The 60,948-nt window shown below is 32.6% G+C and overlaps 7 protein-coding genes, 1 long non-coding RNA gene and 1 pseudogene across 10 annotated transcripts; 3 read left to right on the top strand and 6 right to left on the bottom strand.

Annotated features, from left to right (window-relative positions):
• Positions 1-876: 876 nt before the first annotated feature.
• Positions 877-2,092, top strand: LOC146896564 (uncharacterized; annotated as a pseudogene).
• Positions 2,093-3,618: 1,526 nt separating this feature from the next.
• LOC146896565 (uncharacterized) lies at positions 3,619-6,934 on the bottom strand. The gene is made up of 5 exons (XM_085737553.1): positions 6,792-6,934; positions 6,548-6,700; positions 5,479-5,562; positions 4,081-4,230; positions 3,619-3,955 (listed from the first exon to the last, which is right to left on the bottom strand). The coding sequence occupies exons 1-5, from the start codon at positions 6,870-6,872 to the stop codon at positions 3,884-3,886; spliced, it is 540 nt and encodes a 179-aa protein (XP_085593679.1). The 5' UTR covers positions 6,873-6,934; the 3' UTR covers positions 3,619-3,883.
• Positions 6,935-11,221: 4,287 nt separating this feature from the next.
• LOC146896566 (uncharacterized) lies at positions 11,222-11,672 on the bottom strand. Its single transcript, XR_015021410.1, has 3 exons — positions 11,583-11,672; positions 11,385-11,434; positions 11,222-11,265 (listed from the first exon to the last, which is right to left on the bottom strand). It is a non-coding gene; the product is annotated as an uncharacterized LOC146896566 (long non-coding RNA).
• Positions 11,673-21,417: 9,745 nt separating this feature from the next.
• On the bottom strand, positions 21,418-26,291 carry LOC146896567 (MLO-like protein 1). Its single transcript, XM_085734914.1, has 13 exons — positions 24,501-26,291; positions 24,126-24,394; positions 23,843-23,959; positions 23,694-23,754; positions 23,503-23,603; positions 23,341-23,415; positions 23,175-23,263; positions 23,013-23,062; positions 22,504-22,544; positions 22,155-22,364; positions 21,987-22,054; positions 21,836-21,896; positions 21,418-21,736 (listed from the first exon to the last, which is right to left on the bottom strand). Exons 1-13 carry the CDS (start codon positions 24,691-24,693, stop codon positions 21,509-21,511), a joined length of 1,563 nt encoding a protein of 520 aa, XP_085591040.1. The 5' UTR covers positions 24,694-26,291; the 3' UTR covers positions 21,418-21,508.
• A 1,319-nt stretch (positions 26,292-27,610) lies between these two features.
• LOC146896568 (Heavy metal transport/detoxification superfamily protein) lies at positions 27,611-29,103 on the bottom strand. The gene is made up of 4 exons (XM_085731617.1): positions 28,854-29,103; positions 28,546-28,727; positions 28,299-28,386; positions 27,611-28,160 (listed from the first exon to the last, which is right to left on the bottom strand). The coding sequence occupies exons 1-4, from the start codon at positions 29,014-29,016 to the stop codon at positions 27,700-27,702; spliced, it is 894 nt and encodes a 297-aa protein (XP_085587743.1). The 5' UTR covers positions 29,017-29,103; the 3' UTR covers positions 27,611-27,699.
• Positions 29,104-29,431: 328 nt separating this feature from the next.
• LOC146896569 (transthyretin-like protein) lies at positions 29,432-35,123 on the bottom strand. 3 transcript variants are annotated; one of them, XM_085731616.1, is made up of 5 exons: positions 34,836-35,123; positions 33,761-33,818; positions 33,250-33,351; positions 33,018-33,180; positions 29,432-30,019 (listed from the first exon to the last, which is right to left on the bottom strand). In XM_085731616.1, the coding sequence occupies exons 1-5, from the start codon at positions 35,069-35,071 to the stop codon at positions 29,619-29,621; spliced, it is 960 nt and encodes a 319-aa protein (XP_085587742.1). In that variant the 5' UTR covers positions 35,072-35,123; the 3' UTR covers positions 29,432-29,618. The 3 variants fall into 3 exon arrangements, with proteins under 3 accessions (XP_085587742.1, XP_085587741.1, XP_085587740.1); XM_085731615.1 differs by having other exon boundaries at positions 29,432-30,073; XM_085731614.1 differs by having other exon boundaries at positions 29,432-30,076.
• Positions 35,124-39,639: 4,516 nt separating this feature from the next.
• LOC146896570 (putative disease resistance protein RGA1) lies at positions 39,640-43,780 on the top strand. The gene is made up of 3 exons (XM_085734040.1): positions 39,640-39,773; positions 39,910-42,707; positions 43,442-43,780. The coding sequence occupies exons 1-2, from the start codon at positions 39,727-39,729 to the stop codon at positions 42,701-42,703; spliced, it is 2,841 nt and encodes a 946-aa protein (XP_085590166.1). The 5' UTR covers positions 39,640-39,726; the 3' UTR covers positions 42,704-42,707; positions 43,442-43,780.
• Positions 43,781-45,909: 2,129 nt separating this feature from the next.
• On the bottom strand, positions 45,910-51,779 carry LOC146896571 (uncharacterized). Its single transcript, XM_085737592.1, has 9 exons — positions 51,720-51,779; positions 51,505-51,560; positions 50,835-50,913; positions 50,223-50,276; positions 50,043-50,134; positions 49,853-49,966; positions 46,631-46,698; positions 46,440-46,551; positions 45,910-46,293 (listed from the first exon to the last, which is right to left on the bottom strand). Exons 2-9 carry the CDS (start codon positions 51,556-51,558, stop codon positions 46,198-46,200), a joined length of 669 nt encoding a protein of 222 aa, XP_085593718.1. The 5' UTR covers positions 51,559-51,560; positions 51,720-51,779; the 3' UTR covers positions 45,910-46,197.
• Positions 51,780-52,726: 947 nt separating this feature from the next.
• LOC146896572 (3-hydroxyisobutyryl-CoA hydrolase 1-like) lies at positions 52,727-60,670 on the top strand. Its single transcript, XM_085737590.1, has 14 exons — positions 52,727-52,794; positions 52,931-53,011; positions 54,382-54,450; positions 55,043-55,106; positions 56,087-56,166; positions 56,267-56,350; positions 56,734-56,818; positions 57,244-57,329; positions 58,958-59,079; positions 59,344-59,404; positions 59,520-59,618; positions 59,910-60,011; positions 60,094-60,135; positions 60,228-60,670. Exons 1-14 carry the CDS (start codon positions 52,762-52,764, stop codon positions 60,366-60,368), a joined length of 1,149 nt encoding a protein of 382 aa, XP_085593716.1. The 5' UTR covers positions 52,727-52,761; the 3' UTR covers positions 60,369-60,670.
• The last annotated feature ends 278 nt before the right edge of the window (positions 60,671-60,948 follow it).

Genomic DNA, 60,948 nt, shown 5'->3' on the forward strand with positions numbered 1-60,948 from the left:
TGTAGAGGATAGAGGCTGTACAGGCTAGCTTAGATGAGTTTGTTCAAAGATTTTCTAAGCAAGAGGCTTGTGGGAAGGGTAAAATTTAAAAACTATTCTTTATAAAAAAATCACACTTTAAATTCCAATGCATTGAATGAATATATTTTTTTTTCTTCTAAAAATGTATAATTTAAAGTTTTTAATAAGTGTTTTTGGCCATTCCTTAGCATTTTTTTAATATTAAAAATGGTCATGTTAATTAGTAGTATTTCTGGAGACACTAGTTAAAGAAACAAAAATAGAAACATTTATATTGAAAACATCTTTTTTTATTGCATTCTTAAAACTTTAACTACACAAGCTTCAAAATATTCATATTATATTCATACTATCTCGGAAGCAATAGTTAATATTTTTCTATTAAAATTTTTAATGGCTTTGATGAAAGATTGGAAATTTTTTTTTGTACCCTACTTTATTGCCAAAAATCCAAAACTACCCTACTTTTTCGAAAAATTGCAAAAATACCCTACTTTTTTTGACTTTCTGGTACCACTCCACTTGGAGTTGCGGGGTACCCTAAAAAGTGACAAAATTTTTGTCCTTATTATACCCCTCAATCTCCACTTGCGGGGTACTTCCTATTTTTTTTTTTCGAAATTTTATGGTACAACGCAATCTCCACTTGCGTTCTAGTTTTGGCATTTTTTTTAAAATTTTTAAATACCCCTCTACTCCAAGTAAAGTGGTATAATAGGACAATTTTTTTTTTTAATATCCTTTCTTATTATAACCTTTCTTATAACCTTTCTTATTAATGTTATTATATGGTAAATTAGTTACTAATTTTTTAATATCATTTCTTAGATGGACAGGAGTAGGTTCAAGATACTACGAGAATCCAAGCCACGACACTATAACTTATAGAAGACAGTTTGATGACATACTTGAACATCATGTAATATACCCTTGATTTTTAAATTATTTGTTTATATATATATATCAAAATTGTTAAAACGTACACTAAATATTCTCTTTTGTTTGTGCCAGTTTAAATGGAGACCATACAAGAAAGTTCCACACAATGTGCCTGATGACTATTGGGATTGGACTGCAACAACTTACCTTATATGTTTTGACAAGTTAGAATGGCATCCAACCGATAGGGTCATGCTCCAATTTGGTCTGCCACAAGAAATACCGGGGGCCCCAAAAGACATGCGGGAATTCCATGTGTTGGACAAACGGTACAAGACGTGGTACGAATCCAATGGTTTTCGCTTTCCACAAGAGAGCCAACATTGGGACAATCGACGTCGTTATACTCTACCTCGCATGCGGCCAAGATCACTCACCCATACTCATGCGTATATTGAGTGGTTGACAACCACATGCAACCCACGACTACGGATTTCAATTGACACAAAACCATCTAGTTCAGATCCAGACGAAGAAGAACAGCCGGAGCATCAACCTGAAATTCACAATGACCAACCACCAATTCATGATGATTTTTGGGATCATGAAATTTTTTCGCAACTACAAGATCATCAATCCCAACCACATCCAACACAAAACAGTCATGGTTCTATAATGTATGAATTTCTCGACACCCCCCAACAAAATATCATCCAACCACCACCATATACCACTCCGAGAAATGCATATGACCCTTATTATCAGTCAACTTATCAACAAAATTCAATGCCAAACTTTGGTTACAATGACCCAAACCAAGCTAGCACGTCCAACAACAACTACTTCTCCTATAATGACCCAAACCAAGCCGGACCGTCCAACACCAATTACCCCCCCTACAACATCCCACAATACCCAATGTACACCAACAACCCACCAACACCAACACCAACAAACCTACTATCTCACTTCTCTCCGGCTTCATTTAACTCCAATGAACAATTTCTGGATTTGGGATGACCAACAAGGGAACACGATGTGTCGTTGTCGTTGGGTTATGGTAGTCAGGTACAATCAACTGCAGATAACAATGACGAAGACCAACACGACCCTCAAGTAAATCGTGGAAGACATCGTCGAAGACGAGGGTGTGGGACCGCAGGGCATTTATAATAATTGTAGATTTTATGGTATTTTAAGTGTTATATAATTTTAATTAGTTTTTTTAAATTAAGTTTTTATTATTATTTTTTATGCATGCACCACAACATCACGTGATGAAGTTTTTGCAAAATTTTTTTGTCCTATTATACCACTCTACTTGGAGTAGAGGGGTATTTAAAAATTTTAAAAAAAATGCCAAAACTAGAACGCAAGTGGAGATTGCGTTGTACCATAAAATTTCGAAAAAAAAATAGGAAGTACCCCGCAAGTGGAGATTGAGGGGTATAATAAGGACAAAAATTTTGTCACTTTTTAGGGTACCCCGCAACTCCAAGTGGAGTGGTACCAGAAAGTCAGAAAAAGTAGGGTATTTTTGCAATTTTTCGAAAAAATAGGGTAGTTTTGGATTTTTGGCAATAAAGTAGGGTAAAAAAAAAAAATCGAAAGATTGGTTTGTTCTTTAACAAGTATGTTGTTTTTAGGAGAAACCAAAAGCAAGTTTGTGGTTATAGGTATTTTTAAAAATTAAAGTTGTCCAACATTAAAGAAAACTCATTAATAAAACATGAATATTAGGCCAAATAAATGTTTGAATTTTTTAATTATAGATTTTTATAATTAAATTGTTGATATTAGTTATATGCCACCAAATAGATATAGTGTTTGTGGCCATGATGGGAATGAGATAGCGGGGTCACTTACTTTGCAAATGTTATGATATCGTCTATACAAACTTCATATGCGGGAGTGATTGATTGTTTGAAAGTGATAGACCTTATTCTCAGTATGACAAATACAAGGTTGCATTTGTATGCCGATGGGTTAGTAGAAATCTCATATGCCTTGTATCACGGGCTATCAATTTAGTTCACATTCTAAAGGATCAGATATATGTGCTTACCTTATGGCTAAGAAGAGCGCCCATTCCGCTTATTCATCTCACTGCGATCGTCCTCCATATGGCTTAGTATATCCTTCTAAGAGACAAACTAGTTAGGTAGTGTTTTGTTTTATTTTTCTGTATCTTTTTACTTTGTTACTTACTGTGTAACACCACCATCGTGTTTTCTTTCAAAAAAATAAAATAAAGATATAGTGTTTGTTTTGTTTGGTACCGCGTTTGATTACAAAGTTGTGTTTGGCTTCAACTCAAGCAAATCAATTTTAAGTCGCAACTATGATTTGCAGCTTTCACTATGGAATTGAATTGGCTCTGAAATTCAACTTTATTTCTCGAGGTTTTTTTTTTATTTCTCGAGGTTATCTTCACTATTAGACATCAATGTTTCATTGGATTGAAAAGCGCAAAAAACAAAATAAAATGGTAGAGGAAGTGTGAGGCATTAACCTATTGGTAAGGGAGGAAGTCGAAGAGGAAACACTGAGCTAACTCCTCCATGCTTGTGTGGAAGAAGCCATGAGTTCACTCACGATCGAGTTGGAGGCTCGATTGTAAGGAACAAAGCAAATTGTTGCGTGAGAGAAGTGAATGTGTTAAAACTCTCACACCAATATAGAAACACAAATACATACTGACATGAAAACAGGAAGGAATATGGAAGGGCTGTCACCATTAATCCTTGTGCTTCTTGTTCTTTTAGACTCTCCATTCAACATCTTTTGAAATTTTTAGAATCTTACTTCTGTTAATTCATCCATAATCTATACTATTAACTAAGGATAAGGAAGTGCAAAGTCCAGCTGCAACGACTGCACAATACTACTACTAGAAATCTGATAGTCCGTAATTTTATGCATTAATTAGCATAGCCCAAAATAAAACTAATTCCTTCAACAGTGAAGCATGGGAAGCATTTCATCATAAACACCTAGCATGTCCTGTTCTCAGATGAAGCATGGCAAGCATTTCCTCGCCATCCTCAATTCCCAACTGCAGCAAATATAATTTGGAGAAGAAAACCAAGAATTATGACAATGAGACGATTGTTAATTATTATAAGAATACAACAAATATTTATATGAAATAATAATGAAGAGATGTTGGCAAACACAAACCTCAAAAGGAGTCTGCTCTGGTTGGACGAGATAACCGTTGAACAAAAAACCAACTCCATTAACATCCAAACAATATTTATAACAATATTGATCCATAAGCTTTTTCAATGCAGAGCTTCTTCGGATCTTGTAGCCAGCTTGAAACCCATCCTACATATCCAGAATTTCCAAATTAGTGTACTATATCTCATGTTAAAATTCAGGTTTCAAAAGCTATGATAGTGACTTGTAATACTAATAAGGCTATAAACTACAACCATGTCAAGAATTTAAATTTAAATTATTTAACTTTCACTAACGATAAATTCTATCAATAACACTTTCATTGGCTTCTTAATAACAAAGTAAAATCTGGATGGAAAATTCAAAATCAGATAAAATTGTTTTCCCCTTTCGTAAAACCAACATTCAGAGAAGGAACTAAAATTGTCCCTTTAAACAACTTAAAATAGAACAATTCATAGTAACCAAATGACAGAATATGAAAATAGCATGAACTAAGATAACAGAATTTTGAAACTCATTCATACCTAAATTAGTCCATCAATCCCAAAACATCAAATAATTTGATGTTTGTATAAACAGTCTATGGCACAAGTTTACATTTCAATAAAAAAAGAAAGACATGGAAACAGAAATAGAAAAATGCCAATGACAAAAACTTGTAGATCACTCTAGAGGGTAAGTATAGTTGGATTCCACTTTTCATGTTGATGTATAAAAAAGTCACTATCATTATGAAATTGAAAGAAAGGGTCAAGCCCAAGAATAAAATGAAGTTTTTGTGAAGTAAAAAAAATAAATTCATGAAAAACATCATTTTTTATTTTATTTTATTTTTAAAGGGATACAATCTAAATTTTAAATTTTATCCAAACCCATGAATACAAATTCAAAATAAACCTTAAACAAAACCTCTTCAACCAACATTAACTAGGTCCAAGTGGATTTGGATTCAATTCTCTTAAGTTAAGGACTCAAATTTGAGAGTTATGAACCATGTGGTTGGGTTTAAGTGGTTAATAAGCTCCAGTTAAGGATGAATCGTTTGAGAGAACCCAAGTTCAAATCCTGGATAGTACAATCCTGGTCAGACTTAACTTATCTATGGTCAAATTTCAGATTACCAAGTTCCCCTTCCTCTGGAAACCCGAGGATTAAAAACCAAAAGAAATTTCAGCACTGTGGATGAATTAACATGGATAGACAAAAAGAGCAACGTTAAAGGTCGCCAACCACATTCACATTTTTTGATAAAAATTAGATATCGACAATGTCGGTAGATATTTTGCACTTATAAAAATGGTTACCAATAAAAAAAAAAAATCAAAGTCACCTCAAAAACAAAAAAAACAACATTAAACCTAAAACCCTAAAATATGGAAGGAATGGGCGAACCTGGCCTTTGACCTTGATGTTGATGGGTTCTATCCACTGCTGATACAAGACAGCATCTATTGCATCGTTATCTTCCAAGTCCAGCTGCATCAAAATATATGTTTTCAAGACAAATCTCAACTATGTAGATTAATAATAGAAGTTAAACATAATATATTATTAGTCTTTATAAATATCAGCTTAGTTCCTAAAAATTTTGTCAATTTTAGTCTTCAAAATATACATAAACAGTGTTTTTTGCCCAGTAAAGGTTAAAACTTAAAAGTACTATTGTTTAAAAGTACTATTGTTTACAAAAGGGATTATAAACGGGTAAATCAATATTTCAGAATCCCAAAATCGAAGATTTGAACAATTTAATAGCTCAAATTTACGAAATACTCCCTCCGTCCCTATATCTAAGCAAGGGTGCTTACATATAGGGACGGAGGGAGTAGCAAATTAGTCCTTAATATTAAAAAGGTTTCGTAGCAGTTTTGGCCCCCTAAGTATCACGAACTTGTGATTTTGGCCCCCTATAAAAAACAATAACAAATCAGCCCCCTAAGTTTACCCCTTTTGCACTTTTGGCCCACTAGTCCAATTTTGACTCAGTCAACACACACATGACATCTCACTTAAGTGAGTATGATGCCACATGTGCAATTTTTATTTAAAAGATCTGCATATTGATTTTAATAGTATCTTGGTGCATCAAGATAAGCAAACATAAACACTTTGAAACTATGGTGCTGAATTTAATAATATAACCAAATTGACTGGCATTGTTCAATGGAAGGGACATGATTACTATATCCTAAATTTGAGGAGTAACTTTAAAGCCGAATAGTTCAACAGAACCCGAATTCAATTCATAATAGAAACAATCTTTGACCATACTTTATTTGCCAAAAAAATAAGTCCCGCATAACTAAATATAAGACTTCACTAGAGTTTATAAAGAGTGCCATCCCTCCGCATACAAACAAGGTTTTGCAAGGACGACTCAAATATAAACATCAATACAATCAAGCGTATTACAATACATACAAGAGTCCTTTTCCTAATTTAGTGGATTACATATACGAACCTCGTATGGTGTCTGGTGTGGCAATATGCGACGGCCATTAAAGATAAAAGCCATTGAGTTGAAATGAAGATCGTTTCGATGACAGTAATAAGAATTCATGAGCTTTCTCATTTGAGTAGTTTTCTTGAGCCTAAAATAAACCTTAATATCATCCTACAAAACAAAACCATTCAAGAATGTGAATTATTAAAATAAAAGAAAATAAAACCCTAGCTAGAGAAAGAAGGAATGAACGAAAACGAACCGTGTCTTTGACGTGGAGATTGATGTAATTGCTTGGCTGTGGCTCTATCTCGTCGACGTCGTTGGTGATAACCGAAGGCATTCTCTCAGATTTTCTCTCTGCTGGTTTCTCAAACTCAGTTGCTATGAAATGAAACTAAACTAAACTGTTACTGTATGTAGTGGAGTGGAGGAAGAGGAAGTGGAAGTAAACTCACCCTCTCAATTTATTACATCAACTTTTTTTTACCAGTTGTTGGAACAGTAAATTTCTATGAAATGGTTGTTTACTTATTTATCCCTAGATATATTTAGCTTTGTTTGGATTTGGACTCATGGAATAATATTTAGTTTTATTTGGACGAAATAGAGCGGAACATAAGCATATTAAAATAGAGTGAAATAGAGTTGAATAAAATAGAAATTTTAATTTGAATATTTTATTTAGGGTTTTGTTACAAGCCACCCTTTGGTGGTGTCTTTTATCAAGTCACACCTTAAGGTGTGATTTTCACTTTTTAGTTATAACTTTGCTAAAAGACACCTTCATAAAAGTAAGTTGGTGTCTTTTCGCAAATGCTCATAGAGTAACTTGATAAAAGACACCTTCACAAAAGGTGTCTTCTATCATAACCCTTTTATTTATAATGAAGTGAAACTAATTCTTAGTTCCATTGTCTGAAAAGTGCATGAAAAAAATAAGTTATAATTCTTTTATTTCATTTTTATTATTTATTTAAAAAAAACATTAATATGTTTGATTTTCTACATAATTCAATCAGACAAATTACCTTTTAGGACATTAATTCAATATGCCAACTCAATAAAATATATACATTTTCTTCATCAAACAAGAATTTGATATGCTAATATTTGATATGAATAATCATATAGTTTGTCCATAGTTTAAAACACTAGGCTTGAATTCAGTCGATGTAAATCTATTATATTCCATGTGCCAGCAAAGAAATATATATTTGAAACACATTATGACTGACATCAACATGTTGGGAAAGGGATAAACCATTCCTTTGTTTCAGTTCGTAGGATTGTTAACATTTGAAGCCGCAAGATAAAATAAAATAAAATATGATAAATTGGTTAAAACGATATAAACAAAGAAGATTGGTAGACAACAAAATGCATAAAATAGAACATGAAGGAGTAGTAGTAGGAGAAGTGGTAAAATGATGAAAGGATAAAATAGGGATAAAAATGGTAGTAATTGAATGAAGTAGTTTCACTGCATTGCATAGCTCTTAAATTGAGTGGAATAAAAAATATAGAAAGACTCCTTCAAAAAAAATAATATAGAAAGATGCTAGTATCAGATGGAATGGATTCCATCATGTTTCATGTCATTCCATCCGATTTTTGGAAATCCAAAGTATGGAACCTAACTTCACACCATTCCATATCACTTCATCCCATTACCTTCCATCAATTCAAACGTAACTTTTAAGTTTATCGATAATATATATATATATTTATAAAAAGATTATTAATGTATGTGAAATTTTGTAAAGCGTAACCAATCAGACATTTTTATAAAAAGAGTGACCAATGAAAAGTAAAAAAGAGTTGACCAATAAAAGTAAAACAGAGTCTTATAAGTAGGGATGAATGATACAAATTTAAATGATATTTACTATATTGTTGATGTCATAAAAAATATAAACATGATTTGTTATAATTTGAAACTCAGAAACGACTACATCTATAATTTTAATGAAAATCAAAATGTCATAAAAATATCATTCATAATTTATACTTCTAAAAATAATAAAAAGAGATATAAACACGGTTGGTCTTAACGCTAGCGGGTCGTGAATTCTTCAATGGCGAATTTGTTGGGAGTGTAAAATTGGGTTTTAACTTGTTTGGCCTTAACTTGGTTCTAGGTGTGAATCATTGTGTCTATGTTGAGAGCAATGTTGGAATTAATTAGACTCTCTTTATTCTTGGCCGGAATATGCACTACTAAAAAAGCACTTGGAAAGTGTGAGCAACTTCTAAGTGTGATAGCAATCTTCCAAGCTCTCCGCTTTCTCCCCCATGATTAATCTGTCCATGTTCACCATTTGTCTTATGCTTAGCTTGGTATTAATTTTGGCCTCGTCAATACTTTGTAAATGTATTAATTTAGTCCAATATCTACTAATTGCTCTAATAGTTTATTTTTCTTATCTCAAATTCCATGAACTTTTTTTACTATCCGGGTCTAGGCATTTATCAGCTTGCATTAAGAACATTGTTTCCTTAAACTCATCAAAACAAAAAGGAGTACTAAGGTTTCATTATCAGACAAATACTTGCACAATCACAAACACTTTTCATTATCAGATACGTGAATACTTACATAATCACAAACACAAATAGAAAGTGATTAGACACACACATAAATTGAAAAATTAAAAGATAAAATAATTAAATGACATGACTAAATTTTTTCTCATTTATTTTTCTCTATTTATGTGAGTGTGCCCAAACATTTATCTTATTTGTGTCTATGTAAGTAAGACTTGTTCGTCACATCATAAAAGCGGAAGATTTTAGAAACATGAAATTAAAAGATAATATTTGGAAGAAAAAGAAGGATAAAAATGCATTAGTATCATAGAATATCACTCAAGTCTTCTACCATCTAAATTGCATGTATATGATGTGCCATTGCTCATTTGATACCAAAGTAAAATAACCCAAAATATATGTTAATTATATCTATAAAATGTTACATGTTCATACAGACTGTTGATCTCTAGGGACAATGGTGTTGTCTTCTGGAGCAGGTGCCCTTCTAAACACAGATCCTAACTGAATGTTACTGCTTGCACCATTGTGAGTACTTCCTTCACCAGCTTGGTTATTATTACCTCTTAATCCTTTCTTCTTTGCCTTTTGTGCCCAACCAAGAAGGCGGGTTTGTATTTGCTCATCAAATATGGCATTCTTATAGTGAGTTCCCATCTACATTGTGTAAAAAATGATCAATGTCAATGTCAAAAGGACTCATTTTAAATTTCATAAATTTAAAATCAATTTGGTTTGTGAAAACAATTTATTGTATTAATTTTTTCTTTTAAACTCAAATACACTTTTGATTCATCTATTTTTGCCGATTCATTGTTTTAGTTAAGAGTAATTTTAGCAATACTCATTTTAACACACTCCTTTTAATACTTACTCTTTTATCGGATAAAATACATGTTGGCCTCACCACTTTAAGAATAGGACGCGTATAAAAGTGGTGAGATCTATATGTATTTCACCAAATAAGAGAGTGTTAGAAAGAGTATGTTAAAATAAGTGCCGTTAGAATTACTAGTTCAGTTATTCCATTTCTAAATCTTAATTACACTCCTCCAAGTTTTGAAATTTCAAAAAATTTCATCACCATTGAATTTGAAACTTATTTTCGTTGATATGTTAAGTTGAATAATGAGTTGACAGTTCAAAAAGAAAGTGGAAAGATAGTGCATTATTCAACAAAAATAAGCTCAAAGTAGTGGTGGGAAATTTTTTTAAAATTATAAATTGAGATACTATATTTTCATATTTAGAAAGGGAATGACAAAAATCATGAATCAATAAAAATTGAGAGATCAAAAGTGTAGTTATTTGAGTTTGGAAAACAACTCAAACTCACCTGTGTGACAATTGCATATAGTGGTAGGGTACTATAACTACATATGACCTGAATCAATAACCTACAACATTCATTAAAAATAAAAGGCGTGAGAAAAAAAAAAGTATAAAGAGTAGAAAAATTGAGATTCAAAAAACACAATGTATGTATATATAAAGTATAGTGTTGTTACCCAATAACGAGCCTTGGAATAATGTAATGAAGTTTTCCCATCATACATGAACTAAAGCCAAATGTTACCTGATATATACGATCTTGTAAGGTTATAATCATTAAAATAATGAAGAGAAAGCAAAAAAATGAGGAAAAAAAAAAGCATATCAAAGAATGTCATAAATTGAGTTTGAGACTATTAATGTTTACCAGTATCCAGAAAAAAAATGCTATCTCAAATGAATTTTGGAAAAGGATCAAGTGAATCAAGAAGAGGACGATGCGAGGACGATGAAACCAGAAGTGATCATCTGATGGTTGAACAACTAATTCACCTTGTATGGCTGAATGTTTTTCCGCTACTTCATGTGCTAATTGAATTATTACATGTTCAAGCTTTGTTCCCACAGCAAGTAGTAGCTGAAGAATGCAAACAAGAAGATACACAAAAGATAAAATGCTTGGTAACAAAAATTGGAAGAGAAATACATCACAACTTGAATGGAGAAAATTTACATTTATATGCTTGCCCTTAGATTAGAATAGTTCATATCGTTCGATAAAGGTCTATGACCTATTCTATTTAAAGCATGGTCCGACCTGGTCTATTTAGCAAGACAAATGCTTAATTCACAAGAAATTATGAAGACACTTACAATGACAGGAATGAAAGCAACCCAAAAGTATGTGTGCCAACCTGAAACAATAAACATAAATCTTAATTTTGATTGTTGGACAATGACATAATTGTGACTTCTATTGTTCACGTAGGTTTGTAAATAATTCATCACTCTAGTTCTAAGTCTTGTACCATACCATGGATATTAAGCAACATAAATATGACCACAAAGATCCAAAGATACCAACTGCATTCATTAAAATAAAATGGTGAATTAGTGACAAGATAAAATCAACAACATTACAATATAAGTTGCACAAAGAAAATTTGGCCAACTTATTGCTTATGATTGATAAAGATTATGATAGGTATATAAACTTTGCATAAGCACAAACCTAATACCAACAACGTTTTGGAAGTCATCTTCAAGTGCACGGATCATGTACTTGTGAAAATTAAACTTTGGATTTGCCCTACAATGAGTCTAAAACAGATAAACAAAATTAATAATATGGTTCAATCTTTAGCTTCTTCAAAAAAAAAAAAAAATGGTTCAATCTAATATAATAGCAAGTAGCAAATACATAACATAAAACTCTTACCATAATGAAACCACGCCTTAATGTCACATAATCCAACTTTGTCACAGAACCATAAAATTGCTTGAAAAATGATTTCTGAAATAAAAATGATAAATTATAAGGCATAAGAAATTAACAATATTGTAAAAGACAACATGGTAAAACCAGGAAAATATAATCAACCTACCACCCATCCCATTATAGCAGAATTTTTGCCAAAACCAGTAAAACGATTCTTTATAAAATCATGTTGATGAACATGAGTCACCGTCCGGTCCGGAGCTGCATTAGACCAGTATGAATATTATAAAGTTTAATGAGGACAGAAAATATTAAGATCACACCATAACCGATCAAATTTGTTACCATGTTGTGATTCATGGTTTTCATCTGCAACAATAGAATTTTCCCAGGGCTTCCATCGACGAATCTATTAACGACAACAATACTTATTAATAGAGAAGAGTTTTTATCAAACACAATTTGTTATAATAAAAAGTATATGATTAGGTTAGATACTCACATTTAGTCCTCCAAAAACAATAGTCAAAACACAAGAAGTCACATGAACAATAGCTAGGACAAAAATAAAGATATGCAGTTTATGCAATGCTTCCACAGATAATAGAGGTACTTTTCCCTGAAAATAACATAATAATACAAAATATGATTAAAGTGAATAAAATGATTAAATCATCAAATCAAAATTGTCTAAACAAAGAGAATAAGAATGGTATATGACTTTGTCCCTTGAAATTACAAGGTCAGGGATAATAGACATAATTTCAATACCTTGGCAGTACAGTATCCAACTTTTTCATCCGTGAATCCGAATGGATCATCACTACCGCCACCGCCACCGCCACCAAGATGGCGCCGAGCAGTGCCAGAAACATGATCTGAAGAGAAAAAAGTCTGAAAATGTGAATTTTTTTTCATCTCTTCTTCTTCTATCTCCTCAAGACTACAAGGAAGCATATGATAAGTCCACTCATCAGGAACACAAATTTTTGTTATCCCATTTTGTGTTATTGTCAGAAATAGAGAAATGAATCCCAACAGCATCAACTCTGCATAATAAAAATAAAAATCATAAAAACCAAAAAATAATTAAAAATCATAAAACTAAACATAACCAAATTTTCAAAATCATTAGGTCATTATTATAAATAACCTTCTTTGATTTTCTGTAGGGCTTGATAAAGTGGTTTCTGGTTTTTCTTCTTAAGAAAGTTGCCAAGACAATGAAGAGAACGTTCCGCGGCAAATGAAACTGCGACGATGACGCTGCAAACAAGAGCAACAATCCATGTAGGAGCATATTGCAAATCAGGTCCTTCTTCAACTTGACCTCCACCATGACCCATGTTGCAGCTGTGTTAAACAGTGTTTGATTTGAACAATGTTAACAATTACTTAACTACTCTTTTCTTGTGTCTTGCTGTATATAATGTTACAACTACAACCTGTGACTTTAATTTGTTACGCGTAGGATAATAATATTACAGATAGCATATCAATCATGCACCAATATACTTGTATTTCTATTTTCAGAAGAATAGAAAGTTTAGAACTATAATCATCAATCATGCACTAATATTTCCGTTTTTTTATTCACTATTAATTTTAATTACTTTTGATCATTAATGCTTTTAAGGAGACCGTCACCAATTATGTTAATCATTTCAGCTCCACAATTTACGTTTTTTATATAGTAATTCTGCACAATGTATATATAATTACTGATTGTAAGTATTCTTAATTTTAATTTGACTTAATTATAATTTTAACTTCTACAATGGGACTCTTACATTTGGACGATTAAGTGGATCTCACGTGTGCACATCAATCTTTATAATTTGTTACCGACAAGTGTATAACTCCGCCAACTGAACACCTAAACACGATTTATAATATTTTACTAACACAACTCCTTATAAGTTTTTACTAACAAGCACCTAATTGCAAACACTCTTTTATCATTTTTTTTTGAGAGACTCGTTGTCATTTTTATTATTATACATTAAATTTGATTTCTTCATTTCAAATTTTAAAATTAGAGTCAAAATCCAATTTGATTCTGACAATTTTTCCCGACCCAATTTAATCCCAGTAGGTTCAAAAAATTCGGTGAACATGTTTAAGTATGAGATATTGTATATATATTATATGTCTCACAATTTATATATTATTATATATATTATATGGCTATGTAGTTTTGTAAATCGACATTTTTTTATGAATATTTGAAAATCAACCTTTTAAAGGATATTTATTGAGACAATTGTGTCACACATGAGTGTAATAAAACATTTTATACTTTTAAATTATTATTTGGGTTACCATGTTATATATACGAAGTTCCCACCGTCATTTAGTGTTGATTAATCTTCTTCGAGTAACCTTCGAATAAGCTGGGCGGGCTCCACTTCCCCAACCGAAATTTCTCCATATGCAAGTAATCCAAAATTCAACCGAAAGACAATTCAACCGAAAGACAAGTAAAGTCTAGCCAATAATTGTTCTCACCACGAATCGAACTCTGTTTCTCCCCAAACAATTTGTCTTATGGATAGTTCATTAACCACTTGAGTACAATCACTTAATTATAATTACATGATATTAACTCAATCAAACAAGGTTATTTTTAAATTCGAAAATAATGAATTCAGTTGTTTTCATTTTTTTGTGTGTAATTTTAACATATGAAATGTGTTTCTGAATGTATTTCTAATTTTTCTGTGGTTGACAACCAATTGCATTTGTGCGAATTTAATTCATAATTATTTTGGTAACATTATTTACCAATTTGTGGGATCAATTAGTGGATGATTGATTATGCAAATAAATGGCAACATATGTATGTAAATATAAATTGGGCAACTAAATTCAATATGTTTTTTTTTTTGGTCTTAGAAATGAAATTAAACTCACACATAACTGTGAGGTTCCGGATTCAAACCCACGTCCGGCCTTGCAATCTCGACATTTGCCAATTAAGCTAGGATTTTACTTTATATATAATTCATATTTATGTTGGGAACATTTTATACATACGGAGTATTTCCGTAACATGATTTTTTCTAATGAATTGTCACAATAACTGTCAAAACTTTGTTCAAGAGAATTTTTTTTTGGTTACATTTTGTTCAAGAGATTTAACATTGCTGCTTTTACATACTTGATTGGTTGGAGCCATAACCTCTAGTTATCTTCGTAACATGATTACAAATTGTGTCCAAAAAAGTCTTGTTTTTTATGGATCTATATTTTTTTCTATATAAAAAAAGGGATATTTTTAAATTTTTAATCCAAAAAAGTCTAATTTTTATGTGTGTATACAATTTTACGCGGAGTGGATGTTTTAAATAGTAATTTTTGGGAGGAAAAAAAATCTCATTGAATGCTGTACAGATTTCATTCACTTTTATTTTGGTGACATTATTTACGAAATTTGTGAGGTCATTTAATGAATAAATTGATTCTTAAATAAGATGCGGATCAAATTACATCGACGTCAGGAGGGATGGATAGCTCAACTAGTTTAAACTAATGGTTAAGGAGTTAGAAGTCCAGTGTTTAAGTCTCGGTAAAGAGAGATAACTTACATAACAATTAACATACTAACATTTGTTATTAAAAAAAAAATACATCGACGCTAACTACATGATTGGACTAAGGTGTTTAATATTAGAATATAGTGAGAAGATAGCTTGTAAAGCAAGCTATCTAGATAGCTTGGAGAGCAAGCAAGTTAGTTAGAGTTAGTTACACAACTAAACTCTATATATAGGAACACTCTTGTATCATTTCATTCATATCTTTTATTCAATCTATTGATTCTCCTATGAGTCTCTATGGTTATCTTCCTCATGAATACAACTATGCACTCTTCCTTGCCGATCATTATGACTATTATCCTTGGGATTCTCTGATTCGTAACATGGTATCAGAGCAAGATTGGTATCCACCTTGAAGGATTTTCCGCTGCATTTTCTCGAGAAAATTCAATTTTCTCAATTTGCTCGGATTCTGTTCTTTTCCTTCTTTAGTTCATCAATTTCGTTTACAATTTGTTATTTGAATCTTTGGAATCCTTTTCTTAGTTCGATCCACCTTTTCTTTTCTGATTGCTTTCGCAATTTCGTGATTGTTTATCTCTTGTTCGTGCATTTTTTTTCCTCCTTCTTCGTTCAATTTTTTGCTTCATATTGGATTCGAGTTTTTTGCTCGAATTATTTCATCTTCCTTGCGATTACTGCTTTATTATCATCGCAATTTCTTCATTTTTTTCCCCAATTCTTAGGGTTTGCGATTCAATTTTGATCGCGGTTCTTACTTCTTCTTATCGTTGAATTTGCTTTCCGTTTCATTCTGATTCTTCGATTTCAACTTCAACTTTGATTCGAGTTTCTTGCATGAATTCTTGATCGGGTATGATGTTCTGTTCTGTATGCTGTTGTTGTTGACTATCTTGGCTCTGAGGATGCGGTGAAGAATTGGTACCAACGACTTCATTGGAATTGATTACGGTTTCCTTGCGATCTGCATCGTTGTTAACTTCTGGATCGGGTTTTGATCCAGATTCCGGTTCCAATTGTGCTTGTTCTTTTGATTCTGGTTGTTCAGGTTCGGTTTCTGGTTGAGGATCAGGTTCGTGATTGGATTTGGATTCGGGTTCGGGTGCTCCGTTCTGAGATTGTGGTGGTTCCGGTGATGGTTGAGAATTCAACATATGATGTGTAATTCTGGGTATAAGGTTCTCTATGATGTGTTTGGTACTTATTGCATATTGCTTCCAAGCCCCAAGGTGTTTGTTGAAAGTCCTCAATGGAAGACATATTGATTTTTTTTGCTCCGAAGTTATTTGTTCCACTGGTGTTTTTCTTTTTGGATTGGGTAAAGCATTTACTCGGAGATATGAAACTGTTTCAAGCATTTTTGAGGATCACTGTAACTAGTGCAGTTGGTGTTGGTGCCGTTACCTTTGGAGTAGGCATGGCATCTAGTTACATATTACCATGGATTGGAAGGTTTTATTCTTTGTTTGATCCATGGATTGGAAGGTTTTATTACACATTACTGCCTGGTCATCCTTCATGTTTGATTTCCATATATTGTTGTTCCTTTTCCCTGATGGCCTCTATTTTTGCTTCAAACGCTTGACAGATGCCACAATCTTCATAGTTATGTATGGTCTTACAAGCATATATTTTGCTGGTTCCCATGGGATGAATCTATTGCTTGCTTCTGGCTTTCTTCATCAGTTTTGGCAGATTGTACTAGTTTTTTGGCAGATTGTCTTTAACACTTGGCTCCCTTCCTTTATGAGCTCTACATGGCACTTTCATGCCCTTGGTTTGGTATTTGGCGAGGTTTATGATTCTGGCTCAGTTTTGGATTGTTGAAAGATTCTTGGTTTGATTAATTTTCCTCGGTTTCTTTGTTCTGGATCGTTGTTTGGAGTGCTTCATTATTGGAAGCATTGGTTTTGGCCTATGGTTTGAATGCATCAACATGGATTTGTTTTCTATGATTTGAAGACACGTCACATGGCTATGCATCTCTATTGGCTTGCATTTGGTTTTTCTTGTCTCGGCTTGGCATAGGAGGGCATCACTTTTATCTTTGGAAGCTTGGTCTTGTTGCTTCATGGTACTTTTGGTGTGAAGTTTGTTCAACGTATGACCTCCTTCCATTGTTGACTATGGCTCTTCCTTGCATTTGGTTTTTTTCTTGTCTCGACTCGGCATTGGAGGGCATCACTTTTTATCTTTGGAACCTTGGTCTTGTATATGACCTCCTTCCATTGTAGACTATGGCCCTTCCTTGCACTTCTTTTTGGATATCATCATTGATTTTTGGATATCCTTGTATTTCTTGTCTTGTGCTTCTATCTTGAGTGATTGAACACTCTTGATGGTTAAGCGTTGTGCCTTAATTGGCTTTGTTGATATTGGCTTCTACCGGATGGTGGTTAAGCGTTACTTTGATGCTCCTTCCTTCCATTGGTTCAACCTTGAGTTGTGGTTGCTTCTTGTTGGATGAGCACTTGTTTGATATTTTCTTAGCCGATGTATTTCCGGCATCTTTCCTTGTCTCTTCTCATTTCAAGTTGGATGTGTTTTTGAACACCTTCCAACTTGAGGGGGACTATTAGAGATACATAGTTTTAGTTACAAGGAGTATTAATCCTATTAGTATATATAGGTGTAACCTCCCCATAAGTGGGATAACTTTCACTCATTGTAACATTTTCATATTCATCAATACAAAGTTAGTTAAGCTTTTCTCTCCTTCATCAATGGATGCCATGTTTCCTAACATGGTATCAGAGCCTGGTTCCGCTTCCGATTCGTAACATGGTATCAGAGCGATACCCTAGGAATGAAGATGATGATGTTGCTTCCGCTTCCGATTCAGATATTGGTGAAGATGAAGATGAAGAATCAGCTTCTGCCTCTTCCATTCTTGATTCTTCAGCTTCGCACAGGTTCGTTTTCGGTAGTTTTGATTCTCCGATTGTTCCGGTTTCTTCTCCTTCAATCGAACCAAAATTCGATGGATTCTCCGTCCAAATTGGTGCGATTTCTTGCGTATTCGTTGATTCTTGCAAGAACATCGTCGATTGTGCCGATTCTGTGTTCGTTGCTTCCGAAGAAGACGGTTACGTGAAGGATGTTGAACCAGCATTGAAGAATCACGACTCTGATTTCGTTGTTTCTGAAGCGTCGCAAGAGCTCATCGCAGCTTTACCGGTGAGAATGAGTAGCACTGTTTACGACGTCGCCGCCGCGAAACCTTGTGCCTTGTGGTTGTTCGTCGGAAAACAGTCTGAACAACTTGCTTCTTCCATCAAGATTCAGCTTCCGTTTCTCAAGTTACATGATGAACCAATCATCAATTTCGATCCCGGAGGAAGAACAGGTTCGTTCTTGCTGTTCTCTGTTTTCGCAATTCTCCGTCAAATTCGTTTCCGGTTGTGGTGGATACCATGGGATCGAGGCAAGAAAGTTCTGTCTTTGTTCGATACACACAGTGAGACGCCATTACAGAAGCAAAGCGATTATTTGTTCACAATCTCAATTCAGAATTCTAGCAAATCAAGAAACAAGATCGCATCATTTGTTCATCAATTTCAAAGATTCATCATTCCAGTTTCAATCATCACTGACAGCGAACGTGTTTGGAAAAGTGTTTCAATCATCGTGAAAAGTGTTTTGATTTCGTTCAGGTTTGCGTTTGAAGAAAGCTCTCTTAGTTGCAATGCAAAAAGTGCTTTTGGAATAAGTTGTTTGTGGTAACGTGATTCAATAAGGCTGGGTAACGTTTTTCAGCAGTTCAGTAACGTGATTAAATAAGCAGCTTTTATGTTTGGAATCACGTTTGCAAAAGCACTTTTGCAACAAAAGGCTGGTTGCAAAGCTTAAGGAAGAAAAGAAGAAGAAGGAAGCGCGCTGTAAGCTGATTCCCATCAGAACATGTGGGCCTGGGCTTTCTATGTTTTTCATTTCTTTTATGTCATTTACTAGTTTTAACCCCCATTTTACTTAGTTACTTCAGTTTGAATAATCATTGTAATTTCATTGTGTTTCAAACTCAAATTGGTGAACTTTCCCATTTTGAGTTTGAGGGGGACTATTAGAATATAGTGAGAAGATAGCTTGTAAAGCAAGCTATCTAGATAGCTTGGAGAGCAAGCAAGTTAGTTAGAGTTAGTTACACAACTAAACTCTATATATAGGAACACTCTTGTATCATTTCATTCATATCTTTTATTCAATCTATTGATTCTCCTATGAGTCTCTATGGTTATCTTCCTCATGAATACAACTATGCACTCTTCCTTGCCGATCATTATGACTATTATCCTTGGGATTCTCTGATTCGTAACATTTAATGAGTTCTCCCAAGTACGAATCAATAAATTGTGTGCGCGCGTCTATACATCCATGTATTGTAGTTTATTTTTGTGTCTCATTGAAACCTTTTTTCTTCTTCTTGCTATGCCACTGACTGCCATGTTGCTAAAGACCGACATACTAACCACACCATTGCCATAGCTCACTTCATTAGCAAGCATGCAATGCTATATCATCAATTTAACATAGTTATTTGCAGCTTCGCATTCATAAGCATCGATAGCCGCTTCATATTCCACGAGACGTGAGACCAATTTTGCAAGTCATGGCAGCTTCATAAGCATTTGATGGAATCATCGACGGTGAGTTGCAGTTGTGGTCTTGTGGACGTAGGGAGAAAAATAACATATGAGACACTAAACTCAATTATTTGAAGCGATAAATGAATGGGTTAAAGAATACAAGAGAGGGTCATATCATTCGTGAAATAATCATGTAGCGCCCCTTCGCGAAATTAAGCATTTTACAATTGATAACACGTTTTAATGAAGCGTTTCGTGATATAACTAATACTATCTTTGTTCCTAATCTTTGGTCACTTGGACCTTTTTACCGTTGATTCATTTAATAAAATTAATAATTCTGGGTGAGATAATTATTAATATTGTAAGGAAACTAGAAATAAAGCTAATGATAAGATGACATGAATAAGCATTAGATGAATAATGTTAAGATATGATGTAATGATTCAAGTCACTAAGTGCGGATTTGTACTTAGGTAGATAGACTAAAGTAGTTAGTAAGTTTAGTGTGTTATGCAATTAGGTGGTTTAAGTAAGATTTACTAAGTTTACTAGTTGCGGTTTGTGCAACTAGGCAGTGTTAAGTTAATGTAGGCCAGATTATTAAGCTAAGACAATCTTCCGAGCACAGAGGAAAACCTTAGGAGCCAGTTACTTATAAACATTTCAAAGACAAGTTCTTCCTAGTCAAGGTGACCAATTATGCGTCTGAGCACAAGGTGTCTCGTGATTGAAATGAAACGGACAATTTTTGGGAAATTGTAACCGGAGAAGATGGGCTCCCCTTTCAAACATTGGTGGAGAAGTTCCATCATGCTGGTCGAGCTAGCATTTTTCAAAGCCATGTGAGAAGTTAGCTTTCGAGGAAAGTAAATTGGCCCGCAAAGCTCGGGGGCTCTTAGCCCAGATCATGTCTTATCACTATCAGTGATACATCATCATCGACATAAAGGGGGAGATGATCAAGAGTGACCGGTTTATTGAGTTGAAATACCCTCCTCAACAAGGGTGGTGTTGATGTTGAGAAGTCCTTCCTTGGTATACAATTGTCTTTTCTTTCTAATTCTTCTTTGGTTAATTAAGATTTCTCTATCGTTCTTTTTGTAATCGTTTTCTGGTTTGTAAGATTTATCATGTTGATCAATCATTTGTAACTTTTTTGGATTTCTGTTTTGTGATGTGATCCTTCACTTTTTAAACACTACGTATTTGAAGAGGATATACCAGAGATATATGCTCCTCGACACGTATATTGCTTTTTTATTTGGTGTGTCATGTTTTTCTTCTGGGATTCTTTGCCTTCTTTTTTTAGAAAGTGCTTTTATGGTTTGTCTTACATGTTAGCATGAAAATGAATTAAATTTCTTTATCAAAGTTAGGTCCTACTTATTCCTTTAAAGCATGTTAATTGATTAAAAATCACTTTAGACCTAGTTAGTGAGATGTATGCACCATCATTTTTTACTTATAATTGAGAGCTGAGAATTGCATATAACTCTATTGATTTAAACAAAATTTGTTTTCTTGATATGCATGTAGTAATGATTATAAACATTTTTGTTACATGACTACATGTTCAAACAGACTCATCATTTTTAGGGACAATGGCATTGTTTTCTGGGGCAGCTCCCCTTCTGAACATTGACCCTAGCTGAACGTTAGTACTTCCACCATTATGAGAACTTCCTTGGACAGAATGGTTGCTATCACCTCTTAATCCTTTCTTCTTTGCCTTTTGTGCCCAACCAATAAGTCGTGTTTGTACTTGATCGTCGAATATGGATCTCTTAAAGTGAGTTCCCATCTACATTGTGTAAAAAATTATCAATGTCAATGTCAAAAACAATTAAAATATTCATAAAATTAAAATTTATTTTGTTTGTGGAAAACAACTCAAACTCACCTGTGTAACAATTGCATATAATGGTAGGGTACTGTAACTACATAGTACTTGAATAAATACCCTACAATATTAAAGAAAAAAGTGTAAGAAAGAGGTAGAAAATATTGAAACTCAAAATGCACAATATATATGAATTTAGTATTGCAGTTACCCCATAACAAGCCTTGGAATAATGTATTTGGTTTGTCCCATTATACATGATTTATAGCCATATGTTATCTAAGATACACAAGCAGGTAAGGTTAATAAAGAGAGAAAAATGAAGAAAATAAAAGTATAGTAAAGAATGTCATAACTTGAGACTGATTAATATGCTTACCCATATCCAAAAAAAGAATGCTATCTCAAAAGAATTTTGGAAAAGGATCAAATGAATCAAGAAGAGGACGATGCGAGGACGATGAAACCAGAAGTGATCATCTGATGGTTGAACAACTAATTCACCTTGTATGGCTGAATGCTTTTCGGCTACTTCGTGTGCTAATTGAATTATTACATGTTCAAGCTTTGTTCCCACAGCAAGAAGAAGCTTAAGAATGCAAAATCAGAGAAAGAAAAAATTATAAGATAAAAGGTTTGGAAAGTTGTTATCAAGTCAAGTAAAATAAATGTGTCTATGCATAAATTTTAATAGAAAATAGTCAAAAGAAAGTTATGAAGATACTTACAATGACAGGAATGAAAGCAATCCAAAAATATGTGTGCCAACCTGAAACCATATGCAGAAATCTTAGTTTTGATTAAACAATAACATAATTGTTATGACTAGCTTCTACTCTTCATATAGGTTTTTAATCAATTTATCATACTAGTACTTAATTCACAAGATATTATTTCAGTAATGTTTTAAAAATCGGACGGAAGATCGAACTGGCGAGACTTTTGCATCATGGTTGAATCGGAAGAAAACCATTAAAACAATTAAAATTGGTTAGGCAAACTGCGGTGCAACCACGGATCAGTACTAGTCCAGTTCAACAAGACTGGTCTGTGGTACAGCCAATATCAAACTAAATGGTGAGTTGGCCGATTCTCGGTTGAACTCGATGGTTTGGTCCGATTTTTAAAGCATTGTTTTATGTAATAATAAGTATGTCTTAAGGTAGAAAATATGGACAGCAAGCAGTATAATTATTGAGAAACATAACAAATTAAAGTGTAAAGTCTTGAAGCATACCATTGACATTAAGCAACAAAAATATGACTACAAAGATCCAAAGATACCAACTGCAACCATTAAAATAAAATGATGAATTAGTGACAAGAGAGAATCAATAACTTTACAGTATAAGCTAAACAAAAAAAAAATTGTTTATAGAAACTTGATAGAAGCACAAACCTAATACCAACAACTTTCTTGAAATCATCTTCAAGTGCACGGTTCATGTACTTGTGAAAATTAAACTTTGGATTTCCCCTACAATGAGTCTAAAACAGAGAAACAGAATCAATAATATGATTCAATCATAGATAATAATGGCAAGATATGCACACTAAAATCTTACCTTAATGAAACCAAGCCTTAATGTCACGTAGTCCAACTTTGTCACAGATCCATAAAATTGCTTGAAAAATGATTTCTGAAATAAAAATGTAAAATCAGCTACATATAACAAACTACTTTGTAAAACCAGTAAAATATAATAAACTGCATGTAATTAACCTACCAACCACCCCATTATAGCAGAATCTTTGCCAAAACCAGTAAAATGATCCTTGATAAAAGCATGTTGATGAACATGAGTCACCGTATCCGTTCGTTCTGGCGCTGCATTAGACCAGTATGCAAATTATAAAGTTTAATGAAGACAGAAAAATACTAAGATTACACCATAACTGATCAAATTTGTTAATTTACCTTGTGATTGATGGTTTTCATCTGCAACAATTGAGTCTTCCCAGCGCTTCCACCGACGAATCTATTAAAAACGACAATACTTATGAATAACGAAGATCTTTTAACAAACATAATTTGTTTAGTAAAAAGCATATAAATTAGATACTCACATTTAATCCTCCAAAAACAATAGTCAAAACACATGAAGTCACATGAACAACAGCTAGAACAAAAATAAAGATATGTAGGTGATGCAATGCTTCCACAGATAATAGAGGCACCTTTCCCTGAAATTAACATCATAATACAAAATATGATTAAAGTGGAAAACATGATTAATTCATCAAATCAAAATTCTCTAAATAACATCAAGAGAATAAACATGATAAGACTGCAATCATAATTTAAAACCTTGAACAAAATGTAAAGGACCGTAGCATGTAATTTCAATACCTTGGCATCACAGTATCCGATTTCTTCACCTTTGGATGAATGATCGTGATCGTCACCTAGAAGGCGCCTAGCAGTGCCAAAAACATCCTTGGAAGAGAAAAAAGTCTGAAAATGTGACTTGGATGATAATTTTGTTTCTTTAAATTCATCGTCCTCTTTAAGACTACAAGGAAGCATATGAATAGTCCATTCTCTTGGAGCACAAATTTTCGTTATCCCATTTTGTGTTACAGTTAGAAACAGTGAAATGAAACCCAAAATCATCAACTCTGCATAATAAAAATAAAAATCATCAAACTCGTAAAACCAAACATATCAAATTTTCAAAATCATTGCATCATTATTATAAGAATAACAAAGAAAACGAGGAAAAACCTTCTTTGATTTTTTGTAAGGCTTCAAAGAGTGGTTTCTGGTTTTTCTTCTTAAGAACCTTGCCAAGATAATGAAGAGAACGTTCCACAGCGAAGGAAACAGCGACGATGACAGTGCAAACAAGAGCAACAACCCATGTAGGTGTAAATTGCAAATCACTACCTTCTTCAGCTTCTCCTCCACCATGACCCATGTTGCAGTTGTGTTACACAATGTTTGATTTGAACAACGTTAACTTACTTAACTACTCTTTATTGTGTTTTATGTTACAACTGCAACATGGGACATAAAAAACAACAACCACTACACTATTTCTTGTTCCAATGTTGTATCGTTCGTCCAATTAATCTAACTATTATATAATACAAGTGATTGGTCCATTTTCTAGTCAAAAAAGTTATTCATATTGTTTTTTTGAGAAAATATTTCTTGATATAGTACTTACATTAAGTGATACAACTCAAATAAAGACAAAATCCATTAATTTATTTATTATACAAAGACAAAAAAATTCTATAAGTTCAATATCTTACGCGCTAAGATTTCATAAAAATAAAAATAAAAGTTTGCATACTTTCATTTTAGATTATTAGAGGCTTTTTGTTACATTTTTGTGAAAAAAAGCATATTTATTTAAAAAACACTCACTTTCAGAAGTTTTCCTACGTTTATTAACTATTTTAAAAAAAATGAGGACCTAAATTTTAAAGAAAAAACTAATATGAAAATTGCTTTATATGAATAGCTTTTTGAGTAGCTTATGGAAACAAAATCAATTTTTATAATTAACTTTTTTCATAAAAAAAAATATTCATTATGTTAGACAGACACAAAATAATAATTTAAACTATTGTATGTCAAAATCACTTATTTTTAATCGTAACAAATTATAAAAAAAAAATAATGTTCTTTGATAACAATATATTATTTATCATACGGTATAAATATTTGTACTTATATGAATTCAATCAAATTGCATGGTAATATTATTTTATTATATACTTTTTTTTGAAATATCTCCATAAAAATGTGCATAGTGAGATGTGGTTGATACTTTGCAAATGAGTGAATCACACTATTCATTTGATGCATAACACAACTTAAACTAAAGTTGAAGAAAGATAAAAAAATGTCAAGAAAATCATCAATTAAAGCAATCTTTATATTTCAAATCTCCAAATGAGATTACAGTTTAATCAATTACCATAAGAAATTCTACCAAATTGTTTTTTTACCAAAGGAGCATTTCTATTATAAACTAATATTACTTTAAAAAATAATTTCTTTACATGTTATTGATACGGATTTCAACCACATTTAGTGATTAATTTTAATCGGAGAATTAGTGTTACATATAAGGTTGATTCTTCCTTCTCAACTAAGTTTTCTTCATACGCAAGAGTTAGAATCAAACTCTTGACCACTTAATTAAGAGATTTAAGTCATTTACCACTTAAATCAATTCATTGTTGATCAAGCCATGCTAGCACCGTGTATATTTCTATTTACTTAATTGATTTACTAACCAAACTAAAGTTTTATTAAATAAAGAGGGAAAAAAAAAAAAAAAACTAACACGTTTTCACTGTATTTTTTTCAAACTGAACAAAGAAAAAACAACTGGGCAGGTATTAATCATCTAGACTAGACTAGATGAATTCGTTAGTCTATTCTTATAGTAAAACATTTATTTATGAGTTGAAATTTGAAAACTATAGATGGCCTATTTAATCATCCATACCCTAAAGTCGTAAACTTACAAATAGTTTTATTGACTTAATTAATTTGTTCATACTCTACACTACTACTATTGGAGTGTGTTTCTAGTGTACTCAAGCTAAATAATATTCCCTTCATTCCAAGTATATGATATTTTTGACTAAATCACTTTCACTAACTAGGCACTAACTCATTTTAGGAAAATCCAAATTGTCTAAATAATGGGGGAAGGCTCAACCGGCTGAAAATACCATATCAATTAAAGTACAATTGTTTAATCTGAAAGAGAAAAGCACAATTTTGTTTGGATTCTTCATTCCAATTGTTAGAAATATCGGTATCTTTTTTATGTTTAGACTGAAAAATGGATAAAAATAGCTCACTATAGCAAAGTTAGAAGCACACGAGCCCAGCAAATAATCAAATTTCACATTTTTTTATGATTTTTTTTTTTTTTTATCACAAGAGGGGTTCAAAACATGTTTAGTTGTTAATATTATAAAATTTGAAGTACTTGTGTTTTCAGATTTTATAATTCAAACACCTTCTATACATGTGAAATTTAATTTTGACATAAGAGATGTTCGGACTATAGAATTCTTAGTACTTATTTTTTAGATTTTATAACTTGAATTAGTGAAAGAAAAAAAGTTAATTATAGTTCAACTATGACTAAGATGATCGTGGCTAATTTTTTGCACTTTAAAAATAGGAAAAACTTCATTTCAAATTATAAAATCTAATTACATTTTTAAAATTTCAAAACACATGAGATGGAAAGAGGGTGGGAAAAGAAATTTCGTTACCCTTTCTTTTTCCATTTTAGGACAACAACGAGTGTCGGCCATGATGAATTGGATGTGACAAATTGGAGTCGAAAATTGCTCTTCTCCGTTTTACTTTTTGCTCATTCATGTGGCTGCGTGAGTTAACTCACGTTGAAAAATGTCTAGCGTGAGTTAACTCACGTTGTAAAAGCCAAACGAGTTAACTTACATTGAACATAATTAAAAGAATTCTTAGAAACTGTGATTGAGTCTAATACAACCACACAAAATCAGCTTGTGAGGTGATGATTGCTCTCACTTATAAACACATTGTTAGGCCATCTCCTATCTGATGTGGTGGACTCTTAACAGGAATGATCATCGAACATAATTAAGAGAATGATCAAGAATGATCAATTTTAAAAGGGGGAAGAACAATTTCCATTGAAGTCGGCTTCAATAGAACGAACATGACTCATGAACGTAAGGACAATAATGAAAACGTCGCAATAGAAAGAAAAAAACTAATACACTTGCAGATTTTCCACATCAAATTTTTGGCATTATTAACATGAACATAAAAAATGTTATAGTTATCAAATATTATTTGAAACTATATGCACATGCAATTCAAGCATCTAGAAAATTATAAGTAAAAAAAATACTATATACTTAAATGTCTGACTAATTTATTGTTTACTTAAACTCCAAAACTAGGAAATAGAACAGGAATTAGGATTCTCATCACTGAATAATTGTGGTGCATAAACATAGTGAATAATATAAGGAACATTATTATTGTCCTTTATTTTAATCTCATCTCGTGTATCTCCATGATGAATTTCTATTACTTTGGTTGATTCTGATGACTTTCCTTCTTTGCCCTTGTCCTTCTTTTCTTCTTCTTTGCCTTTGTCTTTCTTTTCTTCCTTTTTTTCTCCTTCTTTGCCCTTGTCCTTCTTTTCTTCTTCTTTGCCTTTGTCTTTCTTTTCTTCCTTTTTTTCTTCTTCTTTGCCCTTTTCTTTCTTTTCTTCCTTTTTATGTTCTTTTATAGAAATAACCTCTGCATTTCTATGCACTCTTTTTTTCAAAAATGATGTCAATTTCTCCACTTCAATGGTCCCTTCAACTATTAGACTTTGAGCTTTCTTGTCGGTTTTAACATTGAAAATACCTGTATATATTTGGTCAAATTTAATCACATCAAACTTAATTAACATGGAATATAAGATTTCAATATTATATTTGTACAAAAAAAAAAAAATCAATATTAATATATAAATCATATCTTTAAGTATAGTCTTCAAGTTACCTTTGTGCTTGATTAATCTACGTTTTAGGTCAGCCTCACATTTGTCACAATGCATGTGAACCTTCACCGTGATAGTTCGGACAATTGGCTTCAAATCAGACACAAAAATTGTTGTCATGCATACATAAATCCTTAAAATTAATTAAAAGTTAATTTCATTCAAGTGAGAGACATCCTCCCTTCCCCTGAGTTACGGCCACACCAAAATCACACTCAAATCTTAAACAAAATATACATATATACTTACATCCTTAGCTTCCTTTGGCTTTTTATCCGTAATAATAATCTCCTTAGGCTTCACTTTTGGTGATATTAGCTCAACTTTATTATTGCTCCTTTTCTCTATAAGCTTCAAGATTTTCAAAGGGTCGAATTTCCCTTTTGCCTTGATTTCTCCTTTCTCAATATTCATTTCTACAGTCTGTACCCCTACAAAAAAAAATTACCATGACACATAATTAAAACTAAAAATTCCATCATTAGTGAATAAATCATGATTTTAAAGAAATCCATAAAATCATATGGAAATGATTAATCAAATTAATAAGTTCATACCTTGAGTAGTTAAGAGATGTTTCTTGATCTTGTTCCCACATTCTTGACAATGCAAGTTTAATTTGTAAATAGCAGTGATCAATTCAATTTCATCTTTCTTCTTTTCTTCCTTTTTACTATCTTTTCCCTTCTCATCTTTCTTCTCTTCTTTCCCTCCTGCCATTCCTTATTGCAAGAAATATTTGGTTTGGGAAAGAATGACCATTATTAGAATGGTTGATAAACACATGTTTGTATACGAATTTTAGTTAGCACTAGGTAGAAATTTCTTAACAAATTAAATATCTTTGTTGGTTCAGCTAATGGTAGCTCACCAATTACATGAAACTTGTGTGCTTAAAACAAAAGGAGGAATCTTGTACGTTTTACCCAATTGGGAATTTGTTACCTAAGGATGTTGCACGTTTCATTGGTTTCAACTTTCAAATTAAAATTATATATTTTTTAAACAAATTTAAAATGGTTCAAGTAATATATAGAATTATAATCTAGGGTTGTTGTTATATAAAGGAAACATATAGGGTTCTTGTTATAGACCCTTGCTATTATTGAGAAAGGAGAAATTAAGAGCAAAACTATTTCATAAGTCATAGATGATAGACCCTTGCTTATATTAAAAACATTTCAAGACTCAATTATTATCCTATACAGTATGGGCATTACATTAAGCAAAACACCACAAATACAATTCCACTTCATAAAAACTTCCAGATATTCAATGCATGTAATGAATGCATTGATAGGGCAAGAGTTCCCATATTTCTTCTAGCTTCCACGGTAAGTGCTGAATGAAAATGGTGAAAGCAACAGAGGAACATGAAAATGTTCCCTTTTCTGTGACTCTAGGATTTCAAACACAATAGTTGCATATGGAAAGAAACCAGTTGGATTGTACTTCCCAGTGTTGAAGGTTAACCTGTATATCCCTGGATCCACATCATCAACTATGTCCATCAGTTGACCGCTACGACCGTCAGAGTCAGTTGTCGAAGACCCTAGAACCACCCAACAGCCACCATCTGTAATCCCAAATGTCGGTCCAGCTTGACTTCCCCTCCACACCTCCAAAAGCACCTCAATTCCGGGAGCTGGATATCCCCGAGAAACATCCAACACGTGAGCGGTAATAGCTGGGCGGGTTCTAGATGTATTTTGGATTGATTTTCCTGTTAAAGTGTTTGAAGCAGCAGTCACATGACCACCAATAATGCTTACACGAACTTCTAGCATTCGAAAAATTAATAAAACAAGTATTAAGAAATTATCATGATATCACCAAAAACAATAATGATGCAAAAGTAGGAGTTCATGAGCTGCACATTCATACTACCAACTCTCTTCAAACTAAAATACAAACAAAAGATAGACATGTCGAATGGTACAAAATATAAGCAAATTCTAACCAATCGAAACATCTTAATTATTCTCATTCCTGAAATACCCTTTGAATCAAGAAAATTAATTGGAGTTAACTACTATCGTTAATCAACGTGCATTTAATTATTTTTGCTTATATTCGAGTCCTGAGAAATACATGAAAGAGATTTTCTTAAGCAAAGAGGCAGATGATAAAATGAAAAGTATGAAATCATTCTAAGTTACTTCATTGATCATCCTAGACCTAGCATTTGTGTCCAGCCAAAAAGGTGAAGGGTTTCCAATAATATATATTTCTATAATCAGTCAGAAATAGGACAAATATCACAATCTTGGGATAGTAAGCAATAAGTATATACAATGCCACCATTGCAGAATGCAGATCCAAGGAAAGCTTCAGAACTTAGAAGTGCTGCATTGGAATAACATAACCCAATTCTTACATTTTATGGAGGTCCAAATGATCCAAATTTAAGAGATCAAAATGTTTTCTTAAAACTTAAAAGATCTATTTACTTTGGTTTCTATTCCACCTTCCTTTAACAAGTTTAGCATGTGTTTAGAAGTTCGTTTGAACCTCTCCCTGAGAAGAACACAATGCTCACTTCAGAGTTTCTAAATATCAGAATTTCAGAAATAACATTGTAGCAACTTTAATTAAGTTTATCAGAAGTACTATCTGTTATCCCACAAGTTAATGTGCGTCTTTATTCTCGTCAGTTACCAGTTTTGTCAGAAGATAAGTTCTTCGGCAAAGCCTTCGTAATGGATTTATATCCAACATGACCACTCAAGCAAAGACCCAAGACATGACAACATGCAGAGGCTCTAATACAATTTTAAATAACGAATCCAAATGCTTAAGTTATCATGAATTGTTTTACATACAAATGTTATCACCAGACAGAAAATTTCATATACCAGTTATGTTTTTTCATATATGCACAATTAGCAAGTTATGGGGAAAAAAGACACAATCTCAAGGAAAAGTAATTCCAAATAATAGAATATCAAATAAAAGTAAATGTAACCAAAGAAAAAAGAAAAAGCCTGACTACTCAAAATGGTAAAAACTCAAAATGATGCCCAAGGTTTCAAAAAACGGGGCGTTACCGCAAAAACGGCCGTTACAAAACGGTATCGGCAGCCACCGTTACCGTTTTTGCCCCTTTTAACGCTGAGAAAGAAATTCGCAGAAAAAACGCCGTTACGGCCGTTACCGAACAACGTTACGGACGCGAAACACCGTTACCGCCGCGAAATGCCGTTACGACAAAAAAAACTCAGAAATCTAAAATTGCTTGTGGTTAATATTCCAGATCCATAATCCAGATCTCCTCAAGGTAATTTAAAATTGACTCTCAATCTCTTAACTTGGGTAGCAAAAAATTAGATTAGATTTTAGAGAGAAAAAAATTGGGACTGTAGTTGTGTTGTGACTCTGTTAGTGATGGGAATGAAAAACAGAATAAATGAATGATGATAGATAGAGTTGGAGAGTTGGTGACTGACCCTCTTTGTGTTGTTGTGTGCTGCGTATTTTGTTGTTTGTCTGTGTGACTCTGATATTTATTGTTTGTTGTGTGTGTTTTGTGTTGATGTGTGTGGGAAAATTAGATTGTATGTGTTGTGTGTGTTTTGACAATATAAGACGAGGTCATTGGTTTTCTAATTTTGAACTAGCCTATTTTTATTATTATATAACAATGGAAAAATGATTAATTTAAGTTATTATACATTATATTATAATATAAATAATTTTATTAAGATTTGTGCAATGTTGTGGTTAATTCACACCGCGAAGACCGTTATTTGTATCGCAACGTCCATTACAACCGAAATCGCGAAAACCTTAACGCGACCGCGACCGTGACCGCGACCGTTTTTTAAAACCTTGATGATGCCAGTAACTTAAACTATACCAACCAAACCAAACACCTTATGCTTTTTCAAGATAAATATTATGTAAAAAATAGAAATGCTAAATTTACAACATCATTAGTTGATACATTTACAAATGGATATTCTCATGTTCTAGTTGATTTAATTAAACATCACGCAATTGGATTTACTCAGTTTGCCTTTTCTATAATCTATTTTATTTATACAGATAGTGGCATGTGACGATCATACGATTCTTTCTGACGCATTTGTTAACATTAAATTACTTGAATCTTAGACTTGACTATCTTAGAACTCACAACTTTTAATATACAGAATAAATGGACATAAAACTCCAAACTGTGATCCTGCTACTTCTAGACAAAAAGTTGTGACTTGGTGATGGTTGATTATAAACGGAAAATGATACTCCCTCCGTTTCAAAATGAGTGTCGTTTTAGGTGTTTACACACATATTAAGAAATGCAATGATTAAGAGAAAGTGAATGGTTATTTTACCAAATTATCCTTATTAACTATTGGTTAGTTTTAAAAGTAATACTTTGGAAGTAGTGTGCAGTGTATTAATTGGAGGGTACAATTGAAAAGAAAAAGTTATTATTGCATTGGAAACTGAAAGCGACACTCATTTTGAAACAAATTTTTTTGGCTAAAGCGACACTCATTTTGAAACGGAGGGAGTATATCATAGGTTTGATATATAAAGTCATCATGGTATATTATGAGTGGATGGAATCATTTCCTTAACCGAATTCAATAGTGCAAGGGTTGTCGCAGTCATTGAAACAATTAGAAAATGAAGCTATCAATTGGAATCAAATCCAAATTTGGAAATATGCATATAAAATAACCAAACATAAAACACAATAAAGTATATGGAAGTACCTTCTGCCCTTTGACTTGGAGCAACAGCAATGGAATTAGTATCAGTTGTAGAAGATATGTTTTTTTTACTTGTAAAGAGCTTTGCAAGGCAAAGTTCTGTAATTTTCATTTGCTCCTGAGCTGCAATCTCAAATTCAACAATTGGTTTGTTCGCATAGCGTCTCTGCACAGTGAACAAATGAATTTAAATTTAATATAACACTCAACACTAGACCTTAAATTCATATTTTACCTTTAGTTCAGCAAGTAGCGATTCAGTACTTCTCCCAGATGCACATACAAGAAATACAAACCCAAACTTTTGCATATACCGAGCATTCCATTCAGCTAGTTCCTACAAAAGTCAAACAAACCACCATTAGAATACTAATTATCATCATAATATATGAACTATTAACATACCGGTTACATTAACCCTACAAAAACTGAATGTTTGTTTCCCGGTCCCAAATCCAATTTCGTTGATGAACAAATGACTTTTCCACCGTAATAATAAAAACAATAACGAACCATGATGCAGGTCAAGCCAATGAAGGATGCAAAAGTTGAAACCATAAGATACTTTGTAAGAAACTATAACTCTATGAAAGAAGGTGCTTTTTTAAATCAGTACTCATACGCAAATAGTCTCAAGTATGCTGATAGCAGAGCAAGAGAACAATCAGTTTTCACACGTTCTTTAGTACACGAAACAGCCCTAGATTATTGGTAGCATTTTCAATAGCAGCTGAAAGCAAGCAAACCTGTAAACTAGAAGCAGTAGAAGTTGCTAAAGCAGTTGATTGTTCTCCCATACTCCACCTGCCAAAATGAGTTTCTTCTACATGTTAATGATGCCAAGTTTTTTCATTAATGCAAAGAGAAGAAAGCAACCCATATGGCTAAAAACAATAATAGAGTCCGTGCATGTTTGGTTCAGCGGTGACAAAAGTTGATTTCCTAAACTTGATATTAGTTAAAAGTAAGTTGAATATGAAGTGATTTATATTTGGATACATTCATGTAAAAGTGAGTTGAACAATAAATTTGAAAGTAAAAATCACATTTGGAGTCAAAAGCTACAAATCTTAACTTCAAATTAAAACCATTGTATGTCTTGAACCGCATATAGGATGCTCTAATCGCAGGGATGTAACAAAGCTACTAACTAGAGCTTCAATGTAAATGTACGTTTAATTGGTTGGGAACGCCCAAGCTAACATACACTCAACTCTAGATGCAAAACCAATTCCAATTGTATCAAACATGTCAAAATCAATTATGTGTCCAGAATCACTTTTGATATTAAACATACACTCAACTCTAGATGCAACCAAAACCAATTCCTCAAAATGAATTATGTGTCTAGAATCACTTTTGATATCAAACATACATTTAGAAGAATGACTAAACATACAAATTCCATTAACAACACTATAAAAATAATTCAAAATGAAGACACTAACAAACACCACCAAATATGAAGCCACAAACAACAATAATCCACAATCAAGTTTTCACTTCAATTACTATCATCATCCTAAAAATCCAAATGAACACACAAATTGATAAACACCCACATAAGAAAAACACAACCTTTACACTAAAATAACAATTTTTCACATCAATATACAAAAGAGAGAGAGAGACCCGGATAAGAAAAACACAATCTTTACACAAAAGTAACCATTTTTTATATCAATATACAAAAAAGAGAGAGACCCAGATAAGAAAAACACATCCTTCACACTAAAGTAACATTTTTTCATATCAATAAGCAAAAAAGAGAGAGACCCAGATTAGAAAAAAGAGAAAAAGTTAAGAGAATGAAGACTAAACTCAGCACTTGTTGCAGAAGCATGAGAAGGAGGGCGAGGTTGACCAATGGAAGGATGAGCAGAGAAAGCTTGAAGCCAACCATTGACATCAACTATGTTGAACCAAATGTGTTTGGCAACGGTGAGAGCACGGTGGTAGGAAGAGAAAGGAGAGGCAGCAGCCATTTCCTTGGCGAATTTGGTGCTTCCACAACATGATAAGTAATCGTTTTCATCAAAACCTACACCCACTTCCATTTTCTTCACACACACTAATAATCGATTCTCTTCAATTGCAAATTGGGGCTTTGGAATTTGGATGAGGATCTATCTGATGTATGCTTTCGTCGATTTGGGAGTATATAGTTCAGACTTCAGACAAATGGATAAATAAAGGGTTGGATCATTTATTTTTCCTATATTTTTTGTAAATTTTCCTAATAAAATTCTTTAAATAATATTTTATCCAATGTTTTTCAAAAAGTGTTTTTTTATATAGTGGTTCGAGCACTTTGTCAAAAAAAATTGGCTTAAGTGCAATTTTGCCCCCCTATTTTGACTGAATCGGAATTTTACTCCCCTATTTCAAAACTCGGAATTTTACCCTCCCAATTTAATGTTTTTCGAAATTTAACCCCCCCTATTTTAAAACTCAGAATTTTACCCCCCAATTTAATGTTTTTCGGAATTTTACCCCCTCTACCACATTATCTTATTATCCACCTAATTAATTATTTAAATTAAATAATTTTTAATTACAAAAAATAAACAACTTTTTAAAAAAATCAAAAAAACTTTAAAAAATACCTTAAAATGCAGAAAAAATACTAGAAAGTAAAGATAAAATGTAGGAAATAAACCAGAATAAACGAAAAAATCCAAAAAAAATACATGGAAAATTCCATTAAAAATAAATGGCTAATATTTGGATGATCAATTATTAGGTGTATTATTGCACTCGAATATTTGGCTAATGATCATCCAAATATTTACAGGTGCATTATGTTTTTTTTTCATGTATTTTTAATGGGATTTTTTTTCCGTTTATACTGTTTTTCCATGTATTTTTAATGGAATTTTTTTTGTTTATTCTGGTTTATTTCCTACATTTTATCTTTATTTTCTAGTTTTTTTTTTTGCATTTTAAGGTATTTTTTAAAGTTTTTTTCCATTTTTTTAAAAAGTTATTTATTTTTGTAATTAAAAATTATTTAATTTAAATAATTAATTAGGTGGATAATAAGATAATGTGGTGGAGGGGGTAAAATTCAGAAAAACATTAAATTGGGGGGGGGGGGGGGGGGGGTAAAATTCTGAGTTTTAAAATAGGGGGGGTAAAATTCCGAGTTTTAAAATAGGGGGGGTAAAATTCCGATTCAGTCAAAATAGGGGGGGAAATTGCACTTAAGCCAAAAAAAATTTAAATACATTCGTAAATATTATATAACTTTAAATGTCTTTCGTACCTTGAATTTGATAATCATCTCCTCTACTCTCTAAAAAAAAAAAAAACTCCTCTACTTAAATTTTTATTAGTAAAAAAATATTATATTGAATGCAACACCATATAAATGGAATAAAATCAGTGTGATATATTTATAGAACTAAAGGTTTATTAGTAAATATTTTATTTTTAGGGTTAACAGTGCTTTACCCCTTGTAATATAGGTTATTTCCGGTTTTTCTTCCTGTAAAATATTTTTTTTGAATTTCAACCTTGTAATTTGAAGATTTTTTTGTTTTGGACCTTCATGGAAAATTTCACTCCCTATAATTTGAGCAAATTTAGGTTTACGCTCTTGTAATTTGAGCAAATTTCGATTTACCCACTGTTAATTTGAGCAAATTTCTGTTTACCCCCTGTCATATCTTCGATTTTGTACAGTCAATATTCATTAAGGTCCAAAACCAAAAATCTCAAATTACAAGGACGAAATCCAAAAAAAATATTTTATAGGTAAAACACAATTAACCTTATTTTTAATCCATTTGCCATACGTGTAGCCTTTATAAGCAAAGATCAAATTTGTTCATGGAAAACTTTTAAAAGACTATTGCTTGAAGATAAGTTTTTTTTTTTTTTTACAAAATTGAAGATAAGTTTTAAAAGAACTAAAAATAATAAAAATGATATATTTATATCATATGGTCTAAAATTTTATTGAGTTTAATTTCTATTCATTTGAAGTGTAACATGCATCCAATCAAATTACTTCATAACGTTCATGTGAGCTTAACTCAGTTGATAAAAACAATGCATAATATAATTAAGGTCCGGGTTCGAACCGCAGACACCAAAAAAAAAATTACTTCATAATGTGATTTTGTAAATTAGTTCATAAAATATCTCAATTAGTATATATTTGACATGATTTGATTGGATACAAAATAATTTTACACTGTTACAAATTAAATCCAAATAATTTGACACAATTAAATAAAGAAATCAGGTACAAGGTCATTTTTAATGTTTCTTTGTTACATGTAATTTGTGCAAGGTAATTCTTATTGATTATTATCAAACTCTATCAAAGAATCCGACTTATCACATTTACGTTGAACCCAATATTTCTTTAAGAATCTAAGTCTAGTTCCATTTAAACAAACTTAAAGGAGTGAGAAATGTTGGTAGCAGGCATTGAAGTTATATTACTTTTTTTTTTGTTGAAGAAAATTGAAGTTATATAACTTATTCACTGTCATCAACCTAAATTACTGAGCTGTTCATTCAAGTACACCAAATGTAGAACATTAACTTACCCAGATATTGCAAAATATTTGAATAAGTGTAGAGAGCAAATAATTTCAAACCCCACTTAACAAGTTAATATGAGTTTTCAAAAATTTGCTTCGTTCTTCTTTGCTGACACGACAGAACTTAGAAAAAGGCTTTCGGTAAGATAGATGCCACTGTTACACTATATGAAAAATAATGAAATATTTGAACTAATTTCAATTAGGTTGGGAAGTGAAAAGTCAAGGTCTCCCAAATGTATCGTAACATGCCTTGCTTTGTGTTTTATTATATGACTGATGTGGGACTTTTTCACCTATTTTGCATTTCTATTTATTTTTTTCCTGTAAAGGTTAAGTTTTATTGTCTATTTATTTTAATTAACATTTTTTTAATAGTGTATCTATTATGGTATTTGAATATACTTCGAACCCAAGTAACGTATGAATTATGTATACCCCAACGAACGGAATTTTGAGAGTTGTGAACCATGACCCTATACTACATATGAAACGAACTGTGAATGTGTGTGACTACGGATTGGACAACCGTTGGATTATATGGGGTCTATCGAGCGCTGATCTTTTTGTATCAGTCGCGCGTCTTAGATGATTTGTTTTGGTGTTAGGAGGCATCTAGGGAGCTGATTGTGTGTGAAACTGGGGCGATGCGTTATTTCTTTTCACCATGGGTGGTGGTCCTATTTCAAGAGCCGATTTTGTCTATCTTTAAGTTCGTTGATCTACTCGAGTTGCATGGGGCATTGGAGCTAGTTTCTTTGATATGACATTGGGGCAACTTACAACTTGCAATTGGAGTTGGTTTCAGATTTGGAATTAGGACTGATATCGATCATAGTGTATGTGTTGCTAAAGTCATTTGAGTTGCTCAAGCTTGTGTTGGTCCTAATTGCTTCAGCTTGTATCCATCTTTGAGAATTATAGTGATGGTCTCTAAAATGCACAGACTTCTTTCTTTTGGATTGTAATTTTATATACTATCTCTTTTAAACAATTTCAAATCTCACAGTCCTTTAAACTGTTGGATTCAAAATACAAAAATATTATTCATAGATTCCAACTATCCACCAATTAGACCTAGAATTGTCAAATAAGCTCCAAACTCTTAAGCCTCCTAATTATAGACTTCAATTGAAAATACTTTTTCAACCACGGTTCAATCTCAAGTATAAGACACAAATGAATATATTAAAGAGAATCAACCAATAAAAGAAAGATAACAAAACCTAAACTAATAATATATATGGTCTAGCAATATAATGAAAAGAAAAAAGATGATAAAGCCAAAACTCATGATGTCCATCCACCAGTAGAGCTCAACACAAAGACTACTTATGAAAATTTATTTTTAAGCAAATCAATCAGACTCTTATTTTATTTTATTTTATTTTACTTTTTTAAAAAATTCAATAGCATCATATGACAAAATCTTAACCACTCCCTCCCTCTCTATATATAAGCACATATTGACTAAAATAAAATCTCATCTGTTAATGTTATGTTATTGTAAGAAGCTTGGTTACTTAAACCTACCAAACACCTATTCTAAGTTTTGTCATCTAAAAAGTCTGACAGCGCAGTTTGTTACCCGCTTGTCTTCTATTCAAGTGTAAATAATGGTTTATATATAATATTGTTATAATAGAGCACCTGTAGCCAAAATTTCATGGCATTCCCTCCTATGATCTCAAGAAGCTACCATCTAGTGCAATACTTGTCATCATATATTCTGCATTTAATGAATTAACGGCAAGTAGACAAGATATTTACTACTTTCTCTTTCTTTACTCATGCTGTAACTTTTTAATGCAATGTGTAGATATATGCAACAACTCACAGCGACGACTTGAGGTCTTTCAAGTCAAGGAATGTTAAAACATCATTACTATTTGTATGATTGTTTACTCTTGGTTGAGGATAATATTGGTTTTTTCTTAAATACACAAGACAAGATAATATAATACATGCTGCTGAGGATAAAACTAGATTTTCTTTAGATTTTTTCAAAGAGGTAATTACATTTGTGTCCCTTTCACTTGGTCCTTATTTTGTTGTACCATACTACTTTTCCTACATTCATTCACAGCAACCCTCAAACTCTGCAAACTTTTTAATCTTCCGATCTTCTCTAACTGCGTTGTGTGTTCTCTTTTTAAAGGATGGCTGAACAAATTCCATTTGGTATTGCTGAAAGCCTCTTTAACAGGTGACTTTATCTATTTTCTTTTTCAGTTCATGTTAAAATATTTAAACCAACGAATATATATATATATATATATATATATATATATATATATATATATATCATACAGGCTTGCTTGCTGAATATTTTCTCTTCATAGGTTGGCTTCTGCAGCCTTTCGTGAATTTGGACGAATTTATGGCGTGATGGATGAATTGGAAAGGCTTAAGAACACAGTTGAATCCATCAAAGTTGTCCTCCTTGATGCTGAAGAGAAACAAGAGCAAAGTCATTCTGTAAAAAACTGGGTTAGAAGGCTCAACGATGTGCTTCTTCCTGCTGATGATTTGATAGATGAGTTTCTTATTGAAGATATGACACGCAAAAGGGATAAAGCTGATAAGAACAAAGTGACACAGGTATTTCATTCCTTATCTCTAAGCAGAGCTGCTTTTCGCCGTAAAATGGCTCATGAGATTGAAAAAATACAAAAAAGTTTTAATGATGTTGTGAAAGATATGTCTGTGTTGAATCTTAACTCCAATGTTGTGGTGGTTGAGATTGAGAAAACTAATGATGTAAGGAGGGAAACTAGTTCTTTTGTGTTAGAATCAGATATCATTGGAAGAGAAGATGATAAAAAGAAGATTATAAGCTTGTTGAGGCAATCACATGAAAATCAACAAGTTTCTGTGGTTGCTATTGTTGGTATTGGTGGTTTGGGAAAGACAGCTCTTGCTCAACTGGTATACAATGATGGTGAAGTGCAAAATTTGTTTGAAAAGCATATGTGGGTATGTGTCTCTGATAGCTTTGATGTCAAAACTATTCTGAAGAACATGTTGGAGTCATTAACCAAGAACAAAGTTGATGACATGTTATCGTTGGATAACTTGCAAAATAAGCTTCGTGAAAGTTTAATTGGTAAAAGATACATTTTAGTCTTAGATGACATTTGGAACGAGAGTTATGAAAAATGGGATCAATTGAGGACTTATTTGATGTGTGGTGCTCAAGGCAGTAAGGTTGTAGTGACAACTCGTAGTAAAAATGTGGCAGAGACAATGGGTGTAAGTGACCACTATGTTTTGAGTGGTTTAACTCCAAAAGAATCATGGGGTTTGTTAAAAAATATTACCTTTCGGGATGATGCCGTTGGAGTGAACCAAACTCTTGAATCAATTGGTAAGAAGATAGCAGAAAAGTGCAAAGGCGTTCCATTAGCAATTAGATCATTGGGAGGCATATTGCGAAGTAAAAGGGAAGAAAGGGAGTGGATCGATGTCTTACAAGATGACTTTTGGAAATTGTGTGAGGATGAAGATAGCATCATGCCTGTCCTAAAATTGAGTTACCATAACTTGTCGCCTCAACAAAGGCAATGTTTTGCTTATTGCTCTTTATATCCTAAGGATTGGGAATTTAGGAAGGATGAGTTAATTCAAATGTGGATGGCACAAGGTTTTCTTGACTGTTCAGTTGAAGGGAAATGCATGGAAGATGTTGGTAATCACTTGGTAAATATTTTCTTGACGAAATCATTCTTCCAAGATGCAAAATTGAATGACAATGGTGACGTATATAAATTTAAAATGCACGATTTATTGCATGATCTTGCAACACAGGTATCGGGAAATGATTGTTGTTACTTTGATTCAAGTAAGGCAAAAAAATGTCTAGGAAGACCTGTGCATGTTTTAGTGGACTTTGATGCTGTTTCTATGTTGGAATCATTGGATTCAAGTAGGTTGCGGACTTTGATTATGTTATATTCCAATGACAATGAAGTGGATGCAAAGAAACTATTAGTTATTTCAAATTTCAAATACTTACGCGTCTTGCGGCTGGTGGGTCCTCTTAGCCACCTAGTTCTTTCCATTGAAAAATTGAAGCATTTAAGGCATCTTATCTTGTCAGAGTGTGATGGACTAAAAAGTCATCCCAATTTAATCAACAATCTTGTTTGTTTACTGACATTGGAATTGTTTTTGTCTGAAGTTGTAGTTTCTACAAAAGTTGTTTCAAAATTAATCAATTTGAGACACCTTAAGATAAATCATGGGACCTTCAAAGACGAGACACTTGAAATATCTCCACTCACAAATATAATTGAAATATCTCTTTATGGTTGCTCAAATTTACGATATCTCCCACCATTGGAACGTCTTCCGTTCCTTAAGTCACTTAAGTTAAATTTCCTTCAAGATTTGGACTGTATATATTACGAAGAGCCTATTCTTCATGAATCATTCTTCCCATCTTTGGAGATCCTAGACTTTGATTATTGTCCCAAGCTGAAGGGATGGAGGAGGATGGGAGATGATTTGAATGATATTAACTATTCACATCATCTCTTGTTTCCTCGTCTTTCTGAATTCAAAATTGATATGTGTAAGATGTTGACTTTCACGCCTACTTTTCCAAACATTAAGAGATTAAATAAATTGTTGTGGTGGAGTGCGGAGATATTGGAAGCAACACTAAATATAGGAGAGTCGCAATATTCAAATGGCTTCCCCCCTCTTTCCATGCTCAAATCCTTGAAAATTAATAGAACCATTGTGGGTATGAAAAAAGCCCCAAAGGATTGGATTAAAAATCTTACTTCTCTCGAGGATCTTGAATTTGACCAACTTCCAAGTGAACAATTTCAAGTACTTGAAATGTGGTTTAAAGATGGCCTCAACTGTCTTCCTTCCCTTCAAACAATCACGTTTTATTGTTGTGGTCTAACGGCATTACCAGATTGGATATGCAACATCTCATCACTTCAGCATCTTAAGGTGCACAATTGCAGAGATTTGGCAGATCTGCCTGAGGGAATGCCACATCTTACAAACTTACATACCTTAGAAATCAATCATTGTCCAATCTTAGCTGAAGAATGCCTGACTAAAACAAGTGCAACTTGGTCTAAAATTGCTCACATCCCAAACATCATCACAAGGGCTTAGAAAGGTACCGGCTATTGTATTTTGTCTCTGTTGTTTAGCTTTTTTATTTTCGAAAGTAAATGGATTCCACTATTTTTTATTCAAACGCTTTTTAGATTTTTGTTGCTGTACTAATTTATATTTGGGTTAATTAATTAAATGGTCCCTATAAATATTCAGAATTTTATTTTTAGTCTCTACAAAATAAAATCACACTTTTTAGTCCCTATAAAATTTTCCATCAACATTTTTAGTCCCTATAAAATTTTTCATCAGCATTTTTAGTCCTTATAAAAATTTTCCATCAACATTTTTAGTCCCTAAAATGCTAAGGAAAATGTCACAGGGACTAAAAAGTATAAATTTATTTTATAGGGATTAAAAACAAAACTGTAAATATTTATAGGGACTAAAAACTAAATTAACCCTTTATATTATGATAAAAAAATAACTTTACTTTTGGCTTTTTGAAAATGGAAAGAATCGTACTCACGCATCGCGACCATGAGATACCAAAGACTTTTCGATATTTCTGAATTCCATAGTTTTGTAATTTGTACACCACTTTATTTAGGAACTTTTGTTGTTCATTCTTTGATAAAATTTTAAAAAGTCACTATAATTACTATGCTCCGTAGATTTAAAAAGTGCAATATCGTAACTTGTATGCCAATTTTTCTTTTCCTTTTATACTCTTGAAAATTCAATTCCAAGATTTATGCATTGTCATACTGATTTAATGTGTGTGCTTCTGTGAAGCTAACTTGCTCAATAAAAGAAATGGAGAACCGGAGGATATGCGTGGCTGCTCTAGATATTGAAGTTTTTTATCAGTAAATTCCCTTGTCTTGATAATGTTATTTTGTACTTCCCTAAAGGAGGCTGATTAATCAAGGGTTCTCTTTCTATTTGTTAAGAGTTCTCTTTTCTTTGTTGTTTTATTTTTGTTTGCTCTGCACTCTTTTTTTTGAAAAGGTTTTTAATGAGGCAGATTATGAATGTTCGTTTAGTTATCTTGACTCGTGTTTTACTTTGGTTCCCAAGTACTTTTGTATCTTTATTTTCTTTTAATTTATAATATTTATAGAGTACTGCAAATTATGTGAAAGCCAAAAAGTATTGAGATAGTTAGAATATCTTAGTAGTGACGGATCTAGAAATTTAAATAACTGGGATCATAAAAAATTATATAAAACTTTATAAACGCGTAAGCATCCGAAAATTATATAAGTTATGTTTATAATTGCCATAAAATGTTGATTTTTTATTTTAAATATTTGTCCATTTCTATCGGAGTATAAAAAATATAACCATAATGAATTATTTTTTCACCACCAATGTAGCGTCGGTCACGGCCTTTTTCAACAAATATAAGAATAGTTTAGATTATAATAGTAGTTTTATGGTCTTGCTAACGATATGCTTTAAGATAATTGGTTAAATATTTCATAAAAGAAAATTTTATTTTAAAAATAAGCGTTATTTTTTATCGATATAATAATTTCAACAATTTTTTTTATAAAAAAACTACTTCTTTTGATTTATTAAGCCGAACACTCATTAGGATCCTTCTTAGTTTTGCAATTTTTTATAGTGTAATAAATGAACTATGTGAAGACAACAATACTATATAAGTGGAGGCAAATGGGGTCAGCTGAACCCACCTTGGATCTGTGCATGTATGTTAGTTTGTCATATGATGCTATGGAATCTTTTTTTTCTTAAAATAAAATAAAATAAAATAAGAGTTTGATTGATCTACTATTGAATCTTGAAGAAATACTAACATGTGCTCTAAAGATGTATGTTAAAGTAGCAAAATTAGAAACTATACACTAAAAATTATGTCAATTTAATTCACAAATGATTGAAATATGATTTTTTCAATAAATAATTTTTTTTATATATATTCTAACATGTGCCCTAAAGACATAATATTAGCATGACCCAAAAACAATAAAAAAGTCATAAAAATAATAATGATGTTTTAACGTCGGTCGGGACTTGAATGACTGAAGTCGTCGGTGTGAGTTGTTGCTTGTCTACACATTTGCATTAGAGAAATGATATTTGTACAACCATTTTCTAACAACTTTTTGACAACTTTCTCTCGTATAGTCACGTTATCTTCTTATTCTCTCTAATATTTTTGACCAATCAAAGGAGAGAAAACCAAAGTTGTCATAAAAGTTGCATCAAAGAGTTGTACAAATATCACTACTCTTTGCATCAATATCGTCGGCGAGAAAGTAGAAAATTATAATAATGAAATACAAACCAAGCAATATCACAACTACGCAAGATATACAAACAAATCACGTTCACTTTCAAATATTATTACTTGATAAAAAAATAACAAATTATATTTTCACAATTTTTATTTTGTACAACCACTTTATTACAACTTTTTGACAACTTTCTCTCATACTCACATCATATTTTTATTCTCTCTCTTCATTTTTATCTCTTTATTGTTTTGGACCAATGAGAAGAGAGGAAATGAACGTTGTCAACAAAGTTGTCACATATGATTGTACATATATCACTACTCTTTTTATTTTTGGAATAGTTATAATAAATAGGCAAAAAAAATATTTGAATACGTGTGTAGAGAGCAAATAATCACAAACCTCAGTTAATAGAAGTGTTGCTTTTTTGACCTTCAATAGTTCCTAGAAACACATGTAAAAGACTAAAAAACTCAGCGCAGTAGTTAACCGCTCCCAATTTTTTAGTTATAAGCCACGGTAGTTAACTACCACCGGAGGTATTTTAGTACTCCCTCCGTTTCAAAATGAGTGTCGTTTTAGGTGTTTACACACATATTAAAAAATGTAATGATTAAAAGAAAGAGAAGGGTTATTTTACCAAATTATCCTTACTAACTATTGGTTAGTTTTAAAAGTAATACTTTGGAAGTAGTGTGCAGAGTATTAATTGGAGGGTACAATTGAAAAGAAAAAGTTATTATTGCATTGGAAAGCGAAAGCGACACTCATTTTGAAACAAATTTTTTGGACTAAAGCGACACTCATTTTGAAACGGAGGGAGTATTTTGCTTGTGTTTTTAGGAAGATTTTGATGTTAAAACACCAATTGTCTCAAAAAATTTGTTTGAAGAAATACAATTGTCTGAAAACTTAGCTTCATTCTTCCTTGTTGACGCGACATAACTTCGAAAAAGGCTTTCTGATATCATACAAGATTACAAGAAATTATAAAGACAGTCATCATCAAAGCGTTCCATTATGCAAAGTTCAAGGCTACAAGTTTGCTACAATGTTACGACATTTATTTGCTGAATTCTTACAATTATTTACTCATTCGTTCAAGATTCAAAAGCAAAAAGAAATCACAATCACAATTGCATACATGCCATAAATACAACAATGGCCCACCAAAAAATAAAATTTGAGGAACAACCATTAATCCATACAAATTTTCAAGACCATTCACCGATCATTTTATTTATCAGTGCATAATAAGACCGAATAAGCAGAGATCCAACGATATTATCAGCGATAAAGGCTTTCAGATCTCAGGTTCTCTGCAATTTCAGTTTCCCATCTATCACCATTTTCAAGCAGCTTCTCTTTGTCGTACAAAAGCTCCTTTAACGGTTAAAACATATAATCAGTAATAAACAGATAATCAAAGAAACAATTACTTAAAATCAATTATCAAAAAAAGATATAAACAATTATGGCAAATATTAAAGATACTCATATAGTTCAATATAAAGGAAATAAAAAGGAACCTCATGAGTCTCTGTAGAAAATTCAAAGTTTGGCCCTTCAACAATGGCATCAACTGGGCATGCCTCTTGACAAAATCCACAATAGATGCACTTGGTCATGTCAATATCATACCTGCAAGATTTGACAAATTAGAGCACAATTGAGGAATGCAGGGAAGGAGAAGGGAAGACACAAAAGGTAGGTTACTGACCGAGTTGTCCTACGGCTGCCATCTTCACGCTCCTCAGCCTCAATTGTTATTGCTTGAGCAGGACATATCTGATCACGAAAAAATTATTTGGACTAATTAATAATGATACAGCAGATGATTCTACTGAAAGGAGAGTGAGAAATAAAGCAATTATGAAGAAGTGGAAATAAAACATGGAAATGAAATATTGGAATAATGGATATGTATAATATATTTGGTCATTTGCCATAGTTATTAGTAAGGGTATTTATTAATGGCTCAATTTATGGTAAATTGAGAGTTGGAATATAAAATTGGCAGCACCTGTATATAAACTACATTTCAATATTTCAGGAAAGATACATTAGCTCACAACCTATATTTTGAGACTGAATTGTTATCCAGTGACACACGCCTAATAGCTTTGTTTATCCCTACTGTTTACAAGATCTGCTTGTTTGTCCTATGTGGCTACTGGCTACAACGGATGGATAATGTTGCAGTAGTATCAGTTATAAAGAAAAGATTTCAAAGTCCATATTAAAACCAACTGCTATTATAGTCGTATAAGAAAATATACCAAATACAACCTCCAAGGATGAGAGTCTGACAGCCTTATTTGGGATATTTAAATTAGACAAATTTCTAATTCGTAGGGAATGCTCGCAAAGTTTCCTATGTCTGGTCCAACTAAAGATATGTCACAGATTCATAAACCTACCAAGGCTTTGTTTGCGAGTTTGGAGCGGAGGGGAAGGGAAGACTTTGAGGGGTGGAAAATATGAGGGAAAATGGAGAAATCTTTCAAAAAATTTAAAAGAGTAGTTTTTTAGAGAATGATAAATTAATGCATATGATTACTAGATTTTTAATTTAAAAAATATTCTAACAACATAGATTAAATTTGAAGAATTCATATAAACCCTCCAAAACCCCTCAAAACCCTCCTCCAATACAATTTTTTAGTTCCCCCAAATGAGGAGGGTTTAGTATTATGGAGAAAAGTTAACCCCCCAAAGCCCTCCCCTCCCATTTTCCTCTATTTCTTCCACTTGCTCATTCCTTTTTTCCCAAGCCTTCCCCTCTCTTCGCCTCCAAACTCGCAAACAAAGCCCAAAGGTTTATATCTTGTACTTTGAAAACACCTGCGTATTTGTTTCTACATTAACCAACTAAAAGCTACATCTGTTAACATCTACATACAATCAGTATATACAAAACAATGAAGCAACAGGAAAATGCTGGTAAATAGAGAGTTTGAATATAAAGTTGGCATTCACGAGCATTAACTAGATTTCAATATTTCAGGTTATTAGGAAAGATACATAAGCTCACTCGCAAGCCACAGCCTATATTTTGAGACTGAATTGTTATCTAGAAACACACACTTAATACAATTGCTTATCCCTTACTCTTTACTAGATCTGCTTGTTTGTCCTATGTGGCTACACCAGAGGGATAATGTTGCAGTGCTACCACTTATAAAGAAAACATTTCAAAGTCCATATTAAAACAAACTGCTATTATAACTGTATAGGAAAAATATATACCAATTACAACCTCTAAGAGTGAGAGAGTTTGACAACCTTATTTGGAATATCTAAATTAGACGGATGTCTAATTCTTAGGGATTGCAAGCACATATTTTTAAATCTAGATATGTTACATTCCAAAAACCTAATAAAGGTTTATGTCTTGTACTATAAAAAACACCTATACATTTGATTCTACATTACCCAACTACAGGCTAAGGTTTGTTTTTTTTTTTTTTTTTTTTGAGAGGATACAGGCTACATTTGTTAACATCTACATACAATCAGTATATACAACAAAACAATGACGCAACAGGAAAATGATAGTAACTAGAGAGTTTGAATATAAAATTGGCATTCACTTGCATTAACTAGATTTCAATGATTCAGGTTATCAGGACAAATACATAGGCTCTCTCACAGCCTATATTTTGAGACTGAATTGTTATCCAGAGAGACACACCTAATAGAATTGTTTATCCATACTCTTAACTAGATCTGCTTGTTTGTCCTACGTTGCTACACTAGAGGGATAACATTGCAGCGGTATCAGTATAAAGAAAACATTTCAAAGTCCATATTAAAACAAACTGCTATGATAACCATGGTAGTCAGAATCGTGTATTTGAGTCGTAAAAACGTATGATTTTACGATTAAGAAGCCCCTCAACAATTATGAGTAGACCCAAAATCGTATTTCTGTGTAATCGTGTATGATTGCACGTGTTAATCGTAAAATCTTAACACTATGTTCATCCAATCGATTCTGGCCGCAACAATGGAACTCGCCACAGGGCCCTCTAAGGTTGGGGATTGGTTTCAATTGTGGGTCAAAGAAGACCCGTTTCAGAGGAGTGGATTAGAAAACGAGTTTCAGGGAATTGGGTTAGAAGATGACCTGTTTCACGTTGTGGGTCAGAAAAAGACCCATTAAGAAATTAGATTTTCTTATTATAGGAAATTGGATTTTTTGAGTGGCCACGTGCAGTGCACATTAACTATGCGGTAAGTGACACCTCTTTCCAAAAAATTCTTACCTTACCGTTACTTTCCCCTACCCTGCAACCATTTCCCTATAAGAGTGGAAGAGACAGGTAACTTCTCCACTACACCTCTCTTGATCGTTTCTCTTTCCCTACTTCCATAATTTCCTGAGATCCTTTCTCCTGCTTCCATATTTTCTTCTGGCATTCCTACTTCCATTTTCATCTATTTTGGCATTTTCTTTTTCCTACTTATGCTATTTTATATGCATATTTTTTAGATTTATGAATTTTGCATAATATTATGATTAATGTTACAATTATGCGATATTACTTCCCCTTACCGATTATGCATAAAATCTAGATTCTGACTGCCATGATTACAACTGTATAGGAAAAAAATATACAAATCACAACCTCTAAGAATTAGAGAGTTTGACAACCTTATTTGGAATATCTAAATTAGACAAATTTCTAATTCTTAGGGATTGCAAGCACATTTTCCCAAATCTAGTTCAACTATAGAAATGTTACAGATTCACAAACCTACCAAAGCTTTATGTCTTGTTCTATAAAAAACACCTGCATATTTGATTCGTAGCATCTACATACAATCAGTATGTACAAAACATTGAAGCAACAGGAAAATGCTGTGCCATTTGGTAGCATCTGTGCTCTCTAATATCATTGTTAAACTGAAAATATTGGATAAACAACTAAATCATTACCGCTTCACAAAGTTTGCAAGCAATGCAACGTTCCTCTCCTGTTGGATATCTTCTGAGTGCATGTTCCCCACGGAAACGAGGACTCAATGGGCCTTTCTCAAATGGATAATTGATCTGCATAAATGAGGCCATGCACGTAAGTATAAGTTGCAACACTCTTGACCAGCCAACAGTTATAAAAGACACTTACGGTAACATTTTTATCGAAGAAATATTTCAGCGTCAGCATTAGACCTCGAACAAGCTCGGTGAGAAAAAGTGTGTTGATGCTACGTTCAAAAACTGGCATCCAAAGCATCCACAGTGATTTAATCACGTTATGTAAAAGAGGAAAAATCAAATTGAAAATGAAAGGCTCCTAAATAAATACCTGTACTCCAATCCTTTGAAATTTCCTTCGCAAGTTTCTCCCTTTCTTCGTCCTCTGCGGTTTGAATATATAAAAAAAAAATAGATATTCATCAAGGGGGCATACATAATAAATTGCAAGCACGAGAAAAGTAAATGAAGATCCGGTGATATGTCAATTGACAGTCACAAACGATAAAGCTATACAAATGTTTGACAAGTTATTCCCTCGACTCAATTAATTAGATGTTTTTTATTGATGGGATTTTGAGGAGCTGTGGTGAACCAAGCGGGATACACACAAGTCCGGCTGACCATTCACATGGTAATGGGGAAAGTGAGTGGAGCACATTGTGGTGTTAGAACCTGTGCACTTTCCTGTCATTTTCAACAGCTAAACTAACTGAAATGTCTAGGAAATTTTTGTTTTCTTCAAACATTGCATCCAAACCCACCCCCATTATCATATTCTTGGTAGCTCAATGATTGTACAACATGACAGAACCAAAAAGAAACATCATTCTCATTGTAAATGCTGTGAATGATTTGGTGCAGAAACTAGAAAACAATCATTTTGTTTGCTAACTATTCTATCATTATTACGCAGACAAAAATTGTAAGAGAAACGACAGACCTAATTTGGTAGAGTAGAGGTGTGAACTCAATCGCATGCCATAATTTTGAGGGTTGTGCAGCCCTTGACCTGCCACAGCCTAAACAAGCATAACAACAATAAGGAACAGTATTAAACTAAACATTTCTTTTCATCCTATACACAAAACCTCTATATATTTACAAGAACCTCTTAATCTTATACCAATAAAAATATTAAGGACATCACAAATAACAGTCAATAATGTATAGTAAAAAGATAGAAAAGTCATATATCAAAATACAATATAGTAAATCACAACTCGTTAATTAAGAAAAGAGTTTTTCAGTGCTTCTTTCATTTCCATTACAACAACAACAACCGAGCCTTATCCCACTATGGAATGTTATATCAAATATCATATCTCTATCCAAATCATTAATCTCTAGATCGTTCTTAATAGTTTTTTTAGGTCTACATCTGCCTCCCCTTACTACAGAATCCACCGGTCTTCTCTCTACATGCCCAAACCACCTAAGCCGAGTTTCTACCATCATTTCTACGATAGGTGCTACCCTGACTCTCTCTGTCTCTCTCTGATGTTGCAATTTCTAATCCTATTATGTCACGAGTTTTGCGACACATCCAAAGCAATATCATCATCTATGCTACATAAATAAAATAGAGTAAAAAATAATAAGAGGAATCTTACAAGCTGGCGGGTACGAAGTGCAAGAAGAGATTTCCGAGCTAAGAATGCGGCCATTTCTGCAAAAATGGAGAAAGAAGTTTGATTGAGTTTGAATTGAATCGATAATTAGAAGAAAGGATTCGAGATTATTATTTACATGAAACCCTAATTTTTGAAATGCTTGGTATTATTTTTCAAATCGATTTATGAGTTTCTTCGGGGAGAGAGAGAGATACCTGAAGAAGGTTGATCTGAGGAGAATCCACAGAGAGGAACACGAAACGAAACTCTGAGATGAAGAGAAGAGAGGGGTAGCACACAAGCGCACAATGTGTTACGTGGCAAAAAATTGACCGGGCTTTGAGTCCAGCCCAATTAATCAACACTGTTTTAGTTGCTGGCTGCTACCACACAATACTAACTACACTCCCACAGGAAGAAAAAAAGTCTTATAAGCGAATCCAATAAATATGAAAAGACTTGAGAATATATTAAACAATAAACAAAAATGACTTTTATATCACATTCATAGAATTACTGGGGATTTCATATGATAGGGTTATGTAAGATATTTTACCACTAAAAGTTTATTTCTTCCTAAAAATTTCAAACAATTTTTGAAAAGGAAAGAAAAAGATTATTTTAAAGTTATTACAAAATACAGCTATCATTACTTTACTCATATAATAAAGGAAAATGATAAATAGGACGAATAAAATGTCCCACGAAAATTTATGAACCACCATAAACAACTTCATAGCAGCAGACATTCAACTGTGATTTGGTCTATAAACATCTATATACTTGGTTTATTGGCTTTCTTCTTGGCTAATATCTTTTCTTCAATTGAGTTTTTCTATGAAGAAGGAATTGCTTTCTATCACCACATTTTGTTAACCTTGCCACTTTATGGTTTATGGTTATTTTGAGGATATTTGTATTTGGAGTGTTGTATATTTTATTTGTTTATTATCATATCTCAAATCATTAGTCTATTCTAGAGTTAGGAAATGATGTAGGGTGTTGTTAACATACAAATATTACAAATAAGGAAATTTATTTTAGAACAATTATTAGATCATTATTATAAATAAAAAAATCTTTATTTTAAGTTTTTTTAAAGCTATTTATTTTAAATTTATTGAAATAACTTATGATCCAACTACATTAGTTATTTTTTTATTTTTTTATTTTATCAAAATCCAGTAATATTTTAATTTTAATAGCAGCACCCATCCATTTTGGGTCCTTCCTCTTCCTCGGTCTTCACCAACGACCATGGCATCCCCCGCCAAACTGGATGAAGATCAGGTTTTCTCTATTCTCAATTTTGCTTTGTTAATTATACTTCAATCAATATCACCTTCATTCATCGGATTAATTTTCAATTCAAATCGTTTTCTTAACTTGAAACTGATTCTAACTAATTTTTTGGTATTGTGCAAAGGTTCTGGTGGAACGTAAATCATCTGCGAGAATTTTGACATTGAACAGGCCAAAACAATTGAATGCTCTCTCTTTTTATATGGTACAATTTCATAATTCATTTCATGCATTTCTTTATTTCTTCAATTATTCTACTTTTGAGTAGTTACATTTACATATGATACAAAACTGTACCTTTGATTCCGTTAGTTAAAATTGATTCTCGAGGTGTAAAATTGATTTTGACATATTTAGTTTGTGTCCTGTAGAACTGATTCTAACGTGAAGCTAGAATTTCAAATTTTTTATTCTAGAATTGATTTTTTCACACGGTGTATACTTGGTTGTCTCTGGTGACTAGAATTGATTTTGAATAAAATGATTTTACTTAAAAGTGAGTTGAATGTAAAATTATGCATGTTTGGATACATCCACGTATAAATTATGTTTAGTCGCAAAAGCTATGAATCCTAGCTTCATCTTCAAATTAATTCTGGTGACAAAATTAGTTCTACTCGAGAGTGAGTGGCCAAACATGTCAAAATCAATTTTACATCTTCAGAATCAATTTTTACTCCTCCAAACATAGGCTCAAATATATTGTTCAACTCACTTTTGCATAAATTTATCCAAACATAAATCACGTTATCTTCAACTCACTTTTAGCTAGAATCAGTTCACATAAAATCAATTTTTGTCGCTGCATAACCAAACACACGTACGGGAACATTTAGCTTTCGTGTTTGGTTCCATGGTTGGAGGGCTCAAACTTGAGTTTGCCATGGCCAATCGTAGTTTGACAGGATGTAAAGATGTTTGGCTTCCTACATCAGAAATTGATTCTAGCGTCAAAATCGATGCTAAGTTGAAGCTCCCATGTGTAGCTTCCAAAATGGCTTGGAATTGATTCTTAATTTCATTGTAATGTGATGGATATCTTCCCACTTATTTCTGAAGTAATTGCATATACAAAACCACATGAAGATGTGTTGGGGCTTATTTTTGGAATTGTTTTTCCTGTACCCTCTTAGCCTTTAATTATTGTCTTGTGACATGTGCTGTCTAGCCATCTATATTATTTTGGATCAACATCATAAACAAATAATGTTTGTGATCTGAAATGAATTTTTCAAATTCTGAGGTAGTGTTGTTCGACAGAGTTCAAGAGAATGGCCTCTTCTCATTTCACTGCCAAATGCCACTGAAGAGTGCATTTAGTTTGTATAAGTATTTTTATTTCCTTTTGGTTTTCACCAATAATGACAAAAATGTCATCTTGTTTTCGTTGTTTTCTTATTTTTAAATATTTGTACTGGAAATGAAAGAGATTTTCCACAAACCAAACTGACCCTAACCTCTTCCATTTACCTGTTTGAACTCTTTCAAAAAATTATTCTTCTATTTGTGAAGTTCTGATTCCATTTTCTATTCTCTTACTTATCTTGGTATTCTTCTCCTGTCTTCCTGTTATAGGTATCTAAGCTACTAGAAATATTTCACGATGATGAGGGAAATCCTGATGTTAAATTGATTGTCCTAAAGGTAATTTCCATTTACCGAGCATTTTCCATTTAATTTTTGCATTTTGCTATTGTTCTATGGAAAAGAGAGAATAACAATTGGAATAAGAATGAATAAACTGCTGTATTAGTTAAAAAAAAATGTAATTGGTGTCTGAAAGTAATCAAATGTTCTTTGACCCTCTTTTATAGATAAAACACACACGTGTGTGCGCGCGCTATTAGATTAAAATATGACATCCCCGAGGGACTGATTTACACCTGCCATTAAAACCAATTAGTAGTAACCTAATAAATATTGAGGGACTCATTTGTTCTCTTTTTGCAGAAAATCATCTCATCTCAATATGAATTCTGGTTACATTATGTATCTGATCTGTATATGATATAAAGTGTTCATACTGTAAAATTTAGACCGATGTACATTCTATGTTAAGAAAAGGGTAATTCTGAGCAAAATAAAATAGATATGTCATATGCACGTATGTTTCTCATTAGGAATTCTGAATAAATTATAGACTCAAACCAAAGTGCACATTTTCACATCCTTTGCAACATGTCTTCTCATCTTCGAAGAGAATATGGATTTTCTTACTTTAGGTTACATTTATCAGGGAAATGGAAGGGCATTTTGTGCTGGTGGTGATGTTGCAGCTGTTGCTAATGACGCAAGAGGAGGTTTGTTTGTCCTTTATTTTCAATTCATCAAACAAGTATAATATAACCATAATATTAATTGCATTCTTGTGAGTATTGTATTTTGTACTAGACTTTTATAATATGATTTCATGATATTTTCTTTTATTGATTTTACATCGCTATTCCCGAGCTATTGTAACCATCACTCATTGTTATTTTATTAAATGATTCAGTTATTAGGATTATCAGTAACCATACATAGGGGTTATGTTTTAGGCAAGGTAAAAGTAGTTAGATTTATAATGAAAAACGACCATGTTTGGAACTATCATCTATAATTTTTAGTTTTTTCTCCAAGTCTTTTTATTTCAAGTTGGTATGTGTGCTCTTGATATGGAAGACCAAAAACCATACTTTTACAAAAACCTTAGGCAACCTACACCAGCTGCGGCTCAACTACCTCTGTTGTGGATAACCTCAATACTATGTTGATGGCTTGATGCCTTCATTACATTCATGTTAGTATCTGAACACCAAACCATTTGTCACCCTCTGATGCCGCCATGACTTCATCCGATAACCTCACTCGACAAATTGCCACCCTTCATCCAACCGACCACCACAGGTCCATCTCTATTGAGTTTTGCTTGCATATCAGAGTAATGTGCCTTGTGGTAGCATGTGAAGGCACACCTTGCCTCTATTCACCTTGCTAGCGATCCCATCTGTCTACCCTGGTGACTTTTATTTCTGTTTTGGTGGTCAGTTTCCCAAGCCTGCAACTCGAGGTTAACTCCCCTTACAATGTATTTTGGGATAAATTTAGCAGTACCCTCCAGGCTCCAAGTAATTGGGACAATTGTTGCAATCTTAATTTAAGAGGGTAGCTATTTCAGTATGAAATGTCACGCTGCTTCTAAACTCCTTATGGGAGGAGAATATAAAATTAAATGTATGAGTTTTCAGATGTAGTATTTTACTGAAATGTAAAATTAATTATTTGTTTTCATATGGTATAGGTGATTGGAGATTTGGTGCAATATTTTTTGATACTGAATATAAAATGAATTATTTGATGGCAACATACAGTAAGCCTCAGGTAACTCTTTCTAATTGTACAAACACTTTTTCTCTTTTGTGTTTGCACATGTCTCTAACACATGTTGCATTTTCTTACATTTGTTTCCAAACATTTGCAGGTTTCAATTCTTAATGGAATCGTCATGGGAGGTGGCGCTGGTGCTTCTATGCATGGAAGATTTCGTGTCGTTACCGAGAAAACAGTAAGTTTTGTTGAGATCAGTATTATGTAAATATTGTCTAGATATATTCCTAATCCTTTATAATAACTAAATAATATATAAACTAATTCTAAGAGATAATTTAAGATACTCTAGGATTAAAAACCGATCCTAGGAGATAAACTAAGATGCCATAACATAATGTCAAAGGTATTAGATATTTCATAGAGATTCTAACAGTATTATTTCTTAAGATTTTTCTTCTCCACTGTTGTAGGAAATTTGTTTTCTATCCAAAAAAGAAAAAAACAGTGATAGGAAAGAAATGTTGGTTTGAAATGATACAGATATACCTTCCCTATCTATTTAGCATCCAAATTTTCATTTACTTAACTTTTATGGTTGTACTTGTGGACCATTTGCAGGTATTTGCTATGCCCGAAACAGCTTTGGGATTATTTCCTGATGTAGGCGCCTCATATTATTTGTCTAGACTAGCTGGATTTTTTGGTATGAATGTTGTATCTTAGATCTCTATGATTGATTATAATTGGGTTACTTGATAAGAAGATTACTCAATTTTCCAATCTTTTCATCGTTTTTGGCGACTGATGTCTCCTGCATACTTTTGGTGGTTGCTGATTTTGTCAGTCAATTAGCATCTTCCAATTTACAAACACACACACACACACACACACCCATGTGCACACACAGAATATACCTGGGGGTGGAAGGGGATTGGCTGAGATTCTAGATTTTTTCATGATTGTTTACTTTCTCTTGCATGGTTGGATTATGTATATCAAAATCAAATACTTCCATGGAATACTTTTGATTATGATACAAATTTTCAGCATTTGCAAACGTCTAATAAGATAAGCACAATAACATCCCCGTCTCCTCTTTTTTCTTTCCTTTTGGAAAACAAATTGCAGGAGAATATGTTGGTCTTACAGGTGCTAGGTTGGATGGTGCAGAAATGCTTGCTTGTGGTCTTGCAACACATTTTGTCCCTTCATCGGTATGCTACATACTACTATAGTTTTGTGCTTTTTCTGCTGATTTGCATCTTTGGTAAACAAATACTAACTCCAGTCGAGTCATAAGAAGTGTACATTCATGGGAAATTTAGTGCAGTTTCGAAGTACCATTGTTAACCAATGGTTTTCAGGCGTGGAATTTAAAAGTTTATCATGAAATATCTAGGGATAAATATTCAATAATTAGAGATGATGTTGTTTAATTAGTTTCATTGTAAGCAGTAAAAGAAAGTAGTTTGAGAAACCTCTTTTGAATGCTTAAGTGGTGTAACTGTATGCATTTTTAGCCATGGAGATTCAAGCTGTATCCAACCCATGGGCGGAGCTACATATGTGTGAGGTTCAGCTGAACCCCCTGGTCTATTAAAATTCACACCTACAATCCTTAAAAAACTGTACCATGAACCCCCTTAAAAACTGACCATGAACCCCCTGATTATATAATGTTGCACTCTGCATCCAATCAAACACTGCCAGCACTGAACTTGTATCTTTTTCACTCTCATTGTATATGTAGTGCCACTACTGCAACCACACAATATGTGCAGTGCTATTGCTACAAGCCTATAACCACATTCTGACCCTTCCTTCACTTTTTCCATTTTCTTAATACGTTTTCCATGTCTACATTATATACTTTCCTTTATCCTTTGTCATTTCCTTTAATTTAAAGTTATTTCACGTGCACTTTTTTTTTTATGAGTGTTATTCTAGTGTATGTTTGGTTCCACTTTTGGAAGGATTACAATTGATTCTCAAGATGCCAAATTGATTTGTATGCTTGATTGTTGTCGAATAGAATTGGTTCTGTCTCAAAAATTTATTCTACTTGAAATTAAGATTTGTAGCTTTTGATTCTAGAATTGATTTTCACACACAAATTTATATTTCAACTTACTTTTATATAAATGTATCCAACTTATAGTCAGAATTACTTTTAACCAAAATAAATTATATCAAAATCAATTATCTTCACCGCACAACCAAACACACACTTAATTTCTTTGATATTTAAAGTATTTATTATTAATATTTTACTCATTATATTTTGAACATATTCAAAAGTATTCGTATGATCCCAAAAATGAAGCCATTGGGGAAGTTCTAAAATTTTAACACCAAGATAAAGTGATGATCATGGAAGTTACTTGCACAATTAATATATTTATAGCATAATAATTCAGAAAAAATTTAGCTTATATACAATTTGTGAAGATTAGGTTGAGTAATCAAATATGAGATGAATATGTATGCATGTAAACTTTTGAGTGGAATATTTTTTTTAAATATATTATTATAATTATTAATTAAAGTTTAAAAGTTTGAACCCCCTGCTCCCGAGTCCTGGCAACGCCACTGATCCAACCTTAAACCTTTTTCAAGCTAGGTACATAGAGATTCATTTTAAACAAGATGGCTTTGTGCAAATTTAACTGCCTTACTTTCAACAGTTTCAATGGATCTTCCTGTGGAACTTTATTACATCGGGAGTTTATGCTGCACAATTTTTTTCCTTAAGGACTATGGTATTTATATGATGTTAAAACTCTTTGGTTTGGGGTTTATAATATGTGTCCCTGTTTTATTGCCTTTTGCAATGTATGCACAGAAATTATCGTCATTGGAAGAATCATTATGCAAGGTGGAAACTAGTGATCCAGCCATAGTATCTGCAATTATTGACAAGTACTCAGAGCAGCCTTCCCTAAAACAGGATAGTGTTTATCACAGGTTGGTGTGTATTTCTATATATATCTGTCATAAACATATATTGTCTGTTAAATTCCCTTGGGTCCTAGGATAACCGTCTGTCAAATTACATGTCATAAACATATATCTGTCCTGGGACAGTGTGAGCTCTGTACGTTTCTGAGAACTTGGAGCATGTCTGGTGTTTGTTTTTTTTAATTATTTTTAAACAATTGAAACATATCACATTGGCTTAGTCAGGTACCTTTCTTCTTTCTATTTGCTTATTGTGATTGCTCATTGCAGGATGGATGTAATCAATAAGTGTTTCTCTAGGAAAACAGTGGAAGATATATTATATTCTCTTGTAAGTTATGTCGAGTTATTATGCTATTAAACATATCTTACTTAATATATTCTAAAGCATTGTCAGTGATGCATTTTTGACATTTAACAACCATAATTTTATCACGCAATATTAGGAGACTGAAGCTATGAGTAAAGCAGATAGTTGGATATCTGCAACTCTTGAAACCTTGAAGAAAGCATCTCCGACAAGCCTTAAAGTTTTTCTTAGATTGGTATGTGTCCATAAAGTATTAAATGTTACAATTTGATTACAAGAAACTAGTATACTCCTTTTTATTGTCAGTTTTAACGACCACATAGGTTTGTTCGCTTATTTCAGTGCCAGATTTAGATATTTTGTAATTGTATCCATTTGCCTCTTAAGCCATTAATTTTTTTCTTACTTTCGTTTTCTTTTAATATCTTTAATGTGTTTATATTAAAATCTCCAATCCTTTTCCAATTTTCAATTTTTCTTACTATTATTATAATGTTTGCTTCATGTTTTTTATTTACCTTTTCAGATTAGACAAGGCAGGCTCTTAGGTGTTGGTCAATGCCTTGTTTACGAGTATAGAATTGTTTGTCATATCCTACAAGGACACCATAGCAAGGATTTCTTCGAGGTTTTCCAACAATTCATACACATGTTTCTGTTTTAGATTATTTTGATTTAATGTCATACTCAATGTTTATGTCCTACTTCAGGGTTGTAGAGCTATACTGATAGATAAAGACAGGAAACCAAAGGTGGGAAACCATAACTAGACATAAATTAGTTAGTAATTTAGTTATTTGTATTGTATTTATTTTGGTTCTCATATTGATTATGCCTTTATTAGTGGGATCCTTCCAAATTGGAGCTTGTTAAGGATAGCGATGTTGATCGTTACTTGTCTAAGCTTGATGCTGAAGGATGGAAAGATTTGGAGTTCCCCAAGAGGTTCAACAACTTGCCTCCACATGCTATTTCAAAGCTTTAAGGCATCAACAATCTCATCAGTTGAGGCAAAAGTTTAGAAGCCAAAGAATCACAACATTAAGTTGATTCTTGAAGGTTGAGTGTAGCTTTGTGAATTTGTCACCGAACAAGTTGATCTTATATAATCGATATCAACAATAAATAATCAGATTAAATTAGTTGATAATAATCCTGTCAACAAAAATTAGTTGATAATAATAACTACTAATAAGAGAATAATGAGAAAATTATATGTTGATATAGATTGAAGTAAAACCTTATTGAATTTGATAAATGTTCCATTCGTGTTTTCCTTTGGTGAAATTAACATCCACTGATGTGGTCTCGATGAAATATGTTGAATTATGTCAATGTCTAAGGCGATTAAGTTGCAGAAATATGAAATTTATATCATTAGAAATTGGGTAATGTTAACCGGGAGCACTAGTTAAGAACCAAATATAGTATATATTGTATTGGAAATTGTGTTGTCAATCTCTTAAAAGTCAATAAAGTGTCTTTTTAAATTTAAAACTTTCTCTTTATGATTTTCTTAACTAGTGCTCCGGCACTCGGTTAACATGACCTTTAGAAATTTGAAT

This window comes from Medicago sativa, chromosome 8 (genome assembly GCF_051527215.1).
Source record: "Medicago sativa cultivar Bolivia chromosome 8, Bolivia_mono, whole genome shotgun sequence".
Taxonomy (NCBI): domain Eukaryota; kingdom Viridiplantae; phylum Streptophyta; class Magnoliopsida; order Fabales; family Fabaceae; genus Medicago; species Medicago sativa.

Coding starts and splice junctions, on each gene's coding strand:
- LOC146896567 (XM_085734914.1), bottom strand. CDS start 24,693: ATGGGTCATGGTGGAGGAGAAGCTGAAGAAGGTAGTGATTTGCAATTT. Junction 24,395..24,500: donor CTTACAAAAAATCAAAGAAG/GTTTTTCCTCGT, acceptor TTTATTATGCAG/AGTTGATGATTTTGGGTTTC. Junction 23,604..23,693: donor TGAAAACCATCAATCACAAG/GTAAATTAACAA, acceptor GGTCTAATGCAG/CGCCAGAACGAACGGATACG.
- LOC146896570 (XM_085734040.1), top strand. CDS start 39,727: ATGGCTGAACAAATTCCATTTGGTATTGCTGAAAGCCTCTTTAACAG. Junction 39,774..39,909: donor GCTGAAAGCCTCTTTAACAG/GTGACTTTATCT, acceptor TTCTCTTCATAG/GTTGGCTTCTGCAGCCTTTC.
- LOC146896568 (XM_085731617.1), bottom strand. CDS start 29,016: ATGGCAGGAGGGAAAGAAGAGAAGAAAGATGAGAAGGGAAAAGATAGT. Junction 28,728..28,853: donor ACATCTCTTAACTACTCAAG/GTATGAACTTAT, acceptor TTTTTTTTGTAG/GGGTACAGACTGTAGAAATG. Junction 28,161..28,298: donor TAGATTAATCAAGCACAAAG/GTAACTTGAAGA, acceptor AAATATATACAG/GTATTTTCAATGTTAAAACC.
- LOC146896571 (XM_085737592.1), bottom strand. CDS start 51,558: ATGGCCGCATTCTTAGCTCGGAAATCTCTTCTTGCACTTCGTACCCGC. Junction 50,914..51,504: donor CACTTCGTACCCGCCAGCTT/GTAAGATTCCTC, acceptor ATGCTTGTTTAG/GCTGTGGCAGGTCAAGGGCT. Junction 50,277..50,834: donor CCTCTACTCTACCAAATTAG/GTCTGTCGTTTC, acceptor TTCAAACCGCAG/AGGACGAAGAAAGGGAGAAA.
- LOC146896565 (XM_085737553.1), bottom strand. CDS start 6,872: ATGCCTTCGGTTATCACCAACGACGTCGACGAGATAGAGCCACAGCCA. Junction 4,231..5,478: donor ACATCAAGGTCAAAGGCCAG/GTTCGCCCATTC, acceptor CTGGATATGTAG/GATGGGTTTCAAGCTGGCTA. Junction 3,956..4,080: donor CAGAGCAGACTCCTTTTGAG/GTTTGTGTTTGC, acceptor TATTTGCTGCAG/TTGGGAATTGAGGATGGCGA.
- LOC146896572 (XM_085737590.1), top strand. CDS start 52,762: ATGGCATCCCCCGCCAAACTGGATGAAGATCAG. Junction 55,107..56,086: donor TGCTAATGACGCAAGAGGAG/GTTTGTTTGTCC, acceptor CATATGGTATAG/GTGATTGGAGATTTGGTGCA. Junction 60,012..60,093: donor ATAGCAAGGATTTCTTCGAG/GTTTTCCAACAA, acceptor GTCCTACTTCAG/GGTTGTAGAGCTATACTGAT.
- LOC146896569 (XM_085731614.1), bottom strand. CDS start 35,071: ATGGAAGTGGGTGTAGGTTTTGATGAAAACGATTACTTATCATGTTGT. Junction 33,181..33,249: donor CGCTACTTGCTGAACTAAAG/GTAAAATATGAA, acceptor TTCACTGTGCAG/AGACGCTATGCGAACAAACC. Junction 30,077..33,017: donor TCCAAGTCAAAGGGCAGAAG/GTACTTCCATAT, acceptor TTCGAATGCTAG/AAGTTCGTGTAAGCATTATT.